This window comes from Phoxinus phoxinus (assembly GCF_949152265.1).
Source record: "Phoxinus phoxinus genome assembly, chromosome: 3".
In the NCBI taxonomy this organism is placed as follows: domain Eukaryota; kingdom Metazoa; phylum Chordata; class Actinopteri; order Cypriniformes; family Leuciscidae; genus Phoxinus; species Phoxinus phoxinus.
The window spans coordinates 32,527,059-32,578,927 of NC_136878.1; the positions used below are offsets into that span (position 1 = coordinate 32,527,059).

At 38.9% G+C, this 51,869-nt stretch overlaps 2 protein-coding genes across 3 annotated transcripts in view; both read right to left on the reverse strand.

The window, feature by feature from the left end:
- LOC306994832 (monocarboxylate transporter 13) overlaps positions 1–4,269 on the reverse strand; it is a gene marked incomplete at its 5' end in the record, with an annotated part of 10,442 nt that extends 6,173 nt beyond the window's left edge. The window contains 2 exons of the mRNA XM_079605736.1: positions 3,781–3,924; positions 4,068–4,269. Coding sequence (XP_079461862.1) covers positions 3,781–3,924; positions 4,068–4,269 — 346 coding nt within the window. The remainder of the gene's footprint in view (positions 1–3,780; positions 3,925–4,067) is intronic.
- A 14,972-nt stretch (positions 4,270–19,241) lies between these two features.
- jak2b (Janus kinase 2b) lies at positions 19,242–51,611 on the reverse strand. 2 transcript variants are annotated; one of them, XM_079605717.1, is made up of 24 exons: positions 50,971–51,611; positions 41,856–42,099; positions 39,855–39,978; positions 39,619–39,736; positions 35,285–35,430; positions 33,754–34,048; positions 32,910–33,029; positions 32,595–32,752; positions 32,289–32,400; positions 31,305–31,491; positions 30,302–30,426; positions 29,304–29,438; positions 28,830–28,917; positions 28,617–28,750; positions 28,397–28,535; positions 25,947–26,098; positions 25,222–25,372; positions 24,968–25,104; positions 23,153–23,342; positions 21,800–21,924; positions 20,802–20,974; positions 20,560–20,677; positions 20,248–20,361; positions 19,242–19,834 (listed from the first exon to the last, which is right to left on the reverse strand). In XM_079605717.1, the coding sequence occupies exons 2-24, from the start codon at positions 42,055–42,057 to the stop codon at positions 19,700–19,702; spliced, it is 3,378 nt and encodes a 1,125-aa protein (XP_079461843.1). In that variant the 5' UTR covers positions 42,058–42,099; positions 50,971–51,611; the 3' UTR covers positions 19,242–19,699. The 2 variants fall into 2 exon arrangements, with proteins under 2 accessions (XP_079461843.1, XP_079461844.1); XM_079605718.1 differs by lacking the exon at positions 50,971–51,611 and adding an exon at positions 43,998–44,044.
- Positions 51,612–51,869: the final 258 nt, after the last annotated feature.

Sequence of the window (51,869 nt, forward strand, 5' to 3'; positions counted from 1 at the left end):
GATCTATCTCCGCTCCTCAGTGAACCCAAACAAACAGAGGAACTAGAGGAAATGACTAGCAGTATGAGCACCATTTTCTCTAGTACATTAGAAACTGTTGCACCAATTAGATTAAAAAAGGTTAGAGAGAAAACTAAAGCACCATGGTACAACAGTGCTACGCATGTTATCAAGAGAGAAACTCGTAACTTAGAGCGCAAATGGAAACAAACTAATTTAGAGGTCTTTAGAATCGCGTGGAAAGACAGTATGTCACGTTATAAAAAGGCTCTAAAAGCAGCCAGGTCTGAGCATCTACGCAAACTAATAGAAAATAACCAAAACAATCCAAGGTTTTTATTTAACACCGTGGCTAGATTAACAAATAAACAGACATCACCTGAACAAAATATTCCGTTACATTTTAATAGTAATGATTTCATGAATTTCTTCACTGAGAAAATAGAAAGCATCAGAAACACAATTGTAAATGTACAATCTTTGACAGCGTCTTATGATTCTGCCTCAATTATCGCCCCTCAAGAACAACTACAGCGCTTTACAACTATAGGACAGGAAGAGCTAAATAAACTTATCACTGCATCTAAACCAACAACATGTTTATTAGATCCAATACCCACTAAACTACTGAAAGAAGTGTTACCTGTAGTGGAAGAGCCTCTTCTCAATATTATTAACTCGTCTCTATCTTTAGGACATGTTCCAAAAACATTCAAGCTGGCAGTTATAAAACCTCTTATTAAGAAACCACAATTAGATCCAAATAACCTAGCAAATTACAGACCCATTTCAAATCTTCCATTTATGTCTAAAATACTAGAAAAAGTTGTGTCCGCTCAATTGTGCTCTTTCTTGCAAGAAAACGATATCTATGAAAAGTTTCAGTCAGGATTCAGGCCACATCATAGCACAGAAACTGCGTTGGTTAAAATTACAAATGATTTACTTTTAGCTTCTGACCAAGGCTGTATCTCAATACTAGTTTTACTCGATCTTAGTGCTGCGTTTGACACTATAGATCATAAAATACTCTTAGATCGACTTCAAAATTACACTGGTGTTCAGGGACAGGCATTAAGCTGGTTTAGATCGTACCTATCAGACCGTTACCATTTTGTCCATTTAAATGGGGAAAAATCAAAGATAACATCAGTAAATTATGGAGTGCCACAGGGATCTGTATTAGGCCCCCTGCTATTCTCAATTTATATGCTGCCACTTGGTAATATTATAAGAAAACATGGAATAAGTTTCCACTGTTATGCTGATGACACTCAATTATATATTTCATCTAGACCAGATGATAACACTAAATTATCTAAAATGACAGAGTGTGTTAAAGATATAAAATATTGGATGACGTGTAATTTTCTTCTATTAAATTCAGATAAAACGGAGGTATTACTGATTGGTCCAAAAAACTGCCCACAAAACCTCTTACAATACAACCTTAATCTAGATGGACGTCCTGTTACTTTATCCTCTACAGTAAAAGACCTGGGTGTTATACTAGACCGCAACTTGTCTTTTGAAAATCATATTTCAAATGTCACAAGAACAGCCTTTTTCCACCTTAGAAACATTGCTAAGCTACGTAATATGCTATCAGTTTCTGATGCAGAAAAGTTAGTTCATGCATTCATGACCTCGAGACTAGATTACTGTAATGCTCTATTAGCTGGTTGTCCTGCATCCTCAGTAAACAAGCTACAGTTAGTCCAAAATGCAGCTGCTAGAGTTCTTACTAGGTCAAGAAAATATGATCATATAACACCAATTTTATCATCTCTACACTGGTTACCTATTAAGTTCCGTATCAATTACAAAGTATTGTTACTGACCTATAAAGCCCTAAATGGTTTAGCTCCTGTATATTTAAGAGATCTTCTATCGCCATATATTCCATCGCGCTCTTTAAGATCGCTAAATTCGAGGCTTCTGGTCGTACCTAGGATATCTAAGTCCACTAAAGGAGGGAGGGCGTTTTCACATCTAGCTCCTAAACTCTGGAATAGCCTTCCTGATACTGTCCGAGGCTCAGACTCGCTCTCCCAGTTTAAAACTAGATTAAAGACGCATCTCTTTAGCCAAGCATTCACATGATGCATCTCATACCTTTTATACTACAGTTAAATCAGATCAAATGCATTCGTATTAAGAACAGCAGCTACGCTAATTATTTCCCATCTGCCTTTTTTTGTTGTTATCTCGGGACGCCTGTCCCGAGATAACTCAAATAGAGTTTGTCAGCTCCAGTTAGTATCCAGCCTCTCATGGAGACTTCAGATGCCCCAACGCCTGTGATGAGACGACTCGACGCCTGTGAAGAGACGACCCAACGCCGGCGATATGTTATGCCCTAAATTTCATGATTAACTAACTGTATTTTTGTATGTATATTTTTGAAATGCATTTTCTGTAAAGCTGCTTTGAAACAATGTGTATTGTGAAAAGCGCTATACAAATAAACTTGAATTGAATTGAATTGAATTGAATTATTCGTTTTATTTAATAATTTGATCTTTTTATTTTTTAAATGGCACTTGCCATGTATTTCTTTCATACTGTAGAAGACTAAGTAAATACTGTGTACATCAAAGTTTGTTTCTAGATTAGTGTCTCTTAACCTCACCTAGTTTGTTTACAGACACAGCGTTTGAAATAGCACACTAGCCAACTACATCGGTCTATCATATAAATGGTATATATCTAAACATGGTAACAGAGCACAACATTCATCACATAAACAGTGGTGTACCCGAGTCTGACCATGACCTACTGCCATCATCCTCAGACAATCGTATAAGCCGAAACAGAAGGCATTGCATTGTGAAACAGCAGTGAACTGTCTATAGTTTGGTTTTTGGGTAATGTAAATGTGCATATTATGTACAGTTTGGATAATGCATGCATCTTAATTTTGCAGAATTAATACAACACTACACTCTTAGAAATAAAGGTTCAATGGGGTTCTACATAGAACCCTAAGAACCCTTTATGCCAAAAAGATTCCAGTGAGGTCTTAAATTATTGCATAAACCTTCCATGTTTAATGAGTCATTTCATTTTTTTTTGTGATAAAGTATGTTTAGCAGTAAATTCATAAAATTGAATTAATATTAAAAATGTATTTTTTTAAAAATCCATAAAATTATCCCATGATGGGAACCCCTAAAAGGTTCTAGAGTATATAAAAGCACCTGACGGAACCCTGTAAGGTTCTATATAGAATATTTTCTTCTAAGAGTGTATGATAGCATGTTGCCTTAATGTAATGTTAATGTTGCCACCGTTACACACTACAAGACTTTGCTCCGAAGTAGCGATTTGCAGTCTAGAGAAGAATAGTTGTCAAACGTCAGAGCCAGTCTGTATATATTTTGGGCAGAGATGACAGATTTAACAGAAAATCATGCAGTGTATGATGGGCACAGACTATAAATCCATTCTGTCGGAGGATATCAAACTAGATATAAAAACAAAACAATTTTAGAACACAAATGAGTTTCAACAGTTTTCATTTCACAAGGTTTATGTGTGTTGAGTGCGGAACGACTTTAAATAACTAAATGAGGTTCACATACTATCAGACTTTCGTGTAAAATGACCAGTTTTACTCAGCAAGTGCCTGGCGTTCAATCCGTTAAGATTTTTCAAGTTATGTAGTGTATTCACACGCTTCACCTTTACACACGCTAAACAGAGGATTATGAGCTTAAAATTCCAGCATTACATAATTATAACTAAACTAACGTTACATAAAGAGTAAACTAAACTTACCTTGCAGTACACCCACAGACAGATACATCCAAGGCAGACTGAGGCCCAAAGAGGCGATAATCATTCCTGAGGCAGCCAGAAGCCCTCCGACCATGATAACAGTGCGCTGGGACATGTGCATGCTGAGAGCACTGGCAAGAGGAGCTAAACAGAAAACACCTTTCACTATGCAGGTCTGGTGCTTACTAGGGTGTCTGTCATCATGCAATATCAGTTTAAAGAGTTTTTTTCTATAGTGGTTCTGAGACAATTTCTGTGGATAACAATAAGGGAAAAAAATGTCTCACCTCCCAGATGAAACACAGCAATGGTGGTTGAGGTAATCCATGAGGTAGTACTAGTAAGGACACTGTAGTGATTTTGGATTTCAAGGAAGAACAAGCCAAAGTTTTTGTGAACAGCAGCAGTGAGGCCCATGATGAAGAAGGCCGAGGTCACCACAACCCAGCCATAGCCTCCATCCGGTGGGGTGGACGAATACCTCTCCATGCTGAATCTGACAATCGCTTCCCACCTTCTGTAAAATAATTTTAAATCATTTCAACATAGGCGTATATTGACATTAAACTATTATAGTATGTATTCATATTGTATTTATTTTGACATTATCCATTTTGAGTTCAATTTTATCATATGCTTCTGTCCATTTTATTAGGTTATGTAATATTTCCAGTTAGCTTTAATTAATTTTTTCAGTTTTAGTCATTTTCATACTTCGACTTATTTCAGTTAGCTGCCAAGGCAAGATTTAAAATGTTCTTTTAATTCAGTTTTTTTTTAAGTTTAAGTTTTTCATTAATCAAAATTTCACTTCTAATTACCAGCTTACCAAAACAATTTAGTCTTCTTTTTTTATAATTTTTTTTTGGCCTAACAACAACCATACTGAGCGCGTCCATAAGATATTTGAACGTTTTGATATTTTTGTGGCCATTTCTTCATAAACCTATAAATGGCAAACGTGCTGCCAACATTCCCACACGGAGGGATAATGCATGACACTTGACAAATTAGCTAAAATAGGCGTATGCATTTAATTTAAAGTCCCTCTACTTGCATACTGATGTACATTGAGGTAATGATTCCTCAGTCACTAATCTTGTTTTTAAGTTAGGAGCTATAAATACCATTAAAGTGTTTTGCTAGCGAGCAGATCCGACAAACCGTTCTGTGATTATCCCTCAACATGCTGTAAGGTTGCTTGACCCCTGGTATATATACAATTTGAAAAATTCAACAAAATGACAAATTATTTGACAGAAATTATTTTAGAATGTTATGTGATGAATGCATCTTTGTCAGCACATCTGCAGCCCGTTCCACACAGTGTGTAATTTAGCATGTTGTAACAAAAAAAGAAAAGATTGCATTAAACTTTCACATTTCCTATAATCCATTGGATGGTCAGGGCGCCACAGCAGATGCACACAGCTCTTTCCATTCTGGTGGTTCTTGGCCTGGACTTGCGTCTTAGCAAATTCAGGCTCATTCCATTATTTCATATTGTCTATGTCCTCGGTCTCTATCTCCTTGTACTTTCACCCGTGCCCTGGAGAATGGTTTTGGCCAGCATGGAGAATCCGGTGGCGTGTCCATACCAATACAATTTTCTTCTTTTGACTGTTACCAGGAGTTCTTCATTTGGCCCAGTATGCAGTGTTGCATGCTTCCTTGTTGGTCACATGGTCCTTGTAGCTGATGCCCAGAATCCTTTGATTTTTCATATGTACTGTAGGAATAATCATATAAATTCTAGCTGCTAACACTTCTATCAACTCAGCACCAAGAAGAACAAGCAGTAACCAAGGCAGACCTAACAGGAACAATCGTTCACAGTGGAAATCTGTAGCAAGCGCCAAAAATCATAAGATTGTGTGCGTCAACAAATGACCCACAATGCCTGCTCCACTGCCCAGCCCTGCTGCGATCACGGACTAAGCCAATCCTTTATTGCCATTGACTCAGCACCAATAGCAGCAGGCAAACATACTCATGTTACAGTACGGTTCATGACAGCCGTGTCCTTGACTTGTTCCATCACCCATATTAGGCTACAGCTTGACGTATTAAAGAAGCTAAAACTGCCAGCAACCTCTAGTACAGAGCAGCCCGATGTCCTGCAATCCAAATAAAAAGCTGCTTACCACCTACTATGCCATTCATGTGACCATTGTCACCATTCAAAAACTCTTCCTTCCTCGCTGATAGAATCCTGTCCTAATCCGTTCAATTACTGCATGAATCTGGTAATGCAGACTGCTCCTGTATTATGAAATGGTCTATAGGTTTGGGTGTAAGAGTAAATACAGGCACTCCTGAGGTTTAACGGCAAAATCTCCATGTTTCATCATGCGTCTGCACTATTGTTGTGTACATCCAGCCTGTCAGGAACCTGTCTGCATCAGCATAGTTGCGGCATGTTGAGTCACTGTGTCAAATGTGAAAGCATAAAATTGTTTTTTTAGCGTTTCCATTGTTGATAAAAAAATGATGCAACAGTGACAATTAATTTTATGAGAAGTTATAATTTTAACATTTACAACAATAATTAAATCATGCAATAAACTGTTCTGCAGTAATTCACAATCTAGAGAATAACTGCCAATTTTCATTGCTAAATCACATAATGTAAACCATTCGTTTTGTATTAAATGCTCTGGAATTACACAACACTGTTGAAAAATAACAGGAAAAAAAAGCTCCATAAACAATATAACAGGACACAAAGCGAGTTAGTTTATCTTTTTGCGCAGTAGTGGACACATTAAAACCCACACTGACATACATTCAGACCAGTGTTCTTTTTACTACTAACCCAGCAAACACAATGTTACCCTAACTTTAGTATTTGGTGGGGGGAACCAAATAAAGTTTTTTTGTTTGGTTTTGTTTTTTGCAACCATAAAATAACATTTAATTGCAGGGATTATAATATTATAATAATTTGTTACATTCTGCATTCAAAGAGATTTATATGGAAGGGGACATCTCAACCACCACCATCCACCTGGATGATGTGACTGCTGCAGCCATATTGCGCCAGAACGTCCACCACACACCAGCTTATTGGTGGAGAGAAGACAATCAGTCTATGGGATGATTAGGAGGCCAATAGGAAAATTTGGCCAGAATGCCAGAGATACACCCCTACTCTTTTTCGAAGGATATCCTGGCATTTTTTATGCCCACATAAGAGTCAGGACCTCGGTTTAACGTCGCATCCGAAGGACGGTGATTTTTGACAGTATAGTGTTCCCATCACTATACTAGTGTGTTAACCCACACAGAACAGAGGGTCAGTACCCCCATCTGGCCTCACTAACACCTCAGTTTTACCAGTTTTACAGGAGGTCTCCCATCGGTTGTGACCAGGCTCAAACCTGCTTAGCTTGAGTGGGTAACCAGTCTTTGGCTACAGGGTGATAGCTGCAATAACCTAAAAATAACTCATACAGAACGTTCTCTAATGGTTATTTTTAGGTTATTATTTTATAACCATGTAAACTAACCTTCCAATTAAAACGTTGCAGACGTTTTTGTGTAATGACCTATACAGAGCTCTGAAATTAGTTTAGTACAGATTTAATCAAATGAAGTGGAAATAAGATCAATCCAACATGTTATAGCCTAATGATCATATCCAACTTTGTGTTAAGATTTCCAGGGTTTAACCAGGGTTAAGCATGTGAAAAGCACAGTAAAAAGCACATAAATCATAAATTTGTGGGTTTGTTTCTATCTTCATTTACTACGCGCACTAGCGTTATTTAAAAAATAACTAACACTACTGGAACTTCAAATGAGACGGGTTCTATGGTCAGATTAAACAAACAAAAAAAAAAAAAAAAAAAAAAAAACAGTTTTTTCGGCAGATAAAAAAAAATCTAAACCTGACATTCATAAATGAGCAATATCACACGATTAGCATACTGTCTATGGTAGCATACGAGTAGTTCGTTCTGGTTCTCGAATCTGATTGGCTGAGATCTAGTTATCCGACGGCATAAAATAACATTATTTATTGAACAACCTTTAAAGGTAGGGTAGGTAGGATTTATATAAAAACTTTTTACCAAATTTAATTAAACTTTCTATATATATCAATGCATAATTAAAATGTAAGTACTCTGATAAAAAGAGTATAAAAATCGAGTGACTCTAGACCGTTTAATCTTCATTAAACACAGCTCATTATTTCCATTCGGGACGAATCACAGGATTGGCTTGCGCGACTGTCACTCTCCGTCGCCATGACTACCGCCGCTATTACTGGCTCTGCCCACGTGCGCGCAGTCGCGCACCCGTTTTAAGGTGGGAGTGAATGGAATTAATGAGCTGTGTTTTATGAAGATTAAATATGTGTTTTATGAAGATTAAAGTCACTCGTTTTTTTTACTCTCTATTTCAGAGTCCTTGCATTTTAATTATGCATTGGTATATAAAGACAGTTTAAACAAATTTGAATAAAAGTTTTTTTTAGACAATTCTGACCTACCCTACCTTTAATTTAATGTTCACTTAATCTTTAATATGTGGCCACTTTTTTTTACGATAGATAGCATTTTAAGTTAATGCGGAGCGAGGGTTTAAACTTTTATTTTGAAATCGCGATAAAAAAGTTTATAAATTATAGCTGCTATTATGATTTTTTTTAATGTTTTAATATATCGTGCAACTTTAGAAAACGATGCTGTTCATGGATTTATTTCTTTTCGGTTCATGGATTCTCGTATGTGGAATAAATCCTCCATGATTAGGCTACTACAGCGTGGTAATGATTTCAGAGTAACAGTTAAGTTACGTTAAAGCGGTTAGGTGAACCTTCTAGTAGCCTAATGTTAGAATAACTTTAAAAAATAAAGAACGTTGGACACCAAAAAAAATGTTAGCTTGGAATACAGTTTTTATTCATATTTTAAATTCGTTTTTATTTTATTTTCCATTTTAATTAAAGTTTTAGTAGCCTACATTTGTTGTGCATTTTCGTCCTTTCGTTTTTTGGTCTATATTTATTCATTTGGATTTCAGTTTTAGTTATTTTACCACATCATGTTTAACTAAACGAAAATGAGAAATGTTTCACTGGCAATTAGCTGAAATAAAAATATGTAAAAGTTTTTTTTATATATCCTACATTCAGTTAACGTTTATTTTATTCAAATAACGAAAATGTTTTATGTTGAAATGTTTGATTCAGACAAGAGTAAATGAAGGTATTCAACTGAAAAATTAAACAAGAGTGTAGTCATGAATAGGTCGCGTTTAAGTTATAAGCCTACAGAAATTGTTTACAAAAAGAAACCCAAATATTCAATATTGTAGTAATAGTGAACAAGCGGTCCCCTATTCTTGTCCTATTGTATCTTATATTGTATATTCCAGAGTGTCTATGAAACTATGCTGATCGTTGCTGCTTTTTTTTTGCAAAAGAATTCTCCATAAAGGATTAATGATGTAGCCATGTCCTTGTACGTCAGCGTTTTGAAATAAAATCTTACACCAGAAATTACTTACACCAGAGGTGCGACCACACTCTTCTCCTCTCCTGTACTCGGTCAGGTCCTCTTCATGTTTTTCATCGCAGTCTGTGGCGGCAGTGTGTGATGCTGCCACTGATGTGAGCGGATCTCTATTTATAAACTCGCACGACGCTGGCCACACCCCTTTCAACCTTCTCCTCAACACGCTTCCATATGGCCATGGCAAGCCGTGTGAACATTTATTCAATTAAAGGGATAGTTCGGCCAAAAATGATATTATATGATTTACTCACCCTCAAGCCGGTCGAGATGCATATGTCAATCATTTTTCAGACGAACAGATTTTCAGTTATTTTAGAAAAAGTATTAAATCTTTCAGTGGTTATAATGTCAAGTTATGGGGTCCACGGTCCACCTCCTTCAAGTCCCAAAAATGCATGCATCCTTCACAAAAGTAATCCATCCGGCTTCAGGGGGATAAACGAAGGCCTTCTGAGGGTAATCCGTGCGGTTTTGTCGTAAAAATATACATATTTTAAACTTTATAAATGAAAATAACTGCTTCCGGCAACGGTCGATGCGCGTTCACGGGAGATGGTTGCCGGCGCATGGCGTAGGAAGCACCGTGACGTAGAACGAACGCGACAGCGCAGCCAGAGAGCAGTGCAAAACACAACTCGACTCGGGATTTCCGAACAAGAAAAAATGTAGGGGGGGATTTGATTTTGTCAGTCGGGAATTAATTGGATTGTTGTTGTTTGCTATTGTTGCAATCATTGTTGATCTCATGTGAGTGTCCTGCCCTCATGACAATAAACACTTGATCAGAGATGTCCTTGCAAGTGGGAGGCAGGGGCGCCCTAAGAAAACTAAAGGATCTGGGCTACAGCATTACGGTAGGCCCCCTACCCGCAGATAAAACTTTTTTTTTTTTAGCTTCCTGACAATTATTTATGTAGAAATGTATCTTTTCGAGAAGAAAACACTGTACTTACTCAAACATCAGTTCTCTATTTACCCTTGCATGAACGCCCCTACAGCAGTGATATATTCGTATTTGTAGCATTTATTTTTACACATTTTTTGGAATTTGATAATTTTCCACGGCACACATAGTTGGAAAACATTATTATGGGCATTATACGGAGGCTAATATGAAAAGAAAATGCCATCAAAACTTTTCTGACCAAAATGCGAGTTTACAGCTCCATGATATAAATAACATAAATTATGTAAAATATTTTAGCAGTAGATCAAAATAATCACATGGCATAAAAAAGTGGGCTATTTGGCGAAGAAAAAGTTTCCATTTTCAAGCCACCAAAACGCAGTTGTCGTGTAAATGAACGGTCAAAACGCATTAAAAGTCTTCTATTTTTAGTTGAAATTGTCGAGTAAATGGCCCCTGAAAGTATTCTCTAATTTTGACCAGAGTTCTTTTTCAATTGTCTCATTGAAATTTTATTCTGTGCTTCAGAATATATTTAACTTGTAAAATATGCTAAAAAAAATGCTCAAATTTAACAAACAAGCATTGGATTAATGCGGTCGTTCACGCGTCTTGAGATGACAACACGTGCCGTTATATTCGGACCTGTTCACATACTCGGACTGGGAATCATGCATTTGTATGGCAGCATTCTCAATGCCTAAATGAATCTTTAGCGGTCAGGCGAAACAGCTGTTACGTGCTACAACAAGTAGGAGCTCTCAGAAAACTCCTATTTTATAAGCTGCAATAACAAGCTCGATTGGGACATGAATGCTTTTTACAAGTTTAAATCACGTATATTGCGATGATTATGACATGGCGTGAACGGACCTAATATCAGTTATGTTCTTAGGAGACGACTGGACGCATGTCCCAAGACGCTTGAAGACACATGGCTCAAGATGCTGGAAGAAACTTACCTGCAAATCGTACTCGGTTACTAACGTAACCTCGGTTCTCTCTAGGAGAGGGAACGAGTACTGCGTCGATTAGCGACGCTACGGGAAAGATATTTCTTTTTCGAGATTGAAGCATAAAAATTAATCCTTAATTTTGTAAAATATGTAAAACGCTTTTCTGTAGCATACAACCTTAGGCAGAGCAATACCGCACGCCCATTGGCTGCTCTGCCAGAAAAGCACAGCCTATGCGAGGCCAGAGACGCTGACCAATGAGGGCGCTTCGCGCCCTTCTGCGTCATCTCCCGCCGAAACAGGCGTGGCCTAGGTCTATAAATACCAAGCATAGCTGCTTCCACTCCGATTTTCGTCACAGAAGCGACACAGCGTGGGCACGCACGGCATGAGACGCAGTACTCGTTCCCTCTCCTAGAGAGAACCGAGGTTACGTTAGTAACCGAGTACGTTCTCTTACGTAGAGTTCTCTCCTACTGCGTCGATTAGCGACGCTACGGGAACCCCTGTAAGACGCCGTGCGTGTTCTTGGACCGACACAGACACCCAAGGGCGCGCGCGCGCGCCCCGGCATACAAGCGCCTACACCAAGAGTATATAGGGAGAGCGGCTAGAATTAGCATCATCCCTTTATAATAGCGCCCCTAAGGGCATAATAACATATATATATAAATATTAGATATATATGGGGGGTAATAGCATGCTCATAGGACACATTGTCAGTGAGTGATGCTTAAAACATTTTAGTGACCTGGGCCGCCGTGCGGGGCAGGAACACCATACCTGGTCTTAGACCGAGAGCAGTTTAGCCTGCAACGCAGGAACCTCTAGGTTATAGAACCTTATAAATGTAGACGGGGAGGCCCAGCCTGCCGCCATACAAATATCTTGTAACGAGATTCCGCTATACCAAGCCCACGAAGAGGCCATGCCTCTCGTAGAATGTGCCCTGATGCCCAGAGGGCATTCCACACCTCCCGATGCGTAGGCTAGCGCAATGGCGTCCACCACCCATCGGGACAAACTCTGTTTCGTCGCAGCACGCCCTTTAGAGCACCCACTGAACGAAACAAAGAGCTGCTCCGACTGTCGAAAAACAGCGGAGCGGGACACGTAAGCTCTTAATGCCCTGACCGGACAAAGGAAGCTATTTCCGTCCTCAGAGGCCGGCAGAGCCGACAGGGAGATGACCTGAGCCCTGAACGGTGTGTTGAGGGACCTAGGTACATACCCATGCCTCGGTTTCAACACGACTATAGAGTCGTTGGGCCCGAACTCCATACAAGAGGCTCTCACTGAGAGCGCTTGCAAATCCCCCACACGCTTCACTGAAGCGAGAGCCAAAAGAAACACGGTCTTGAAAGACAGGTGCTTCATGTCAACTGAGTGAATAGGCTCGAAAGGGGCCCCTTTCATAGCGTTTAACACTGTAGAAAGGTCCCAAATGGGGACTGAAGGAGGCCTTGGAGGATTTAACCTCCTGGCTCCTCTAAGGAAACGGACCACCAGGTCGTTTCTGCCCAGTGCATGGCCGAGCGTCGGATTAACGAACGCTGATATGGCTGCCACATAGACTTTGAGCGTGGATGGGGTCCTACCCTTATCCAACAGCTCCTGCAGGAAGGAGAGAACCTCCGTTTCCCCGCACTGAAGGGGTGACAGACCCCGGTCTGAACACCAACCAGAGAACACCGACCATTTGGAAGCGTAGAGCCGTCTAGTAGACGGGGCCCTAGCCTGCTCGATCGTGTCTAACACTCCTCTTGGGAGTTTAGCGGGTACCCGTTTATGGCCCACACATGAAGGGACCATAGCTCCGGGTGAGGATGCAAAATCGAGCCCATGGCCTGCGAGAGAAGGTCCTTCCTCACTGGGATCGGCCACGGAGCAGCACTCTTGAGCTGCATCAAAACTGGGAACCAAGGTTGATTCGTCCAGTATGGTGCGACAAGAAGCACTGAGCATCCGCTTTTCCTGATTCGTTCCAGCACTTGAGGCAGGAGTGAGACAGGGGGAAAAGCATAGAGCGGACGGCGGGGCCAGACCTTGGCCAGCGCGTTCGTGCTCTTTGAAAAGAATTCTGGGCAGTGAGTGTTTTCCTGGTTTGCAAACAGGTCCACCTCCGCTCTGCCGAACATTTTCCACAGCAGACGCACTGTCTGTGTGTGTAGGGACCATTCTCCTGTTGGAACGTTGTTCCGTGAGAGTCTGTCTGGTCCTACGTTCAGACGACCAGGCACATGCATTGCTCTCAGCGAGCGCAGGTTGTGCTGGGCCCATACCAGTATGCGTTCCGTCAACCTGAAAAGGTTTCGGGATCTCACGCCACCCTGGCGGTTTATATATGCCACTACCGACGTGTTGTCCGAACGGACCAGGACGTGGTGTCCCTTTATCCGAGGACGGAAACGCCTCAGCGCTAAGTCCACTGCCATCATTTCTAGGCAGTTTATGTGCGGTAGTTCGACTCGTTCCGCCCACTGGCCAAAGAACGGTCTGCCTTCGAGCAGTGCTCCCCAACCCGAGGTGGAGGCGTCCGTGGACACCACCTTCAGGCTCGAGGAAGTCCCCAGGCTTACACCTGACCGGTACCAGTCTGACGCTCTCCATGGTGTCAGGGCTGAAATGCATTCCTGATTGACCTTGAGGCGACAACGACCGTGAACCCATGCTCGGCGCGGTACACGCGCTTTTAGCCAGAACTGCAGTGGGCGCATGCGCAGCAGGCCCAACTGTAGAGCTGCCGAGGCTGCGGCCATGAGGCCTAGCATTTTTTGAAAACTCCTGAGCGGCACTATATGACCGCTGCGGAAGGATTTCGCCATCTGCAGGGCGTTTCGCCTGCGCTGTGATGACAGCCGAGCTGTCATAGACAGCGAGTTCAGTTCCAGTCCCAAAAAGGAGATCCTTTGACTGGGAAACAGTGAACTTTTTTCCCAATTGACTCTCAGACCTAAGCACTCGAGGTGATCGAGTATTAGGGTTTTGTGGCGAATGAGTTCTGAAGGCGATTGAGCTAGAATCAGCCAATCGTCCAAATAATTCAGAATTCGAATGCCGCGGAGTCTCAGGGGTGCCAGCGCCGCGTCCATGCACACTGTAAATGTACGAGGTGCTAGAGACAGGCCGAATGGCAGGACTGTGTACTGATATGCCTGGCCCTCGAAGGCGAATCTCAAAAATCGCCTGTGACGTGACGCAATTTGTATGTGAAAATACGCGTCTTTCAGATCTATCGCCATAAACCAGTCTCCTCGGCGAATCTGCGCAAGGATTTTTCTGGTTGTGAGCATTCTGAACTTTCGCTTTGTCAGCGCTTTGTTCAAATGCCTGAGATCTAAAATGGGTCTGAGACCCCCGTCTTTTTTCGGTACCAGGAAATATCTGCTGTACAGACCCCCTTCGCTTTGAGCTTGAGATAAAGGCTCTATGGCCCCTTTGCTCAATAGCTTCGCTATTTCGGCTCGAAGTAGGTGTGCTACTTCTGTTTTTACCGTGGTTTCGACTTTCTCCGTGAAACGGGGAGGGCGTCGATGAAACTGTAGCGAATAGCCTCTTTTTATAGTCTCTAGCACCCATTCTGAGACCCCGGGAAGTCTTTCCCATGCATCTGCACGTGTGACTAGGGGTTGAATGTAATCTGGGCCCTGGTCGCGAAATGGCGGCGACACGAGAGCAACCGTGTGCTGTAACATGGACGCCGTGGCGTCTGAGGCGGGGGGCATGTTTAACACAGTATGCATCCCGCACGCGCTCGGCTCTCTGAGTTGAGAGAGCGCGCGGGGCGAGCACCGTAGGGCTCGTTATATTTGTAAATAAACGTGGGCGCTTGGTGGCGGGCACATTTATAACACCGGGGACACTGTGTTTGTGTACTGACTGACCGTTCGTTAGTTTCGTTTTTACAGAAACCGCGGAACGTGCAGTATGTAGTGGTTGTGGGCACTGGACAGTGGGCACGCTCACTACATGTAAAGCATAATCGGCATGAGCCGATTTTATGTGTGCAAACCCTGTGTTGAACGGGGCTGTGCTTGCACGGGTTGAAAAACCAGGCTCTGGTCGCGAAATGGCGGCGACACGAGAGCAGTCGTGTGCTGTAACATGGGCGCCATTGCAGCGTATGATGCGGGGGGCGCGCTTAATCGAGCGGGCAGCCCGCGCGCGCTCAGCTCTCTCAGCTGAGAGAGAGAGAGCGCGCGGTGCGAGCCTCGTACGGCTCGGCATGTTTGAGAATAAATGTGGGTGCGTGAACGCGGGTACATTTATAGCACTGGGGAGTACTGTCTATTAGAACTAACTGACCGTGCATCGGTTTCGTTTCATAGAAAACGTGTGACATGTAGCTTGTAGTGATTGTGGGCACTTGAAAGCGGGCACGCTCACTACATATGATGCACAATCGACAGAGTCGATTTTATGTGTGCAAGCCCTGTATTGTGTGTACGAATGGGCACTGGGTCGTGGGCATACAGTTACACACATTACATCATCGGCTGTGGCCGGGACACCGTGTAGCACAGAGAGTACTGTCTATCAGAACCGACTGACCGTGCATTAGTTTCGTTTTTACAGAAACCACGGGACATACAGTGTGTAGTGATTGTGGGCACTGAAAAGCGGGCACGTTCACTAACTTACATGTGACGCACAATCGACAGAGTCGATTTTATGTGTGCAAGCCCTGTTGTGTAGGGCTGTGCTTGTGTGTACGAATGGGCACTGGGTCGTGGGCATTACGGATACACACATTACACCATCGGCCGTGGCCGGGACACCAGAAAATACATTTTCAGATTTACCTGGGGCGTCGTGAAAACGGCGTTTGTGTGCAGGCAAACGGGCATTGATGCCGATTTGGTGACTGCAAAATACACTGGCACGGTCGCGTATGTTGGGACTGTGCGAGCGAGACATTTTAGTGAAATCCGGCCGCGGCGGGATTTTAACACTGTAGCTTTCCTCGAAGCAGAAGTGCGCATCCTGGCTGAAAACGGGGCTTTCCGGGACTCCGCGATTTCTTCGTGAATTCAGGAAGAAAAAGGCGCGGGTCGTGAGGACGGTAACGTACGTTCCTCTGCAGAAAAGCAGCCATCCAGCCGGTAAGCGCATCGATGCTGGTCTTTCTCCGTCGACGCTCATGAGCGGCGGGGGAGGGGAGATCCTCGGAGCTCGCCCATCCCTCGCTACCCGAAGCGAGGAGAGAATAGCAGTCGTCCTCCACAGACGCGGCTTCACCCTCGTCCATGACGGACGCGGCGGCACACAGCGGCCCTTGTCCGTCGGTCAGAGAGTCCAGCGAAGCGGGCGGAGAAGCTGGCGGCAGCAGCGGCGAGCACCTCGTGGTGGAGGGAGGTTCCGGGCTCCGCTGAGCACGGCGCTTTTCACGGCGCGGCACTACAGCGGGCGGAAAGATGCAGCTTCAGTAAATGAACCCCAGGCGAGTCCGCAGAGTCACCGTAGGCATCAAATCACAGTGATGGCAGCCGCCATCGACGAGAGCTGAAGCTGCGTGATCATCACCCAGGCAGGAAACACAAGCACGTGGTCCCCGTCGCTGAGCGGGGCTCTACACGAGCCACAGGAGGTGCGAGGCATCTTGAAAAAGACGCTCGGCTCTTTTAGTGGTGGAAAAACTGTGTGTCGCGACGGCGAACACACACACAAAACACACACACATAATATAAAGGATATTCCACGCCGGAGAAGCGCAGCAGGGAACGGCGGCTGAAGGCGGCGAAGACCAGCGGCTTCAGGTAAGGGCTCGTCCTGCTGAGGTGCTGTATCAGACGGCTGTGGTGGCTCGAATCCGGTCCTACGATGCGTGTAGCTTCGTGAAGAATAGAAAATCGGAGTGGAAGCAGCTATGCTTGGTATTTATAGACCTAGGCCACGCCTGTTTCGGCGGGAGATGACGCAGAAGGGCGCGAAGCGCCCTCATTGGTCAGCGTCTCTGGCCTCGCATAGGCTGTGCTTTTCTGGCAGAGCAGCCGATGGGCGTGCGGTATTGCTCTGCCTAAGGTTGTATGCTACAGAAAAGCGTTTTACATATTTTACAAAATTAAGGATTAATTTTTATGCTTCAATCTCGAAAAAGAAATATCTTTCCCGTAGCGTCGCTAATCGACGCAGTAGGAGAGAACTCTACGTAAGAGAACTACAGTTCTGTGAAGTTTTTAGGCACTTAAGTGAGGATCCTTTTAAAAATTATGTCATAAATAGATTTTATTAATCAGTTAACGCCTATCAACTAAATCAAATCAATATTTGGTGTGACCACCCTTTGCGTTTAAAACAGCTTATGTCCAGGTACAATTGCACATAGTTTTTCAGGTAACTTTGCAGGTGGGTTTCTTCAAGGGTCTTGGAAACGTTCAGTTTCAGCCACAGTTCTTCTGGATTTAGGCTCAGGTTTTTCTCTGTTTCTTCATGTAATACTAGACAGACTTGATGGTGATATCAGATAATACCGGCTGTTATCAGACTCCTTGTGCACACAAACATATCTCTGGATTATTACAATTAATGGCAAGAGGAACGTTTGTTAATGTAAACTATAAAATTTCCTACTGACACACTAAATCTAGGATATATCCTTGTATAAAGCACCAGAAAATGGATATTGGATTTAATATATAAATGTCCATGAATGTAAGATATGGTAGTGTCAATATGGTTGGACCTGTTAAGGATCAAATTCAGTGGTCAATTTTTTTTTTGTATTCACTGCCATTACTTTCCCTGACTGATGGCCATAAATGTGGCAGATGAGTAAAGTCACATGACTGAAACAGATGAATAATATAGTTTAAGGAATAAAAGGCATGCCATACTTCCGCCCATTCTCTCATGCATTTTCATCAAAATACTGATTTCACTAATGCATATGCAACACATAAATGTTGGTTCAATTATTAAAGAATGTTCTTCCACACCCATTTCTCTGAAACATGAGCTGGATGTCAACCTGGAATCATCCTCCTGCCAGAATTCATATTCATCTAAACATGTTCAACATGTGTTACAATCAATATCTGTAACAATCTCTATCTGTAGAACACACAAATATATAATGCGAGTTAACAGAGGTCTTGTAAATGTGAAAGAACAGATCAATTACAGTACATCAAGAGTACATGAAGTCTTCTGCACTGTCCTGAATTACTAAGAAGACACTGTCAGCATATTAATGGTTGCTTCAATAAAGCAAAACTCTGTATTGTGAATGCCATGGTTACCATAATAATGTGAACTAAATAGTGGGAGCCAAATCCAAGCTGGTCTCAGGAACAAAATCAGGGATTTTAGGAACTGCAGAGAAATTGGCATCATAATACAAATCAAATTGTGATTATAAGCAAAGTGATTCATGATAGATGAAAATGCATGCTAATATCTGTACTTAAAATATTCAAAATAAGACACGTGAACGCCAAAATTACAGCGATACGACTAAAAAGTCGTTCACTTCTGACTTTGGATTGTGGGAAACGACTGAACTGTTTACATTTCAGTAAACAATGAAAGGACAAAGCAAAGCAGAATGTTTGGCTTACAGGCCAATGCTGCTTATGTTAACAAGCTTCAATTGTCACAAAATAGTTCTGAGTAGTGTACTCAGATCAGTTTCATTTCAGAAACTTTCAAATTGGTGCAATAACACAAGGGTCAGTCGGTGTGGTGAAAACTGGTACCAGCCAGCGGTAAGAGGATAATGTCAAGTCTATGTTTGACACCCCGCACTGTTGCCCTTCCAAAGCTCCAGGGGCCTGACGGATCAGAATACACAAACCGCATGTTCTTTCTTGAAGTAAACCAATATCAAACTGTTTGGGGACAAAAAACAAAAAATGTATTTCTACAGTCTATCCAAAGAATTCCTTGAATTGTGAATAGCAGTTTGACCGACTGTGGCGCTGAAGAGCAATACGTTAGCGCGTACTCCACATTCCCATTGCTTTACAAAGAGGTTCATGTGGAATATACCACTGGGAAATGGCTCTTTAACGGCTATTTTGGGCTGTAGCGATGACTGAAACGCATTAGCATTTTTTATTCCAAGAAAAACAGAAAGACTTACAATAGCAAGATCTTTTTTATCTTTTCAATCAGACACCACCTGCATTACAACAAACAACCAATAAACAATTATATATATCTTTTTTAAAATCTTAATTTACATGACGCTGCTTCCAAAAAATTCATTTCATTTTTATAAAATTATAAAATCATCTTTATATCTGTACAAACACATGGATGTAAAAATGCACAGCTCTTGCATTTCTTAATAAAACGATTCATTCATTTATACCATCGCTGATAGACGGGCGCATGCCAGCACTGCTAGCAAAAGAGAAACCCATTCTTGATATAAATGACGTTAATTGTTCAGACAGAAGATGAGGTGATCAAGTCCTGGGGTTAGATCTGCCGTAATGGCACAAAGAAGGATTTTAAGACAGCGGGCAGGGCCAGAGGACAGACTCAAAAGCTGGATATCTGGGTGGCGGCGGTGAGCGAGTGAAGCTTCTCCCTTAAAACTCAGGCACTTGGGTATATCGGTCTGAATCGCTACTGTCCCGGATCAGGTCTACACGGAGAGCGAGCTCCTTGAAGGTTGGCCGAAGACTGAGATCGTTGTCCCAGCATTCCTGCATGATCTCGCACATCTAAAAGAATTCAAAAAGTCAGTGTTTAACAAGAGCTGATTTACAAAGACCTGTTTTTGACCGGAATTATTGATCATTTTCACAATTATACACCATTCATAAGCTTAGGGTCAGTCATTTACGTTTTAACATTAGTCTCGTATGATCAAGCAAGGCTGGATTTATTTGATCAATTGTGAAATAATAGTATTACAATTTAAATGACTGTGTTCTATTGTAATATATTGTAAAATGTAATTTATTCATGTGATCAAAGCTGAATTTTCAGCATCATAACTCCAGTTTTCAGTGTCACATGATCCTTCAGAAATCATTATAATAGAACCTTTTCACAGACTGTGATGGCGTGTTTCCACAGTTTTTTATATTTCCTTTTTAAGACATTGTGTTGAATGTGTTCTGAGATCTGGTACCTCTGAGGGACAGCCCATAGGTTGGGGTAAACGGTTTCCTCTTTTCAAGAGTTCAATGAGATGATAGACTATCGTTTGTCCCTGCTTGTCACCTCCCATCATACTCAGGAAAACCTAAACACAACAAAATAGAGCTTCTTATTTAACAGTCATTCTATGCGGTGTCATTGACGGGTTTTTTGGACATGTCCTGTGTGATTTACATAGCTAAAGCAATTCAAAACAAGCAACTGTTAAATGTTGCCCTTATTGTGAATGTGGCATGTCCAGAAAACAAAACGAGAAATGGCAAAGAACAGCTGTGATACTTACTGTAGGTGGGCTACAGAGCTTGTCGCTGTATGTAAAGAGTTCATACAGAACCACTCCAAAACTCCAGATGTCTGACGCTACTGAGAACTTACTCTCAGTAAGAGACTCGGGCGCATACCTGTCACAACAAACACATCTTTTTAGACATGTTGTTCTAAACCTCTATGAAATCTTACTGCGGATCATCTTGTGTTCCAACGAAACATGAAAGTCATACAGGTTTGAATGAAAAACAAACATACCAGAATATTGGACTCTCTCCAGGTTCTTTAACCTTGTAATACTCTTTGTCCTGAGGTAAAACCTTGGTCAAGCCAAAGTCACCAATCTTCACCCTGAACTCACTCTCCACTAGGATGTTTCGTGTGGCCAGGTCTCTGTGAATGTACCGCTTTGTCGCAAGGTATTCCATTCCCTGTAGAGACAGCAGACGTGAAAATTCCAGAAGATTCAACATTGTTGTGGAATAAGATAAGGGAAAAACAGTGAAGAGACATTTTGTTTTGAAAGGAAGTGAAAGAAAGAGGAGGCTTACAGAACAGAGACGCATAATACGATAATATTACTACAAGACTAGGGTTGGGTATCGTTTGAATTTTAACAATTCCGATTCTTATCAATTCCTAATTTCGATTCTGATAAGGTAAAAAAAAAAACTTAGATATATCATTCACATTTATTTGAAGTCTTATTGGAAAACATTTTATTGTAGCTGAATACCATGAACAAAAACCAACAGGCAACAACTTTTGCCTATGGTTTAAAAATACCATAACTTATCTAAATTTCAAGAATACACCAAAAAAAAAAATGCTGTTTTATAAGAGAAGTCACAGATAATTGTGCAACAGGTATGATTTAATTTATGGCACTTCTCATTCATTTCTATTTTTAATCAGGTTTGGAGCTAAACTCTGCAGGAAAGTGGATCTCGGAGGACAGAGTTGAGAACCCTTTGTTTTAGAGCTTGGCGTAACTACAAAAGTGTATATTCACTATAAAAAATGCATATGGAATCTTAAGACTACAAGGTCTTATCAGGTCTATAAATCACACTTTTTCGTATATGGGTTTAAGACAAAGGGAATCCTGGTTCTTCAAAAAAAAAAAAAAAGGGGGAGAATTATAATAATAAATATCTTGCTTTTTAACTGCTCGTTTTGTCTTGTTTCAAATCCTGGTTTCACACTGAGGCCCCCTGGTTGAGAACCACTGGTATAAGAAGAAAGGTCTTTATTACCTTGCTTATTTGAGATGCATAATGCACAAGTTTCTTGTGGTCAATCCTGTCTTTGTTCTTGTTGAGATAGTCTCGTAGACTTCCGTAAGGCAGGTACTCCATAATCAGTCGAAGGTTTCTCCTTCCTGAGAGAACAAGACATTACGATAAGCTTGCAATAAGCCGACATTAAGACAGAAGCACAGTTCTTCAATGTGGTAAAAAAATCAGTCAAGAAACACTGGAGAGCGCTCAATAACTAGATGCACACGGTTTTAAAAATCATGTACTAGTTTGGGGAGTTCTCCTCTGGTTCGGATTCTAATCTATTTGAGACAAGAGCTGGGTTTGGTGCATTTATGGAAGTAAAACATTAATCCGCAATGCAGGATAATGCAACATACCAAATGTTTTAAGCATTATCATTTAATCAGTCTGACCAATATGATTCAAGCACTTCTAGACAGATGCAAGAGGTTTTAATATCAAATTACAAAATAAGTTTAGTTATTAAATTAGCAACTAAATTAAATCGTAAATGAAAACTAAATGAGAGCCTACATACATTGTTGATTGGATGGAGGCAGATCTAAATGCAAGCTTGAGGAAGAAGTAATTTCACCAGAAGATATTTTGATTTAAAAAATGGCAAGGTTTAAAAATAAAACATATACATGGATAAATTGTTAAAAAAAAAAAAAAATCAACATGTATTAAAAACAAAATCAATGGGGCAAATTTCAACATGCATTAAAAAAAAAGATGGGGCGAATTTTCATTTCATGCTATATATGTTTGAACTGGACAGCAAATGTTCATGGGAACATGTAATTAGACTGTGTCCTTTATTAATGCTATTCTTGTGCTGGTCAGTCAAGAGACTGATGGTCACCTTCATTGTATCTTAGAGTAATATTAATATTAATCAGAATATGGCTTATAATACTCAGTTATTATAAGTTACTCAGTTACTGGCACTCAAAGAAATGCCAACTTGATCAATGCTGAAAAAATTAACAGAATTTTGAATTTTCTGGTTTATTGGTGATCTCTGGTGGCGAACGGCCTAAATACCACTTGTTAATTCATTTTCTATTCATTGCTGGTCTGGAATCAAACTTTGATTCGGACCAGGCAGTTGAACCAAGTGTAACAGCACATGTCAATGCATCTGACAGCAGATGCATTGACACTCTGCACTACACTCTTATTCATAATTATCAAGAAATATCAATTTAGCCAATCGTAACAAGATCCAACACGTGAGGGTGTGGAAAACATTGGCAGTCACTCAAATTCGGAGTAAATGTCTGAGTCTAAAGATGACGCACCTAAAGCAACAAGAGGTTTCACAACACTACTTTCATCCCATACCTGCACCGTAGCACACGCCTTTATATTTCACAATGTTCTCATGCTGGAGGGATTTGAGGATCTCGATTTCCCGCTCAAAGTCACGGATGTGTTCAGTGGTGCTGTGTTGCAATTTTTTCACTGCCACCACCTCACCGGTGTTGTCCTGCAGGGGATCATACCTGCACATTTCCACACTGCCAAAATTTCCCTGGAAACAGGAGATAATTACTGTGGTTAGCAAATTATTATTATTTCGGCTGCAGAGATTAAGTTGACAATGCTAACTCGTCATATGCGCAGTAGTGGACGAACCTGTATGCACATTTCATATGGATTACATAATCTGAGAATATTTGTTTTCCACTTGAATTGGTTGCCAATCTTTCTATAGATATATTTCTCATGTCTGTGAGGCAAGTGACGCGCCGCAGTTCAGCGAGATCAAGATAGCAGAAAGCACATCCTGTTTGCTTTCTTCATTTTACAAAAGCACAATGTTTTGTTGTTACTGTGAGCGTACACAAATAAAAGTTTGGAATGATGTATTACTCTTATCTGTATGAGCAAAAATTACGGAGTATTTTAAGTTGAAGAAATGCAAGTGATCATGCTGGCATAAGACTGACATGACACCTTCATAATCATGACATGACACATATCATGAATATGAAGGAGGTTTTATGCATGTTTATGACAACTGTCATTAAGTGTCATTCGCTCAATTATGACATTTTTAATGCAAATAGGACTTTTTGAGATTTCTTTGTTATAACAAATTGACATAAACCAATACATCATAACCTGTCAGTGTCTTTGTCATGACAACACAAAGACAACATAAATATGTCAAACATGACATAGCAGATTAATTATCAAACTTAAGAAAGCTTTATGGGTTAACATTACATTAAACTGTCATGTGGTTGGTTTGGACATTGGCTGTCATGAGGCCATTATAACAGTGGTACAAATTGAATGTGTCATTAAAATGTCATTTTTTCAAAATTCAATTTGTATCACTGTAGTTGTGGTCAAGAAAACAGTATACATGACACTGTTATAAAATAATTTGACAGAGTATTAACACTTAATGACATTTTAATGACAAACTCAATTTGTACCACTGTAGTGGAGGTCAAGAAAGTATCCATGACACTTTTATAATGGCCTCATGACAGCCAATGTCAAAACCAACCACATGACAGTTTAATGTAATGTTAACCCATAAAGCTTTCTTAAGTTTGATAATTAATCTGCTATGTCATGTTTATGACATATTTATGACAGGTTATGTTGTCTTAGTAATGTCAAGTTGTCACGACAAAGACACTGACAGGTTGTGATGTATTGGTTTATGTCAAGTTTTCATAACAAAATACATCTCAAACAATGTCATATTTGCAGTAAGTGTCATTCGCTCAATTCTAAAATTTTTAATGACAGTTGTCATAAACATGCATGAAATATCCTTCATATTATGAAGGTGTCATGTCAGTCTTACGCACACCCCTTCAAGTAAAGTGTCTTCAGTGTCACATGATCCTTCAGAAATCATTCTAATATGCAGATTTATTATTATTATTGATGATGAAACAGTTGTGCTGCCTAATATTTTTTGTTGAAACCACAATAAATTTTTTCAGGACTCTTTGATGAAAAGAATGTTCGCATTTATTTGAAATCGAAATCTTTTTCAACATTATAAATGTCTTTGTTGTCAATTTATTGCATCCTTGCTGAATAAAATGATACATTTCTTTGAAGAAAAGCGTAAAAATCTTACTGGCCCCAAACATTTGAATGGTAGTTTACATATAAAATAAAGTGATCCACCTTGCCAAGCTGCTGCAGGAAAATGAGATGTCTCTCCTCAAACTGCACTGGCTCCTCATTCTCAAACGCTCCAGTGCTGAATCCAGATGCTCCTGCTCTGCTGGGTAAAATGTCACTCTCCTTCACGATCTCATAATCTGAGAACACATTTCATCACTCAACATTACATAGCAAGTGCAAGAATAAGCAACAACACAAATAAATTGTGACACATCAAAATGCCAGTGGGACTGGGTGTGTTCCACTGTCCTGACCTGGGCAGAAGAGACTGTTGAGGTCTCGTATGATGGCTCTGAATGAAGGTCTGAATGTTGGCTCGTAGTCCATGCAGCTGTTGATCAGGTTAGCAAGCTCTGTCCACTTGGGAGCAGGTAGCTGGTGATGGTTTTCATAGAACAATTGTTTCTGAATGGAGGATTACAAGAAATGTTCGTCAAGAGGTATGAATTATTTCGTTAAAGGCAGGGTAGGTCAGAATTGTCTAAAAAAACGTATTCAAATTTGTTTAAACTGTCTTTATATACCAATACATAATTAAAATGCAGGTACTCTGAAATAGAGAGTATACAAAACTGAGTGACTCTAGTGTATTTAATCTTCAATAAACACAGCTCATTAATTCCATTCACTCCCACCTAAAAACGGGAGCGCGACTGCGCGCACGTGGGCAAAGCCAGTAATAGCGGCGGTAGTCATAGCGACGGAGAGTGACAGTCACGCAAGCCAATCACTTGTTTCGTCCCGAATGGAATTAATGAGCTGTGTTTTTTGAAGATTAAATACACTAGAGTCACTCAATTTTTATACTCTCTTTTTCAAAGTACTTACATTTTAATTATGTATTGGTATATAAAGACAAAAAGTTCTTTAGACAATTCTTACCTACCCAACCTTTAATTAACAGCACTTTGTACTAAAACAGGCTTTTCTGATAAATATTTACTGTATTAGTATACTGTGGACACAAGTATTGCTTCACCTTGGAACTGTCCATGTTGGCAAGTGGCTTTTCTCCTCCGCTGCAAATCTCCCATAAAGTTGTCCCAAAGCTCCATTTGTCTGAGGCAAGACTCAGGTTTTTCGGATCTAAGATGCATTCAGGGGACACCCAGGGGATTCGCTCCACGAGAACTATAAAAATATTTAAAATGAACTTAAAATTAAATGCGAATATTTAAATAAAAATGTGACAATCTACATATTAAAGAACCTCTGAGGTGAAAATAGTTTTTAATGTTGTTTATATGTCTGTGATGAATTTGCACATGAAAGTATATTTTAAAAAAAACAGTCAACACCATTGCAGAGTATTTTCTCCTGAAGACAGACTGTCTTCAGACAAAAACGCGGTTTGAAATCGCCCTTGCTCTCCAATTCACAAACAAGTTGTAATCATTCCCGTAAACGTGGCGGGCGGGCTTTAGCATATCATTAACTGCTCTGAAGCAGTCTCAAAAGAAGCCAGGTTATACCGGGATATTTTTCTGGTGATATGAAAAATCAAGTACATTTAGCAATATAGCAGGTGAATTATGTATATTACGATGTTATGATGAACTACACGTCTTTCTCAACTGACGTTCTCAATTGTTCAAAGCACGAGGATACTGATTGTTAGAAGGCAGCTGTGTTACTCCGAGATGGCGAATGGGAACATGGTTTGTGTAACATTAGCAAAACATTATTAGCTGTTTGATAGTGTAGTCAAGCCAAGGGCTAATCCTTTATTTCTGACATAGAGAGCATAAAACGCATTACCATACTGATACATCAACTTTTAGACGAACCTGTATAATTTGCTCTTCCGCTTCTTCTGAATCAGTTTCTGGTTCAAACATACTGTATGGCTGGATTAAACCAGTATTTCCACTTGCCATTGTGCAGCGTTTACTACAATAAAGTTGATGAGTATATCAGGAATTCTGAGCTGATGCGAGTGAGTGGAGGCGGGGCTAATTTGCATGTTCATTGATCATGCAAATTAGCATGAAGCAAGGGTGTAGAAGCAAGCAACACTAAATGAAGCAAGGGTGTAGAGTTATCTTCAAGCTTTTTTTAAGGCATGAATTATTTTCACACACAAAAAAATTAAACATGACATTTTGGTGATCAAAGATGAGTTTTAAGGCATAAAATGGTTGACTACAGGGGGGTTTTAATTATCAGAATCAGGCAAATAAACTCCCATTTGGCCTAATTTCATTTTGTTAAATAACGTTAATTTAGTAAATATAAGCGGCTTTCATTTCAATTTGTCATTTTATTGGCCATCAGCTATTAAAACAACCCACATTTGTTTACCACACCACTATTTGACAGAATGCTTTTGGACCTTATTAACAACAAATCTTTAAAAGGGGATAGTTCACCCCAAAATTAAAATTCTGTCATCATTTAATCACCCTCATATCATTCCAAACTTATGACTTTCTTTCTTCTGTGGAATAATGTCTCTTGTTGTTTTAGTCATTGTGTGTACAAAAACATTCTTCAAAATATCTATTTTTTGTGTTCCACAGAAGAAAGTCTTACAGGTTTTGAACAATACGAGGGTTAGTAAATGATAACAGAATTTTCATTTTTTTCATTTTTGGGTTAACCATCTCTTTAATAAGATGACGTCTGCCCTCTACTGGTCAGTGTGCATGACAACAAATAAAATATGCTTTTGCTAAAATAGTTCTAGCACTGACATTCTACTTCATGGTATCTTGTCACCGAAATGTGTTGTATAAACAGTCAACTCTGCATTTTGATGAGAAAAATGTCAAATGGCGACGAAAATGCATCAACTGGAGTGAAGAAGAGACCGTTTCATTCTTACCTTTATAGATCAAAAAGTCAGAAAAAAAAAAACGTGATAGTATATTCGGCAATGTATAATATGAGGAAGTGCAATGCTAGAGCTTTTATATACAGGTCACGTGCTGCATTCGTCCAATCAGTGACACTGACGCCACAAATAGGCAAATAAGGACAGAAACTGAAGGTTTAGGAATGTAATGTGAAACATTATCTTGAAGACCCATGATTAATTGCTAAATGCATGTAAATCATGGTATGTAAAGCAAGATAACCCAGGATTTGGTTGACCCAGGGTTAACCATTTCAAGTGTGAAAAGCCCTTTTCTGTAAAATTGGTGGGTATGAACAGTTATTGTTAAATACTTATTTACGTTGATTAGCCCTAAAAAAACGACTGTTTTTCTTTCAGACGTATTGGCAGTTATTTGTTTTGTGTGGAAATATTCATAGTCATTATTCATTCACTTTACCATAGAGAATAAGCGGAGGGTAGCGGCTGCTTCATGACCAGCTTGAAAGTTCTGTGCCACTGCCACTAGGAGGCCAAATATATAGATGGTATGATGAAAAGGCGGCTACAGATTCACACAACTTCTCCAAAGAGCCTTCATGCTGTTCACTCACTCTCTCTGGGCAGCACTGTGATGCCGATGCCAGGGTCACTTAGTTTGATGAATGGAAGGTTTCCCAACGTCCTGTCCTCCTCCCTGATCAAAAGGATGTTTTTTGCACACACATTCCCATGAGCCAGGTTCTTTTCCTCCTGAGTGTGAAAGAACAAATGCATTAGTCTACTTGGCTCACAATCCACATGGGCTATTCCTGAATTTTTGCGATTTCTTACCAAAAAAAGCATAGCCCAGGTAAGCTGCTTGGCCACTTCCAACTTCCACAGGATATTAACTGATATTGAGTTCTTGTTTTTCTTCAGGTATGTGTCCAATGACCCAAACTTCACATGTTCCTGCACCATGATGTCTAAGACAAAAAAAATCCAAAAGCTCAAGTATGCGGCGGTAAATCATTTTGGTCACGTGTGAACAGCGTGAACACTTACTCTCGTCTCCGCACACACAGATACCGTAAGTCAACACCAGATGCTTGTGGGTGAGCTGGCTCATCATACTGGCTGCCTCAAAGAAAGACTTAAAGAGGGGAAAACAAATTAAGAGACTACATCAGTTAATCAAGCACAAAAAAGCATACTTCCTTTAGTGAGACTGAGACATGTCACATCTTGATATAAAATGTTATATTAAAGCCGAGGTTTCAACCCTGCTCCTGGAAACCCACTGACCTGCATAGTTTATATACAACCTGCTTCAGCACACCTGTGATTTTCAAGTGATCCTGAAAAGCTTGAATAGCTGGTTCAGGTTTAATTGAGCATAACTCGCCAGGACAGTGGGTTGCTAGGATTCAATTCGCTTTTCGATTCAGGGAGTCACAATTCAATTCCAAATTCCATTCTTCCCCCTACATTTATGTGGTCCACTTTCTCTTAAAACGGTACATTTGATCTATATCTTACCTCAGAGTAATTTCTGTGTGCTTTGTCCAAAACTTTGACAATGACTTCAGTCTTATGGATTTCTCCGTAGTCTCCCTGCTCTTTCCGAATCCCTTTGAAGATCTTGGTGAATGTCCCCTGACCTTGACTCTCACCCTGGAAACAATGTTTCATAATCATATGAAACTTGACATTTACACCACCATTCAAAAGTTTGGGGTCAGTAAGGTTTTTAATGTTTTTGAAAGAAGTATCTTATGCTCAGCAAGGCTGCATTTATTTGAACAAAATTAGGGCTGTAACGATTAATCGCGATTAATCGAAATCCAAAATAAAAGTTTGTTTACATAATAAATGTGTGTGTATTGTGTATAATTATTTTGTATATATAAATACACACACATGCATGTATATATTTAATAAAAATGTGTTATTTATATATAAAATAGTTCTATTTATATGTAATATAAATCATATAAAAATATATATGCAGTATATAAATGCAAATATTTCTCAAATATATACATGCATGTGTGTGTATTTATATATACAAAATAATTATACACAATACACACACATATATTATGTAAACACAAACTTTTATTTTGGATTTCGATTAATCGCGATTAATCGTTACAGCCCTAAACAAAATATTTGAAACAATATAAAATAACCGTTTTATACATTATATTTTAAAATGTAATTTATTCATGTGAAGGCAAAGCTGAATTTTCAGCATCATTACTCCAGTCTTCAGTGTCACATGATACTTCACAAATCATTCTAATATGCTGATTTGCTGCTCAATAATCATTTCTTATTATTATATTTGTTAAAAAAAGTTGTGCTGCTTAATATATGAGGAAACGGAAAGATGAATAGAAAGTTCAAAAGTCTTTTGTAACATTATAAATGTCTTTACAGCTCACATTTGATCTATTTACTGCATCCATGCACAAAAGTATTAATTCCTTTACAAAATAAATCTTATCACATGTATAAGATAACAGGATGCTTACTAGATCAAGGTCTTCTTTCCTGATTTTGTGGAATACCATCTGACTGATGTTGTGTCTCTGCAGTGATGGGGACAGGGGAACCTCTAAACCCCGATGACTTCGGCACACCAACAAACTCGACTTCTCTATTTACATCAAAAACACAAAGCCAAAAAAGTAGACCATCAACCCATTATAAAAGGATCAACAATACATTTTCAAAATCTAAAAGGTTTGTTTTCCAGGTGATATTGTAGAGTTGTACATTTCTGGTATTTGTATGTCATATAACCAGGGCTTGGACATTAACTCCCCCCCCCCCCCCCCCCCCCCCCCCCCTCACCAGCCACTGTGTCTAGTGGTTTTCCAAACTTACTAGCCTCAGCATTTTCACTGGCCACAATTTTGACATCGATACTATAGGGGGACAACTAGCATATAGATCTTTTTAATATTACCTCATAATTTGGCAGTCGGTATTTTAGGCTGCTGTCGCTTTAAGACCTGACGCACAGATCCATTATACTGTTTTATATAGCCAATATACTGCACTTTATGTGCACGCACTTCGGGTGTGAGCACAAAATCTGCGGGAATGAGTAAAATTATGCTAAATACGCGCAATCCCTTGCCGAAAATCAAGCCCTGTACCACCAACAATATTCCTCCAGAGCAAGTGAAACGAGTGAGTAAAGGGTTTGTGCGTCAACTCGCTGTCGGAGAATTAGAGAGCGAGAACGAGCATTTGGTATCTTCTGTATCTATTCTGCAAAAAAGTTTCAGATATTTCTGCAGATATTTCTATATCGATATCTTTGACAACACTAGATTACACTTAGTTTTATTTCAGATGCATTTTTAAAAGACTACAATTGAAAAATGTATATTATATCAAATTCAACCCGCCAAAGTGGCTAGTAGGACAGCGTTACACGCTGAAATCCACCCGCATTTGCTGGGTTGGCGGGTGTTAATGTCAAGCCCTGCATATAACCATAATGAGAATATCAGGTGCAGTACTGACCTTTGGCCTTTGGTGAACAGCACCTGCTAAACTGAAAGATGACACCATCTGATTTTACGGTTTCCTTCTGGTAGCACTTGAGCAGCTCCTGTAAGCTCCTAAAACTCTTTTTGGTTCCACTAAGATTGTAGTCGCCATTCTCAGACCTGGTGATCAGGCAGTGCTTGTACTCTACGTCCTCATACGCCTGAGGGAAAGAAATCATTATGTCAAAGAGACTGTCAGGATGTTTAGAAGGACACAGCTGATATACACCACTGTTAAAAAGTTTTGGGGTCAGTAAGATATTTTTCAGAAAGAAATGAACATGTTTCTTCAGCAAGGATGCATTAAATGAGTTAAAAGTGACACTAAAGACATCTATACTGTTACAAAAGATTTCCATTTCAAATAAATGCTGTTCTTTTTAACTCTTTATTTATCAAATAATCCTGAAAAAAGCAGCACAACTGTTTTCTACATTGATAATAATAAGAAATGTTTATTGAGCATCAAAAATCAGCATATTAGAATGATTTCTGAAGGATCATGTGACACTGAAGACTGGAGTAATGATGCTGAGAATTTCCACTTTACAGCTGACAGCTGTCAATTATTGCAATACATTTTGCAATATATAAAACAGCTATTTTAAAATACGATTCAATTTCACAATAATTCAGTTTTTACATTTTGTTCGAATAAATGCATCCTTGCTGAGCATAAGAGACATTTTCCATATTTTACAATATATAAAATAGACAACCGTTACTTTAAATAAGAATGAATGTAATAACATTTCACAATACTACTTTTTTTTTACTGTATTTTTAAAATAAATGCCAAATAAATGCAGCCTTGGTTTCAAAAGGTCCAAACTTTTGATTGGTAGTATATAAAGGTCAGGATTACAGTGGAGGAATATTCGATCTTAAGTACAAAATGCAACCAATTGATAATATATTATGTTTTGTGTAATTAAAGTGGCACTTTGCAAGAACGTACCCCGACTGCAAGAGTCAGGAAGTATTTGGTGAAGTCTTTGGGGCTGCACCGGAGCACAAAGAGACCTCTCTGGTTCCCTGACTTGCGTAGTTTACTGACTGCAAACTCCATTCTGTCAACACAGGCAATGAAAACAATTATGCTTGAACGCAAATCTTCTAAACCTGACAAAACTAAATATAAATCATGGCCAGAAATGGGGCTCTATAATAAATCCTTTAGAGAAATTATCTATGTAATCATTTACAAAAAAATGAAGAGTAAATAAATAGCCAGTCATTCATAAGCATTTCCCGTAGTGCTTACGATATCGGCCCGTGGCAGTAGCTCTCGATGGCCTCCAGCAGATGGGGTGGGACCACATCCTTGCAGAGGTAGTGATGGGCATCTGTGGTCAGTCTGTAGTAACCATCGATTAGAGACACAAATGACAATGCCTCCATTGAGGTGGAAAACACCAGCTCCTGTATGAAATTATTTTTATATCACATGTTAGTGCATGATCTGTAAATATTCTCAAAGATAATAGCAGGAAGAAATCCAGTAGTTCAAAAGCACTTTGAGACCCTTTAAAACAGAGTAACAATTAAAGGATATCCCAGAGAGTTACAACAGACTTACTAGAGTTTTTCCATCCTGTCTGTTGATGGAGACAATGCGGTTCATGTTGGTTCCCTCTTTGCTGGCTTGTTTGATACTGATATCGACAACTTCCGCAAAATCACAATACGTCGTCAGGTCCTTGTGAGAAAGTACAAAAAGTGTTATGAAATTTCACCAGCAGCAAAAGAAACCCCCCTTTTTTATTTTGGCATCGGTACAGAAATATTAATAAACAAGAAGACTGGCATTTCCTTCAGGATATGCCAATGCATTCAAGGCATAACAAGAATTGTTTTAAAGTTCCAGGTATAGGTTTAGTTCAACATAAATGAAATGCCACATCAGAGCCGATTTGCCATTGTCATGACACTCACTCAGCATGCTGTTATTTTAAATTGTAATAATACTAATGCTATTTTTACTGTATTTTTTATTATAAAAAGCAGCCTTGAACGGTAGTGTATGTTAAATGGTTTTTTAATTAATTGTAGAGAAGAATAACTAAAGAATGTTTGATGAATATCACTGCTGCCTTGAAAACACTGGAGTGTTTTACTAACCCTACTTTTAAATACCGAGTTACTGGCCTGACTAGACCTCTATTAATCTAAAGTCGGATCTGTTTCATCTGAGGTGGGTAGTGGGTTCTAGAACAAACAACCTTTCACAAAGAGTTCATAAAGTTAAAGCCGTTTAAACATTTACTCAAATCACTCAAATATATTTGTGAACAGACTGACTTCAATCGCACAAGTCTAAATCGTGCTTTGTGTATAGGCATGGCCAGGGGGTGAACATGTGATTTTGAAGTACTCATGAATTTGAAATGCGACATTTAGGTTCAACATGTAAAACTGGTTACCTCAGTCTGTGTGTCTTTATGTCGTTCTCGGCACCACTGGATGCCGCCGTCTGCGGAGATGACGATGGTGACCTGCTCGGCCGAGGGCTCTTTGACCTGAAAGCGTTCAGTGTAGAAGCCAGAGTCCAGGGACTCCAGGCTGATCAGGTATTTGAGTTTTAGGTCGCGCGCTGAGGCTCGGCACTGGCTGAGCTGCTGCACGACTTTCCGAAAGCGATAGCGGATGCGCTTCCTTGTGACAAAATGGTAGTCCTGGATTCGCTCCCTCATGTCTTTAGGGAGGAAAGACTTGTAACTGTGAATTAAGCAGATAATGAGGGTTAATATCAAACACCACATTTTGTTTGTAGGATAGATGGAAGTTTTAGAAGTCTTTGTCCCATTTTTGTTTTTATTACATTAATGCATTTGGCAGACGCTTTTATCCAAAGCGACTTACATTGCATTTCAAGATACACATTTACATTCTTATCAGTGCTTGCTTTCCCTGGGAATCGAACCCATGACCTTGGCGTTGCAAGCACCAATGCTCCACTGTTTGAGCTACAGGAAAGCTTTTTATTAGGGCTGTCAATGTTAACGCATTAACGCGTGCGATTCATTAAAAATCACAACGCACATATTGCAAATAAATTACTGAGGCACGTGAAATTGCGTCATTAAATGTAATTTACGTCACACAGCCAGATGATCTTAGAAGTCGGGAGTTTATCACACCGAGCATCTACAATGGCGCAAGCACCTGTAACCCTGGTAGGTGGAGATCTCGATTTTAACCCGATTCTATTTTAATTTCGCTTCTCTGTTTGCGATCAGATCAGTTCTCTGGGAGAACAGATCTCTGGGAGAATTTTCGGTCCAATGATCCAGTAGGTAAATTCAATCAAACAATGAATCAGTCTAAAACAGCACTAATAAATAAAGAAACCCAGGCTTATTAAATCAGAGATTTTAGAGAGAATAGAGACTTGCATTGCGTTTTCAGTTAATTATTCATTACAGTATGCGTTTTGCTTTAAAACACAAGCTCGATCATATTCTGTGTTTGTTTCTGAACAGTGCGAGCCACAAACATCCCACCACTGTATACCCAGATGATACGCAAACTAGGTTTCTTGGCTGGATAAAGCAAGCCAGTCTCAAAAGTAAAGTTTTGATGGTTGCGAATTGTAATGAAGGTAAAGACGATTGCAGTGGCATACAGGAGTCGAAAAATAAGTGCGTTTGTGTCTGTTATATTGATGTGCAAACAAACCATGTATGTGTGCTCTCGACGTGTGTTTCCACACACATTCAGGATAATGTTTTGATTTTTCATGTGCATGTTGCTGTGTTTAGTAATTTAGTAATGTAGGCGTTTAGTAATGTCTATGATGAATTAGGAGATCTGAGATGGTTTGGATTCAGACAACAAAGCAGGTTTTAAAAAAGCGGCACAATTCTGGAGGATTTACAGAGGCAAATGGGATCATAGCTAGATATGATACATTGACAGGTCTAAATCTCAAGTAGATCATCCCATTATTGGTACCTAATGTCATTGTAGATGTCCAGTGGGGAGCACTGCTTCTCTTTGGCAGTCCTCATCATGTCCAGCACAGCCATGCCAAGGCACTCCTCCTGAACCTCGTGGTCAATGGATAACTTAACCCAGCTGTTTACAAAGTCACTCCTCCACTGCATACACAAAACAGAGGGGAACACCACATCAGTATTACAGTATAATAAAAAAAAATCTGGAGAGAGCAGAGAGCGAGAGAAATGACATGGCAGTAATTCTCTGGGAACAATGTTTAAACACCTTTATTAAACAAGATTTAAGGCCACGTTTAAACTGGAGGGCATTTATTTGATCCAAAATACAGGGGAAAAAAGCAGTATTGTGAAATGTTATTACAATTTTAAATAACTAATCTAATTTAATATATTTTAAAATGTAATTTATTCCTCTGATGGCAAAGCTGAATTTTCAGCAGCCATTACTCTAGTCTTCAGAGTCACATGATCCTTTAGAAAGGATGCGTATTTTTTTGTCTTTATTCACCACAACTGTCTGAGGCTTTCTAGTGTCTACTGGAATCAAAGTAAACAATGCATTTGTCTACTGATCGAGTGCATGATGAAAGTGCGTAGCAACGTAAAGTCCCGTTCGCTGTCGTGTTCATGACATAATTAATATTTGAAGATCTAAATGCAGCAAATTTTGGCTTGCACTCCTGTAACCAAAGCTGAATGTCTTTTCCTATGTAACACGTCAGCCATGGTCCCACACAGGCTATACGCCCTCTGGCTCCGCCTCCTCCAGCAGCCACACCCCAAACTCTTGCTAATAGGTTGAGCTGGAATAAGATTTCTCTCAAAGATTTGATGGCACCTGGGAGGCTCAATGTTTACACTTTTAGGGTAAATAAACTCATGAATGGCAAACTAGTAGTAAGCAGCAATAAACTTAGTAGACAATATTTTTAACAGAAAATCTTACATATGTCACCTTTAATCCAGTGTTAAAAATGGTGGTCAACTATTATGCTTTTTTTAATATGCAGAAACTGATACTTGTAGATGATGATCAATATTCTTATTAAAGTCCGCATGAACCAGAAGTTGCAAACGACTTTTCTCAAGTGTTGTGACGCATTTCCGAGTGAAAGGGAATATTGAACAGAGGGCAGGGTTTTACTTTAACGCTCCTCCTCTCCATCTCTCGCCCATAGCAGAGTAACGGTTTGAGGGGAGTGGTTAAGCGTTTTACCAACCCAAGTCTTCAAGCCTACGTCATCAGAAAAGAACGCAATTCCAGACCCGGAAGTAACTTTTCAGACTTTGATTAAAGATAACTTCGGCAAACAATTTTTTTCCGTGTATTAACTTGCACGGATTAATTGTTCACCACAAGACTAGTAATATCCGCTAACAAAGTAAATAGGGTCAATTTTGATTTCATGCCGACTTTAATATTCTATAATTAAAACTACTAAATTATAGAGGTTCACACATTTCCTTAATTGGAATTAACACTTATTTGACACAATATTTATCCATTTACAGTGCTGTCAAATGGGCTAGGCTGTTGACCGATTTGGCACATTTTCTGTCACTAACAAATAATCTCAAAACGGTAATTATCAGCCAATTAATTAGCCTTGTCGATAACAGACTACATCTAAAAAGTACCCTTGGTTAATGATATTAAGTGCTGTTAAGAGTATGTTACATTTAAAAATCAACACAAAGATGTAGTCACCATGGAACTGGGGTTTTACACAGAAAAACACCATTTATAAAACTACTGATAGTATGTCAACTAAACATCAGTAAGCTAACATAATGTTGTTTTCATTGTATACTACGACACTGCTGTGAGTGTGCATTAATAGACAATACCACAGCAGGACAAACATACATTGTGAAAACATCAACCACGAACAAAGCAGCCGCAGACTGACTGACAAGTGTACACAAGATGACACTGCAAAGCTGCTGCCTCAAAGATGGGTTTAACAATGACTCCTGTCTGTGTCAGACTTGCAATTTTAAAGGACATACACCCATGTAATCCAATGGGTTCAGACAGAATGCACCTCCAAACACATCGCAGCTTAATTTTAAAACCCCATAAGCCTATTCTTTACCTGATGAACTCAACATGATGGTCGTATCACTTCCGCTAAAGCACAGCTTCCCATATGACAGTGGTTTCCAAACATTTTCTTTTGGGCCTGCCTTTTGTAGAGAAAAATATTTTCTATATTTGCTTTTGTCACGTCGCAGTGCTCGTGTCTGGTGCAGACACGTTGTTTTGGTAGTTGTGACGTTTGAAGTAGATACATTATCTCCTATATGCTTACCTGGCACTGACAGTCCTTTCTAGGGGTAACAATATATCGCAATATGACAATATGAAAATGCAACAATATATATCGTGGATAGTTCACCCAAAATAAAAAGTACGGTGAGAAAAAAAATTCTAGTTTTCAGATTTTTAGTGTCTGTATTACATTAAAATACTATAATGTGCAAGAGCAAGCATATTTGTCTAAATAATTCTGTATTTTCAGCTTCAGAATCATGAATATTTTTATTCTGGTGTCACCATTGTCCTGTGCATTGAGTTTCCAGCACCAGGTCCAATTCTATTCATTTCCACCCCCAATGTAATACCAAATTTAGCATTTTTATCAACAGCATATTTAAAAAAAAAAAGAGTTTATCATGTGTCTTGGAGTATCGCAATAATATCGTATTGTGAGTTCAGTATCGTGATATGTATCGAATCGTGACATTAGAGTATTGTTACACCCCTAGTCCTTTCAACAAACTTGTCTATGCTTAGTACAGAACCATGCATCATTCTTTCATATTTTTAAACGGCTTGCAATTCTCGATTCTGATTGCCTCCTAGCGGTCTGTTATTTCCTCAATTTCTACATTTACATGAAATATTATGTAGTAATTAAGTTAATTTAATTTTTACTAATAGTTGAATAACCCTATTAAAATGTAATCCTAAAAATAAATAAATATATATTTTTAAAGATGACATTTAAAACAATCTTATGCTTTTGTCTTTTTTTTTTTTTTTTTTTACTACTTCGACAAAATAGTCTAGGATTTTTATATCCAGCATTGTGGCTGCATTTTTGCATGTGAAGCTGTACTAAAAAGCTGAAGTTCTTCAGAATATGAAAAACATTGAATTGTCTTTAAAGGGATACTCCACCGTTTTTTCATATTAAACTATGTTATTCCCTTAACTAAGACGAGTTGATACATACCTCTCTCGTCTCAGTGCGTGCACTTAATCGCTCTGGCGCGCCGCGACACTTTGATAGCACAGTTCATTCAATAGGGGCCAAGCAGAGAAGCCTCCACGTTTTCCCTAATTAAATATAGTTACTCGAGTAGTGTAATTCGACCTAGGACGGTGACGCAAAACAAAACATTGCGCTTTTCTAAGCGTGTAAAATGGATAACTATATTGTATGGCGGAATACCATAGCAAGTGCTTGGGAGCACTTCGACTTGGCGCAGTAATATCTTCACTCGTGAAAAATCCTCTCACCGGCCCCCGCTCCCTCTCCCAGAAGATATTACTGCGCCAAGTCGAAGTGCTCCCAAGCACTTGCTATGGTATTCCGCCATACAATATAGTTATCCATTTTACACGCTTAGAAAAGCGCAACGTTTTGTTTTGCGTCACCGTCCTAGGTCGAATTACACTACTCGAGTAACTGTATTTAAATAGGGAAAACGTGGAGGTGTTTGGTAATTTTAAGTAATTTTAATTTGAATTAATCGAGTAATCGATTAAGAGCACGCACTGAGACGAGAGAGGTATGTATCAACTCGTCTTAGTTAAGGGAATAACATGATAGTTTAATATGAAAAAACGGTGGAGTATCCCTTTAAGATGTCTTAATGAGACACACTATGCAAAGTTCAATCACCTTCCCCTCAGTGACAGTCATCGCATGACATACTGTTAGTGGAAGACAAACGGGCGCCACAAAACCAGCCCACTCAGTAGAGTCAGAGAGCGGCCAGCATGAATTTCCTTTATTTGTCATGTGTTTAGTAAATAGGGGCCTTTATCCGTGCAGATACACAGTGGCGTAATTCATATTTAAACACTGTAACATCCGAAACCAAGACTGACTCTTCTCTGAGAAGATAATCTAGGCCAAACTGCAATTCAATTATATATAAATGTGCTCAATTACGCAAGATATGCTCAGATTTCAGGCCAAGTGAAGCGTAACTATAAAACACTGCTATGGTGATTCAGTATCCACTGAAAGCACACAACACTTAGTTCATAATTAAAGGTAATTTCTTTATTGCAAAACTGACGTGGGGAATCCTCACCTGAGCAAAGAGGTAAGACATTACATAGTCATCCAGGACAGGACTCTCAGATCCCTTAGTCACTCCATAGCGGTACGCCCGAGACGCTCCACAACTATACCAGCCGGGAAAATAGTACCTGACAGGAAATATCGCAGTCAGTAAACTGAAGGCTACAAAACATTGAGACGGAGAGGACAAAGGCCAAATAAAATAAGCCAGGTTAATTAGGTGAAATATGGAGCTCAGTGCATTACCTAATTCTGAATAACAAACTCTGGCTGGCTGTTTCGTCTAAATGGAGAACATGATTGGGTGATAACCAGACCCCTTCATCTTCTCTGTACAGTCCAAACAGGCTGCAATAGACTGGTGTAACTCCTGTGAGAAACAGATGAACATAAAGAACAGACGCTAATGAAACAAGAGAGACAGACACAACATCAACCCTACGGCCAAAGAGCAACACATAAATGCAAACTATTTTTCACACCAAAACATCCAGTGTGAAGTAAGAAATGCCTGCACATATAAACTAGGGATTGGATCATGATGGTCAACAATGGTCCAACAGCGAACTAGTCAATTTGTGAGGTCAACTAGTTGGCTACTAAAATAGAATTGTCCTTATCTACACTACCGGTCAAAATACAAACATACAGTAAAACTAATATTGTGAAATACTAATACAATTAAACTTTTTTATTTGATTATACTTTGAATACATTTTACTGTGATGGTAAAGCTGAATTTTCAACAACATTACTCCAGTCTTCAGTGTCACATGATCCTTCAGAATAGAATCCTGAAAAAATTGCATCAAGGACTCCACAAAAGAAAATTAAGCACAATTGTTTTCAACATTGATAATCTTTTTTGGTCACACACACACACTTTAATTTTGCATCCATTTCTCACTATTAATTAACTATGACTTTTGCCTCAGTAAACTCCGAATTACTGCTTATTAATAGTTAGTAAGGTAGTTGTTAAATTTAGGTATTGGGTAGGATTAAGGGATGTAGAATATGGTCATGCCGAATAATGCATTAATATGTGCTTTATAAGTACTAATAAACAGCCAATATCCTAGTAACGTGCATCCTAATTTATAAGCAACTAGTTAATAGTCATGGATAGGTTTATGGATCCTAAACTAAAGTGTTACCTTTTTTTGAGTACCAAATCAGCATATTAGAAGTAATTATGAAGGATCATGTGACATTAAATTTTTTGCTTTGCCATCACAGGAATAAATTAAATTTTAAAATAATATTTCATAATATTACTGTTTTTACTGCTATATACACTATTTGTCAAAGAAATGCAGCCTTGGTGAGCATACAATACTTTTAAATGGTTGTGTGTGTATATTTTATTATACAATATTATTGGTACAAAAAATTGCTGAGGCTTGTTATAAATTTGATAAGTTACGTGTTAAACCTACTTCAAACCAATGTATTTATTAGTTGATGTCTGATGCGATAAAAAATAACTTTCTTCAGTCCATAGACAAATAAAGATCAGGTGTTTCTGTACATTTTCACAGGATAAATGACATCAATCACAGATTAATTTACTAGCCCGTTCACAATATTTTAATAGCAGCACCAGTAAAGGAAGTCTGCCATCTTACAAGACCATCACATGTCTGTCACCAATACCCTGTTGGGGATGAGCTGATGGCTCCTGGTCTGATGTTTATCTTTTTAAAACAGTAAACACAGGTGGACTGACAGGATCTTATATTATATAAGCCATCAATACTGGACCTGATTAATGTGAGGATCCCGAGCAGGCCCCCAATAACTGACTGTTTTCGCAATAACCAATTATAAGAATAAAAAATATATATATACTGAAGATACTGTGTTATCAATAATAAATCTGTGTACATGGCCAAGAAGAAAATAATGTCAGGCTGGTAAACCACTAGGCTGGGAAATCACTTTAACACTGCCCTAAACAGGAGCAACGTGACAAGTTTTCAGTAACGGTCCAATTTTCGTTCACAGTGAAATCGAAAATGTTGCATGACATAGCATAATTTTTGTTTAATACACAGCAGTGAGGATCCCAGTTTTTGATAAATTAAACTCCACAGTGGCCGGGCCTAATCAGAGAAACAAAACAAATATAGACATCAAGCAACCAATACAATCAATAAAATCTGGACGCAACACATCATATCTACATCATACATTCTTAATATATTTTAGCTTCTTTTCTATAATCACATGATGGGCATAACTGACCACACTCCTTGGCAGCATCGATGATGAGCTGTTCGGTGACATACTCTCCCGGTGGGTAACACAGAGGGGTGCAGTTAGCATCGCTCCGGCTGCTGTGGTAGAGGTGGATCTTGAGAACGGTGGGCTGCTTTGGACAGAGCTCCTCATGGTGGACATCACCATTGTGGTAGCGTGGTTCACAGACAGCTGTCTCCATGTCCATCACAGAGATGCATGCGATGAGAGATAAAACAGCAACATTCACCTGGTGGAGGACACGGAGAAAGAGTACATTATCTACTAGGCCTGCTGAGGTAATTGTTGTTGTTATTACAGTACTTAGCCACCGTGGCACTGTCATTTTGCTTTTTTTTTATAGAAATATAAACTGATAGCGTGTGCTCTGCTCCAAACAGCACGAGCAAGGCCTAGGACTAACATTTTGCCCCACCTGCCAAAGGCCGTAAATATTTGTTTACCGGTCATGAAAATGTTTTTGCAAAAACAGGCAGTTATGACACCAACATTTTAGATACCAGTAAAAATTCACAATTTTCAGGTACAGAAATTGAATTAAGTAGGCTAATCTAATGTAAAAGAACTTTGCATAGTATCCACTGTATAAATTAAAAATAGATTAAACATAAGTAATTCAGTCAAGAGCAGTGAGTGTTTTTTAACATTAAAAAAGCAGACGATTTCAATAGTGGCTCGCTGATGTCCGCAAATTATAGGCCTATACACACTTACACAGAGAGTATCCGTGATCGCAAATTCAAAAGTAGAAGTAAAAAGCAACTCGCATTCAAAACCACCCCCCCGGTGTTACCAGTAATACCGGTGTTATCGCAAGTTTAATTATCAGTGTAAAAATGTCCTCATCGTGACATCCCTAATATCTACCAACAACAACCACCAAACCAAGAAGAATGCAAAGTAGCACTGCATAATATTTATGGAACCGATATGTTATCTGGCAATAACTGAATTACCATTGATGCAGATAGAGGTGTGGTGCAATGCAAAACTTGAACATTTGGAAATCTAAAGACATGTCCAGATGTACAAAAATAAGAGTTTATGAAGCCTTGGTACTCAACATACTATTGTACAATTCAGAAACATGGGCACTAATAAGCAGACTGAAATGAATTGCTTATGGAAAATCCATGGGGTGACAAGAAGAGCCCGACATAAGAAGATGATTGGGGATGGAAATCGCTGTGGTCCAGCGAATTCAGAAAAAGAGGCTCGGATACTTTGGACACGTGGTCTGAATGAAAACAGAACGACTTCCAAATGTCGCTCTATTCGGTCACGTCCACGGGACAAGGAGGAGAGGGCGACCAAAGAAAAGATGGTTCAACAACTTGGAAGAGGATCTGGAAAAAATGAGGCTGAACATCGTCGAGGCTTGCAATGCAGACTTGCAGCCTCTGAACGAAATGGATGGAGGGACTCCGTGTTGGGGCTGTCGGAGCGTGGTCTACCATCACCATGACACACACACGCATATAGAGGAATTAATGCTAACTTGAATGATAAAATTAATGATAATTTTAACCAATAATTTGCTTACTAGCTTGTACCATCTTTTCTTTTTTTAGCTTGTACCATCTTGTCTTTTTGTGTGTATGACCATGATCAGTTTCATGTTATCAGCATCTGATTCCTGATGCTTTGTAAGGTTATCTAGTCAAAATCACATCTATATATGAACAGCAGGTCAGGTTTATGTGGATGTTTGTCAGACAGACATCTTTGGCCCCTCCACTCTTTTTTAAACACATAAATGTGTCCTGTGTGAATGGCCACTTACATCTAAGGGTTTTCACATTCTTTCATGTGAACAAAAAAAAGTATTTATTCACTTTTAATACTTCATAAATCATTTCATAAAATAATGAAATATAACGTTTATTTTGTCAGCCATTTAAAAAGCAGAAGTTCAGAGTTAGTCAGACGTCCTAAATGCAAGCAAAATTCAGACTCTAACAACATGATTTTGAATCAAGTAAAAGGTTTTTCATTCTTTAGCTGCTCCAGGTAATAGGTGTAAAACACAAAAAGGATTATTAGATATCAATAACACCCCAGAAATTCCATATCAGATTATCTCAAACATGCCATAACATCAGTATCTGTCACTTTGGTATTACTCACGGATTAGAGAACAGATCCGATTCACTTCTGTCTGCTGTATGTATCAAACCATCTGAGAATTATAGATGTTGTATATATGGTCAAAACACAGGTGTGAGAAGAGCTGCAGAAGAATTAAGTGAACTCTCAACAACGTCTCTTACCTGTCTGAGTAAAGAGTACAACACTAGTTCCAACCACTGTGTGAACTGTACACACATTGACAAGCTTACACTGTTTACTTGAATTATAGCCTATTGCAATGCCCTGAGTCACCATTTTTATTTTGCTTCAGTGTTTCGAGTGAATGCAAGTCATTTGGTGTAGGGCTGGATATGGCCAAAAAAAAAAAAAAAAAAAAAAAATCACATCTCATATTTTTTGGCTGAATGGTGATATCAGTTTTTCTACTTGTTTTCTATTTGCTTCGTACTAAATTTTAACTGGTGAGGAACACACATTCACTCATCTGAGCTTAGTAATTATATTAGTGTACATTTGATTACCCCACTACAATTGTGACTTTACAGTTACTGCTATCATAAAAATATACTTACTACCATATACAGGAGCTGGTCATATAATTAGAATATCAGATATCAGAAGTTGATTTATTTCAGTAATTCAACTTAAAGGACAAGTTCGGTATTTTACACTTAAAGCCCTGTTTACAGACCGTATCTGATGAAATAGAACGGTTAAGATTAAAATTTGGACACATGCTGCTGTCCCGAGAATTTTAGTTTTATTTAGCGTTTGTGGCCCTATTTTGCCAAACGCGTCACACCCAGATTCTTCCGTTGAGAGCTTGAATAATAGACACCAGTTGGTGGCGATAATGCACCTTTGCCAATTGCAAGCAAACCGCTGGCATTTCATTGAATACACAGAAGAAGAAGCGGCGGAGGAATATCGTACCTCACACAGCACATTCAATACAAGTCAATGGAGGTGGACAAACACTACGATAAAACCTGTTGGAAAGCATCTTTTTCAGCGATTTTTTTTGGGATCATATCAGTGAACACCCCTGACCACTCGGTGAGTTTCACGTCTTTGTAAACGAAAGTTTAATGTGTTTTAGGAAGGAATCTGCCAGTGCACATAGACAACCATTGTGGGGGGGGGGGAAGCGATATTAAGGAAGCGGCTTTAAGTGTAAAATACCGAACTTGTCCTTTAACAGGTGAAACTAATATATTATTATATAGACTCATTACATGCAAAGTGAGATATTTCAAGCCTTTATTTGTTATAATTTTGATGATTATGGCTTACAGCTTATGAAACCCACGAAATCAAAATCCCAGAAAATGAGAATATTACATGAAATCACACAGTAATTACACAGTAATACCATAGTCATTGAACCAGGGTTTGGTTCTTTTGGCAGTGTGGGCAGTGCAAATGAAAGCATGGAAGCATGAAGTGCTCTGAAAATGTCCTGCTAGACGGCTGCGTTGACTCTGGATTTAATAAAGCACAGTGGACCAAAGTCCTCTTTTCTGATGAGAGCAAATTTTGCATCTCATTTGGAAGTCAAGGTCCCAGAGTCTGGAGGAAGAGAGGAGAGGCACAGAATCCATGTTGCATGAAGTCCAGTGTAAAGTTTCCACAGTCAGTGATGGTTTGGGGTGCCATGTGATCTGCTGGTGTTGGTCCACTGTGTTTTCTGAGGCCCAAGGTCAATGCAGCCGTCTACCAGGAAGTTTTAGAGCACTTCATGCTTCCTGCTGATGACCAACTTTATGGAGATGCAGATTTCATTTTCCAACAGGACTTGGCACCTGCATACAGTGCCAAAGCTACCAGTACCTGGTTTAAGGACCATGGTATCCCTGTTCTTAATTGGCCAGCAAACTCGCCTGACCTTAACCCTAAAGAAAATCTCTGGGGTATTGTGAAGAGGAAGATGTGATACGCCAGACCCAACAATGCAGAAGAGCTGAAGGCCACTATCAGAGCAACCTGGGCTCTTATAATAACACCTGAGCAGTGCCACAGACTGACCGACTCCATGCCACGCCGCATTGCTGCAGTAATTCAGGCAAAAGGAGCCCCAACTAAGTATTGAGTGCTGTACATGCTCATACTTTTCATGTTCATACTTTTCAGTTGGCCAGCATTTCTGAAAATCCTTTTTTTTATTGGTCTTAAGTAATATTCTAATTTTCTGAGATAATGAATTTGGGATTTTCATTAGTGGTCAGTTATAATCATCAAAATTAAAATAAATAAACATTTTAAATATCAGTCTGTGTGTAATTAATGAATATAATATACAAGTTTCACTTTTTGAATGGAGTCACTGAATTAAATCAACTTTTTCATGATATTCTAATTATATGACCAGCACCTGTATATCATTTTTAATTCAACCTACATTTAATTTCCAACAACAAGAACTTTAGCAAAATGTATACTTTAGTCAGAATTAGTGCTGCTATCCTATGCACTCTGTCTGTTTGGCGCATATGCCTGCGGCGGAGGTTTGGTGGTGGCTCGCTTGCATCAGGCTCATCCACTCCTGACAAAAACAACTAAATATTTTTGCATGGAAATATTTATATTGTGAAACTTAAGTTATTTACTGGGGAAAACACCACATCTCCTACCTCCAGGTAAGACAAGCAGATCGTTTTGAACACTGGCTGGTTACGTTTTTTTTCAAAAATGTCTTTTTTGATATTTTTAAACCCAAAAAAGTGCCGGACTGCAGCTTTAAGCAAAAGTATTTGTACTGCACCACACAGTGTAGGCTATGTCATTTCAGTGTATGCGGTTACGTACGTGTATAAAGGTGATTCCAACTCAATCAATTAATTAATCAAATGTATTTAATCAACACTGAAAGTTGTATACAAACATTTAAGTTGCACATAATATAATTTACTCCAATTTATTGTTGAAATATAAACATTTAAACTGTGACTGTAATAAACTTGTTTTGACAGATTTAGGCTATTCAAAACAGATTAAATAATGAAGACAAAAATATAATGTAATAGAGTGTATATTTAGCTAAATGCTCCACTCTAGTTTTTTTTTCTAGCTAAAGCTAACTAACAAGTTCATGGACATTGAATGGCCTGAGGTAAATATAATATTTATAAGCCGTTTTATTGACGACCTTCCATAGTTTATACACTGTTTGAGCGATTACATGATACATTTCAGTAATGTAATAAATTCATGTTTATTGTGCTTTAACTAGTGATAAAGTTAAAGTTTGTTGAATTGTGTGTTAAAATTGACAGATTGTGAAAGCTTCATAATTCATAATGCTTCCTCCGTTGCAAGTCTGTGCGCTCTCTAAACTGACAAAGTGCTGCACTGCAACCGCCTTTGATCCGACAACATTACGTTATTAAGAAACATTTCGAAAATTGATTTTTGACATTTGTGAATCGATTAGAATCGGTAGAAGATAGAATCGCGATTCATGTGAATGTGAATCAAAGGTTACGCCAGTAGTGGGCAGACTGGGTGGGCACTCATGCAACTTAAGCAATGACGTACATCTGAGTGAACGAGACAGAGGGAAGTTAGCGAGTGAAGGGCATGACAATTTTGGACGCAGCCCTATTATTACATTGTCTGATCAACAAACTAGGGTCTGTTACCCCAATTTTGACGGTAAATATTACCACAAAACTACCACTGCGATAAAACTAAGCTGAATTTCAAAAAGGGTTTAAAGCCAAATTGTTCTGACTATCTTTGACTTTTGTCTTTAGAATCAAATAAATCCATTAGCTTTGAAATGTGTATACTAGCAAGGTTGATGACTTAAAAGCTTGAATAGTGCCATTAACAATTCTAAAAGTTAAAAACTTTTGACTGAAATACCAGAATAAAAGCACAGCATAAAAGGAACTGCAATAATAGCAAAGCTGGGACTGTCATCATTGCTGCTGTTTGGCAACATAAAAAAAACAGGACACAAAGGCCATCCGAGGTTTATGAAATTTGCTCCAAGAAAAAGAAATGCCTTGACTTGAACTAAACTGGCAGGAGTGCTTTTACAGTAAATGCCTACTGTTTTACAATAAGGCCTTGAGCGATTGACCAGAGTCAGATGGTGGAGTTTAGAAAGCTTTCCAGACAGACATTGACTTTAACCTGCACTGTGATTATTGATTATTGGATCGTGCTACTGCACTACATGTTTCTTTATTAATGACTGACTCATATTGTTTGCACTGTTGCAAGCGTTCAGATTCCCCTCGTGCCCTTTCTATATTTAGGAATTCTCTATGGGATGCAGGCGCTGCAACAACTCATTCGTACTGGGAAAGGTTGAAGAAAAATAAGAGGGCTCGATGATGTCTCTTTAAATTACTCTTTCAATAACAGCCTTCAATAATGATTCAATAAACATCATCTTCCAGACAACAGCATCCATGCAAAGCTTGTAATCCACACTGTGACAGATTCATAAAACAGCAGGACAAAAATGTCAGACTGAAACGATGTTGGCAAAGTTTCTGATCACCTGTCATTGATGTGTAAAATCTAGACGGTAATGTGTTGCAAAAGAGTCATTTTTGCAGTATGGTTTAAAGTATGAAATAAGTAGCCTATAAGTAAGAAATAAGAAATAAGTATCACTTTTGAGTTACCGTACGTTTTCAACTTCAAGCTCTAGCTTTTGAATTAAATTAATATAGTCATCTAACTAACATACAGTATAAACAGCACAACACAACCTTAAAACAAGTCTAACAGGCTGACAATCCCATGCAAATTAACAAAACTCATGAAATAAGCTAAATTGACTTGAACTCATTTTGAACAGAAGATGTAGAGAACAGAAACTCTCTGAAGGAGCAATGGCCTTTAACAGGATCATTTTCTGCAGAAGAAGACAGAAGTGAGTAAACTCGACTTCCTGCGGGGGAGATTTTTTATTTTGTTTTTTTGAAACATCACCTTCAAGCGTCGGGTGTGGGCTGGGCCATTTCTGCTGCCTAACCGCAACACATGCTTTATTTCTAACATGACCATTTTGCAATGTGAAATCTATTACATGGTTAAGATGAAAGGCTAGATTTGAGCTGACAGAGGTTCACTAGAGTTCCTTTTAAAGAAACGTTGCACACATATGGGCGTTTCTTCAACTACAGGCACTTTTGTGTCACAGGGTTTGACTGTAGCCTAAATATTTTATAAAAGTCAATTTTGAACATTGAAGGACGCATTAAAACTGCCTTGAACACTTTTTTACCATGCCTTCATCATGTGTTTTTTCTACCTTCAAGATACAGACTTTGAATCTTGAACTACCAAAAAAATTTTTTTTTTTTGATTACATCTAAACAAGAAACTAGTGTCAATTTCGAGATATTCTGCTTCCATAGCATGTCTTCTTTCACACTAGTGCACATTTAAGGGCTCAGTTCATTACACTATTTTTGTATCAGTAGATTTCAATAATACATATTTAAATGCAGTTTTCTCAACAGGAGTCAGAAATCTCCACTTCAGTAGAACTTACATGCACCTAACCTTACAGTTTGATTTAGTTGTAGTATTTTATCTAAATTCTGAAGGCGTTTCTTTGTTAACATATAATTTGTGTGATTCATCAAATGGTTTATATACCATTTTATTTCTAAAAACATGGTGAATTTTGTCCTGGCTGTTGAAAATATTTTCTGATTTGATATTTTCTGAGTGATAAAAAAAAAGACCGAAATCCCCCCTAAAAAACGAAATCTCCTTAGTGAAAAAACCCCCCAAGAAAAAAGACCGAACACGTTTTCAACCCGGCTTTATCTAATGTTCAGATTTATGTTCTGGGAAATGTATGTAAATTGGTGCATATTTATTATTTAGTAAGACAATTGCTAATTTGCATATTTAAAAATAACATTTCAGAAAACTTGCAATACAAAACAACAGTCTTAATGTACAGTTAGGCCTATCAACTGGGCAACTATGGTGATAACTGAAGATAACCATTAGTATTTTTTTTTAACCTTAATCTCCTGTGGTGTCGTGCCTTACATCAGAATATATTCCAAAAATGTAATGAACTTTTAGACAATAAATGAAATCTAATTGTCTAAAAGTAAGCATTTTCCAAAAGTTACGGCTGTTACACATTTTTACCCTATACAGTTTCCTCAAACGATAATGTAGGCTACTTGTTTATCAAGGACAAACCCATGTTTGCAAGGAGCTTGAGATAAAATATGATGTCTGATGTAAACTAAGAAAAATAAAGATAAACAATGTTAATACTTTACAATAAGGTCCATTTAGCTAAAATTGGTATGCATTAACTAAGCAATTACATTTGTATTAATCTAAATTAGCATTAGTTTATTAAAAAAAGAAACAGTTCATGGTTAGTTCCATAGACTGTAACGTTAGTAGTTCATGTTAGGTCATGTCCATAAAAGAATAGATATAACATTTAAAGAATGCAGCAAATGTTGCAATTAACATTAACTAGAAGTAAATGTTTTAGAAGTATTTTTCCTTGTTAGTTCCTGGTAACAAATGCGGTTATAACTTATGTTAACAAATTAAACCTTAATAACAATAATATATAATTACATAATTATATAATTACTTAATTGTGTATGTTTTTCTACCACTAGACAAGTTAACTAAACTGAGAGAGTGTGAAAAGTGAATTAAGATATTTATTTTCTACAAATGGCCTTAGAACTTGAACTAGAAGAAACAACTTATATGAATTATGCATCAATAGAGGTTAAATGAGCTCAGCTGATATTTTCGACAGATTGCCAGTGTGCCAAATTGGCTGTAACGTTACAGTTAGCTGCTACATAAAAAAAAGATGTAGCCTATACATGACAGCATTGAATCCAATCTAACGTTAACGTTACACTATTAACATAATATGGTCTTACAGAGTGCAATACAAAAGACAGAGTGTTTTAAAGCAAAAACAAACAAACAAACAACAACAACACATTTGCACACGAAAAACAATTACTGTAAAGAGTAATACTTAACTTACTTGTTTGTTTGGGGTTGCTGAGCTAGCGACACTGCTAGCCAACTCGAGTGACGATCAACGCACTTGAAACTTCCAATATCAGAGCGAAACAGTCATTCAATCCATGCTGCTTCTTTTACTCCAAATATTTTTGTCGCTCAGTGCCACTCGACCATCCCGTTAGTTGTCGTAACATTTGACTTATTGTAACACAGCTCGCTAAGGGGTCAAGTTTAGACGGCTAACGTTAGCTGCGCGTTAGCATGTGCTGTTGCTTCACATATTTACAAAACATGACCACAGGAGCTTCGCACTTCGCATGCTGTCTCAACTCAATACGACCGCAAAAACGACAATATGTCCTTAAATAAAGCCCCCTGATGGATCTGTTATGGACGCGACATGTCTTAAGATAGTGGTGTGACAGCTAGCGAGCATGCTAACTCACCCGACATGATAGTCAAGACTGACTATCAGCAGGTCATGCTTTTAAAAAACCACATCTGCTTGTCTTTAAACGACCGTTGTTTTGTCTATCCTTTTCAAAAATATTCTTTCCCAGGTCGCAGTACGTTCCTGTGCTGTCTCAGTCTCATATGCAGGTGGCGCCCTGTGCGTACTTCAGTTGACACGCCATTCAGAGTCTCAGCGGGAAGTGTCTCAATGCCCAGTGTGCTGCCTACCTAGACAGCATGTTTGGACAGCATAGGTTCATTAGCTTATATTTCCCCCAAATATGTCTATGATGCCCAGGCCCAGAAATGCTTAAAGGTTAAAACACAACCCGTGTGTAACAGAACAGAAGAGTGATTCACTGACCCTTTCTATATCACCTTCATCAAATTACAATCAATCATTAACTATAGACCCTCACAGCACGGATCCTTTAGATTATTCATGCATTTTATATTTGGTCGTTT

Coding starts and splice junctions, on each gene's coding strand:
- jak2b (XM_079605717.1), bottom strand. CDS start 42,057: ATGGACATGGAGACAGCTGTCTGTGAACCACGCTACCACAATGGTGAT. Junction 29,439..30,301: donor GGAAAGAAGACCTTGATCTA/GTAAGCATCCTG, acceptor CATTGTTTCCAG/GGTGAGAGTCAAGGTCAGGG. Junction 20,975..21,799: donor ATGCATCTCAAATAAGCAAG/GTAATAAAGACC, acceptor CTGTCTCTACAG/GGAATGGAATACCTTGCGAC.